The sequence below is a fragment of the Salvelinus namaycush genome, chromosome 32 (genome assembly GCF_016432855.1).
Source record: "Salvelinus namaycush isolate Seneca chromosome 32, SaNama_1.0, whole genome shotgun sequence".
NCBI lineage: Eukaryota > Metazoa > Chordata > Actinopteri > Salmoniformes > Salmonidae > Salvelinus > Salvelinus namaycush.
The window spans coordinates 37166642-37237428 of NC_052338.1; the positions used below are offsets into that span (position 1 = coordinate 37166642).

Here is a 70787-nt window from a genome sequence, read left to right on the forward strand (position 1 = left end):
CAGTGATGTGTCATATAAGGAGCATTGGTGGCAAATCTGATGGCTGAATGGTAAAGAACATCTAGCCGCTCGAGAGCACCCTTACCTGCCGATCTATAAATTACGTCTCTGTAATCTAGCATGGGTAGGAAGGTCATCTGAATCAGGGTTAGTTTGGCAGCTGGGGTAAAAGAGGAGCGATTACGATAGAGGAAACCAAGTCTAGATTTAACTTTAGCCTGCAGCTTTGATATGTGCTGAGAGAAGGACAGTGTACCATATAGCCATACTCCCAAGTACTTGCAGGGAGAAACTTTGTAGCGGGGCAGGGGAAAAAGAGGGAGAAGCATTGGGGATAGTCGCATTATGTGGGGTTTTATACGTTTTTTTTGACATGCTTAACTAACTATAAGTTAGTAGGGCTTCTTATGCATTAAAGTTTGAATTACTGACTCATGTGAACCTGCATTTTCCATTGTTCTCACTCTTACCAGTGCTCAGGGCCTAACCATGAGGCCACAGCCTGAAATATGTGTGTATGCAACAAATGTATCTGAGCATAAGATATGAACAGCAGTGTGAAATGTGTGTGTGTTAAAAAGGGCACTGTACTGTGTGACCGAGACTGTGCTAATCTTAGAGAGACACAGGAGGGGGGTGAATCAGGAGACTGCTGACTGTGGTGTACAATAGACAATAACAGATAAACTATACACACGAAGAACATCTGTGAGGTTCTGAGTTATGCACTATAACCCAATACTATAACACACGTGATTGAATATTAGTAACTGTATTATATGTGATTGAATATTAACAAACTGTTGGCCTGGGAGCCTGGGTGTCTGTGTGTGTGTGCTGGAAGTAACAGTTAGCCCCAGATAAGAGTGCTGGGAAGCTGTAAGCTGTAGAGAGAGAACTGCTCATTAAAGTAACTAACTTTGGCCTTCTGGATCGCCTGAGTGCACTTATTTCTCATTTGCCTGAACGAGAGCCAGTCAGCCTGAGTATGCGTGTGCCGAGACTTTTGCCAAATGCAATTCTTGAGGTGGAGTAACTCCGCAAGATCACGGACAAACAAGGGGCTAAACCCGTTCTTAATTCTCATTTTCTTTAGATGCGTGTTTGTTAACAATACCACTGAAAATGTCAAAAAAGAAGGTTCAAGCGTCTTCAACAGAGAGAATCAAGCTGATTCTATACCATTTTACACTAGAGATCCTGGTTCGAGTCCAGGCTCTGTCGCAGCCGGCCGCGCACAACTGTCCCAGCGTCGTCCGTGTTGGGGGGAGGGTTTGTTCTTGTCCCATCGCGCTCTAGCGACACCTGTGGCGGGCCGGGCGCAATGCACGCTGACACTGTCGCCAGGTGTTTCCTCCGACACATTGGTGCGGCTGGCTTCCGGGTTAAGTGGGCATTGTGTTAAGCACGGCTCTCGACCGTCACCTCTCCCGAGTCCGTACGGGAGTTGCAGCGACGGGACAAGACTAACTATCAATTGAATACAATGAAAGAGGGGGAGAAAAGGGGTAAAAAAATATATTGAAAAACACATTCAAATAAACTGTTTCAAAAGACTGGTGTTGTTTTTGGCTCTATGGCAGCTACAAAACCTTTTCAGTTTTAATCTCTGGGGAAGGTTTAGAGATTTCTTCTCTCACTGGAACTGTCCGCCAGTTAGACTGAGCCTTCTGTAGGCAGGGAAACAACAAACTGAGTAACTGTTACTGGGCCGTGTGTGTGACTTGCACAAATAACATGAGAAAACAATCTAGACATCAGGCAGGCTGACAGTGATCAGACAAGTTACTGTTAGCTAGCCAGATTATACTAAGTGATTATCTAGCCAGATCTAATTACGCAGCTCAGTTGACTACCTAATGTTAGCTAGCTAGACCAGCATATCTAGCTAGTAACGTTAGTAGGCTAAGATGAAAACGTAATTTATGATTTACATGAAATTGAAAACACGAATGAAAACATTAATGCTAATGAACATGGCTAGCTAACTAGCTGGAAACTAAGCTATCAAAACAAGGTCAGTACTTAACAATAGCAAACTAAGCTAGCTAGCGGCTAATATTAGCAAGTTAACACGCTAGCCAGCCAACAACACAAAGCTACACAGCAAAAAAAAATGCTAATGCTACGACAATTCCTATTTACAGATAGCTAAATGTGTGTACCTTTTCCTGATATATTTTTTGTCTTCTTTTGTTCCTCGTGCTTCACAATTGTATTCACTTGATCCTGGAGGGCATTGCCCCCGTCTTGAGTAACCGGAGCCCCTCGCCTTTTCCCCACCGAAGTGTCCGCCGCCGTGGAGAACAATCACCCATGACGGGTAAAGCTCAGGCGTCAGACCCAATTCCACCCCAAACTACGATCAGACATATCACGGCCCGGAGGATTACAGCTCTCTGAGACGACTGGATATTAACTTGGCTTAATCAGTTAAAGCTTGCCAGTCCGTTGCCATCTTTTCAAAACGTCAGCTAGCATGTAGCATAGCCACTGCCAGCACTACCAACGAGCTCACGCCAGGGGGAGGGCCTTAATTTGACAGTGGCAAGCTGTCTACAAAAAGAAAGCATTGATAAGTGATGGAGCTGGAAATATGTAGAAGCAGGTGGGACACAAAGGAAAATATGGTGGTGTTCCACCACGTGCAAGTTTTGCAAACACAAACACTACACATTCTTCCTAATAGTTCTAGCTATGCACCTAGAACAAATGATTATCAGAGAGAGAGAGACTGAGCAGTATTCATTTTATAAAACAAACAAAAGGCATTGATCAATAACTCCTTATGTAACAGTTTAGCTTTCTGTCCATCTCCTCGCCCCTACCTGGGCTCGAACCAGGGACCCTCTGCACACATCGACAACAGCCACGCTCGAAGCATCGTTACCCATCGCTCCACAAAAGCCGCAGCCCTTGCAGAGCAAGGGGAACAACTACTTCAAGGTCTCAGAGCGAGTGATGTCACCGATTGAAACGCTATTAGCGCGCACCACCACTAACTAGCTAGCCATTTCACATCGGTTACACTTATTAAAAACATTGCATTGGTTCACTGGTATTGTTGCTATTGTCAGTGTGAGGTCCTTGTTTAATCAAGATCAAATACAACAAATGTAAATTCAATATACAGGTCAATAGTGTAACAATGTGTGGCCTTTTTCATTTTCAAACCCACACGAGTGTCTGTACTCGGATTGATGTTATGCCACTCAGCACCTATGTGGTTATAATTCCTCCAATCAGGATTCCCCTCCAATCAGGATTCCCCTCCAATCGCATCGGAGGTTGTGGTGGAACTCCTGAAGCCTCCTCTTTTTCTTCACGTGGAACAATGTGTTTAAACTAGAAGTCTGCATCCAGGGTGAAGTCACAGTTCATGGTGTTCGACATCACTCCATACCTCTGGTACTCAGCCACACGCTTCTCAAAGAAGTTGGTTTTCCCTTCCAGTGAGATGGACTCCATGAAGTCAAAGGGGTTTTCTGTCAGATAGACCTGCGATAGAAAGCATCTGTTTTGCTCTTGCCAACTCCGTTTTGTCATTGCCAAGCCAAGCATGACATCCTATCAATCCATGAGTTGGATTGATAGGACCAACAGGCTGGCGCTATGTATACGCTACCTACACACTAAAAATATGTTGTAGAATCAAAATAATGATGAAAGACTCACCTTGGCCAATCCCAGGTCTTGGAGTAAACGGTCTGCCACAAACTCAATGTACTGCTTCATCAGCACACCATTAATCCCAATCAGATCCACAGGTAAGGCCTCGGTCAGAAACTCCTGAAAATGTGAACATGTGTGGTTATGGACACGTTCCAGATTCACGTTAATGTGTGGTTATGGACACGTTCCAGATTCACGTTAAAATGTGTCGTTATGGACACGTTCCAGATTCACGTTAAAATGTGTCGTTATGGACACGTTCCAGATTCACGTTAAAATGTGTCATTATGGACACGTTCCAGATTCACGTTAATGTGTGGTTATGGACACGTTCCAGATTCACGTTAAAATGTGTCATTATGGACACGTTCCAGATTCACGTTAATGTGTGGTTATGGACACGTTCCAGATTCACGTTAAAATGTGTCATTATGGACACGTTCCAGATTCACGTTAAAATGTGTCATTATGGACACGTTCCAGATTCCCGTTAAAATGTGTCGTTATGGACACGTTCCAGATTCACGTTAATGTGTGGTTATGGACACGTTCCAGTCACTGTAAAATGTGTCATTATGGACACGTTCCAGTCACTGTAAAATGTGTCATTATGGACACGTTCCAGTCACTGTAAAATGTGTCCTTATGGACATGTTCCAGATTCCCGTTAAAATGTGTCCTTATGGACACGTTCCAGATTCCCGTTAAAATGTGTGGTTATGGACACGTTCCAGATTCCCGTTAAAATGTGTCGTTATGGACACGTTCAGATTCACGTTAAAATGTGTCGTTATGGACACGTTCCAGATTCCCGTTAAAATGTGTGGTTATGGACACGTTCCAGATTCCCGTTAAAATGTGTCGTTATGGACACGTTCCAGATTCCCGTTAAAATGTGTGGTTATGGACACGTTCCAGATTCACGTTAAAATGTGTCGTTATGGACACGTTCAGATTCACGTTAAAATGTGTCGTTATGGACACGTTCTAGATCATTGTTAGATAGTAATTGTATCTGTATGATAAAAGTTCTATGAACCAAACCTCACTGTTTTTAATGGATTTACAATTAAGTATATTTTTATAATGTGGAGAGTAGGGCTGTGGCGGTCACCAAATTTTGTCAACCGGTGATTGTCAAGCAAATATCTGCCGGTCTCACGGTAATTGACCGTTAATTAACAAACACATTCAGCATCTCCTGGCTTCCACACAGCCTACAAGCCACTGATGAAGACCGTTTGAAACATTTACAGTTTAAAAAGTAATAAATCCATGTAATATAGTCTACACCTTCACAATAAATCCATTATTTATTTTAGACAGGTCTAAAAAAACATGATATGAGGAAAATGTAATCTATTTCAGAAGAACAGAATAGTATAATCAGAATTGTCTTTACGTTATAGCCTGATCTGGCTGTGGGCTAGACGAGTTCATTTAGCAGACAAGATTAGCTTAGAATTCGGTGTCATTATTTTATAGTATGTAGAATACATTTGAACCAAGCTGATTAAAATAGGAAAGACATTTTCTCCAAACGATTTGAGGGAGTGTGCACATGCGGCTTTTCTGTGTTGAGAGGTTAACAAAGAAACAGGTCCTCCTATATGCTTCATTTAGAGTTATGAATGTAACTTTAGTTGTTCCACAAACGTTGAGCTATATGTTTAATACATTGTACGGTTGCATGTTGCGACTCTAATGATGATTTGAATAAAGTCACTTAAAAAAAGGCATGAGCTCTACTTTGTATTTTTGCGCAGGCTGTACACACTACATCAGTCACTCGTTCACAATTTGACAAGCACTTGACAATGCATAGAATTTCCCGGCGGCATCCCCTTTGAGTGGCCGTAATGCACCCTAAACAAATCCATGCCTTTTGCGGCCAGTGTGCCCTTCTTCCAGACTGCTGCGCGCTCCATCACATGGTCGGGTCTTTCTCACAGGCTACAAGTGAAGACAGACACATTGGGGACGCAACTGCACTATTTTCTACATTGTAGAATAATAATGAAGACATCAAAACTATGAAATAACACATATGGAATCATGTAGTAACCAAAAAAGTGTATATTTTATATTTGAGATTGTTTAAAGTAGCCACCCTTTGCCTTGATGACAGCTTTGCACACTCTTGGCATTCTACACTTTTTTGGTTACTACATGATTCCATATGTGTTATTTCATAGTTTTGATGTATTCACTGTTATTCTACAACATAGAACATAGTACAAATAAAGCAAAACCTTTGAATGAGTAGATGTCCAAACTTTTGACTGGTACGGTACTTTGTCAGCCAAAATGATGAGTAGGCCTAACGAACAGCAAAAGCACTAGCCTATGTCAATCCACTATCCCCCATAGTACAAAAGTTGATCTATTCTGTGCGAGAAATAAATATTCCAAATAGTCTGGGACAGTTGTGGGATACAATAGATCCCAAGTTAATACAACCACTAGCATCAAAAATTATTATTATTAATTTTTTTAACGCAATGTGGCTGATGCAACAGATCAGAACATTTAGCATAAAATGACTATTTCTTCACATTATAAGCGCAGCAATTCACACATGTCAGTAGGCTTATAAGTGTGAATGTTCCATTAGTGACCGCAAATGCAATTACTCATGTAATGTTTTTATTATAAAGGTTCATTTTTAATGGTGAAATTTATCTTCCCCAAACTTGAAACTCACACGCTGCTTATGAATGCCAGTTAGGCTCTACACCCCTTATAAAGCGGATTAATGTGCTTAATTTTAAGAAGTTATTTGGCCACTGTAGTTGTGATACAAACCTTATTAAAAAAAAACAATAGGCCTATGGGCTAGGCTACACAAGGTGTACAACTATGATTAGAATATCATTTTTTTTATTGTTTCTTATGCTGGGCATCATACACACGTGATAATATATCATTCACAAGTGATAGGCGAATATTGTCACCCATCAGACAATTGCTGATTTACTCTGGTCTTTAAATATACTAAATATTTGTGTGAAATTTGTTTTGATTTAGAATGTACCATATGCACCTGTATCAAAATGGGCAGCGGGAAAAATATCATCTATGCACTTCAAAATCAAATTTACTGGTCACATATTTAGCAGATGTTATTATGAGTGTAATGAAATGCTTGTAAATAGCGAATGGAGAACGCTTTTCCCATCAGGTAAGCTATACTCCTGTTGCAAAGACAAACAATGTGCTTAATATTAGGAAAGTTGAGAAATAAATATAGTAGGCCTAGTCTATAGAAGTCTGATGGGATCCTCCTCTTTTTAATAGAGGCCATCACTCTGTTCTCACGCAATTCCATAGCCTATTGAAATGTTGCACAACATGAGCTCATAAGCTCTCGTGGAGTGTTTGATTAGATTAGCATTGATGTCAAAGTGACAATAGAGTGCTGAGTACCAGGCTGTTAGTAAGTTTGGTAGACTACTAACGACCATCCGCAGCATCAGAGCTTAGAGAAGCCTATTCACCTAAACGGTCACGTGGAATTTGACTGCCTTCATGACTCTGGTGTGGAGGTAATACGGTCAACAGCACTAGGCGAGAGTCATGCATCTACTTCTGATGTTAGACAGTATTCATTTCACGGACTCACCTGCTCAATGCTGACAGCTTTGGTGATAATGTCCTTTACCCTGTCCTCTGACGGTTTCTTCACTATGTAGCTGTACAACAGACAGGCAAAGTTACAGTGCAGGCCCTGAAGATACAAACATACATTAAAAGATCAATACCCTATAGTGACAGTTATATTGGCAGGGAGGTCAATACATTTTAGCTGTTGCTACTTTTCCAATCAAATAACAGCAAAATGTTGAGACTTCACTGGAAAATGTTCATGCTGCATCAAGATGTAGCTTAGATGTCCTTTGAAAAGAGACTAAAACTGGACTGTTCAATCCCAGTCCAAGAGGGCCCAAACACTTCTGGTTTATGTTTACTACCTGCTAGTTAATTAACCTCACCTGGTGTCCCAGGTGTAAATTACTTCCTGATTAGAGGGGAACAACTAGAAAGAGCCAGTGGAACTGGTTTGGAGGTTCAGAGTTGTAGGGACACAGAGCATCTAACCTCGTCTCTGCTGATGAGCTCGTTGGAGTAGGTGAGCCCAGGCATCAGGCCTCTCTTCTTCAACCAATAAACAGCAGCAAACGACCCAGAGAAGAAGATGCCCTCCACTGCAGCGAACGCTACGATCCGCTCCCCTGTGGAGGAATACCAACATGGAAGAATGGTTTCATTTAAATAAAGGTAGCATTAAAAAATGGTATCAATAGCAGCGAAGGCTGAATTATTAAACATGAAGAATGAACGCACACAATAACTATCCAACGACACATGAGAAACATTTCCATGTCCTAGCCATGCATTGTCCAGGGTGGACACTGTTACTATAGCAACGAGGATCATTTCGTAGCCATGCATTGTCCAGGGTCAACACTGTTACTATAGCAATGAGGATCATTTCCCAGCCATGCATTGTCCAGGATGAACACTGTTACTATAGCAATGAGGATCATTTCCCAGCCATGCATTGTCCAGGGTGGACACTGTTACTATAGCAATGAGGATCATTTCGTAGCCATGCATTGTCCAGGGTCAACACTGTTACTATAGCAATGAGGATCATTTCCCAGCCATGCATTGTCCAGGGTCAACACTGTTACTATAGCAATGAGGATCATTTCCCAGCCATGCATTGTCCAGGGTCAACACTGTTACTATAGCAATGAGGATCATTTCCCAGCCATGCATTGTCCAGGGTCAACACTGTTACTATAGCAATGAGGATCATTTCCCAGCCATGCATTGTCCAGGGTGGACACTGTTACTATAGCAATGAGGATCATTTCCCAGCCATGCATTGTCCAGGGTCAACACTGTTACTATAGCAATGAGGATCATTTCCCAGCCATGCATTGTCCAGGGTCAACACTGTTACTATAGCAATGAGGATCATTTCCCAGCCATGCATTGTCCAGGGTCAACACTGTTACTATAGCAATGAGGATCATTTCCCAGCCATGCATTGTCCAGGGTCAACACTGTTACTATAGCAATGAGGATCATTTCCCAGCCATGCATTGTCCAGGGTGGACACTGTTACTATAGCAATGAGGATCATTTCGTAGCCATGCATTGTCCAGGGTCAACACTGTTACTATAGCAATGAGGATCATTTCCCAGCCATGCATTGTCCAGGGTCAACACTGTTACTATAGCAATGAGGATCATTTCGTAGCCATGCATTGTCCAGGGTCAACACTGTTACTATAGCAATGAGGATCATTTCCCAGCCATGCATTGTCCAGGGTCAACACTGTTACTATAGCAATGAGGATCATTTCGTAGCCATGCATTGTCCAGGGTCAACACTGTTACTATAGCAATGAGGATCATTTCGTAGCCATGCATTGTCCAGGGTCAACACTGTTACTATAGCAATGAGGATCATTTCCCAGCCATGCATTGTCCAGGGTCAACACTGTTACTATAGCAATGAGGATCATTTCGTAGCCATGCATTGTCCAGGGTCAACACTGTTACTATAGCAATGAGGATCATTTCGTAGCCATGCATTGTCCAGGATGAACACTGTTACTATAGCAATGAGGATCATTTCGTAGCCATGCATTGTCCAGGGTCAACACTGTTACTATAGCAATGAGGATCATTTCCTAGCCATGCATTGTCCAGGGTGGACACTGTTACTATAGCAATGAGGATCATTTCCCAGCCATGCATTGTCCAGGGTCAACACTGTTACTATAGCAATGAGGATCATTTCCCAGCCATGCATTGTCCAGGGTGGACACTGTTACTATAGCAATGAGGATCATTTCGTAGCCATGCATTGTCCAGGGTCAACACTGTTACTATAGCAATGAGGATCATTTCCCAGCCATGCATTGTCCAGGGTCAACACTGTTACTATAGCAATGAGGATCATTTCCCAGCCATGCATTGTCCAGGGTCAACACTGTTACTATAGCAATGAGGATCATTTCCTAGCCATGCATTGTCCAGGGTGGACACTGTTACTATAGCAATGAGGATCATTTCCTAGCCATGCATTGTCCAGGGTCAACACTGTTACTATAGTAATGTAGATGTTACAGCTGTGAGACTGTTCCTTTTTCAAGAACTCACCAAAGGTGGATTTGGTGTCAGAGATCCACTGGATGGCCCATTCTGCTTTCCTTCTCACACACGGCATAGTCTGGATGGCATTGAACAAATGCTCCCTGTACAGACAAGGGAAACGGAGAACAGGTTGAGAACATTCTGCCTGCAGATCAAAACATGTACCAACCAAACCCTCATCAAAGTCTAGTATCATCTTTTCACCACAATGATCTCAACTGACAAAATGAGCTCCATATACCACCTGGTGAGATATCAGGGCCTGTGTTCATAATGCATATCACAGGAGGAGTGCTGATCTAGGATCAGTGTTGCCTTTTGGATCATAATGAATACGGTTACATGGACAGGGAAGACCTGATCCTAGATCACTACTCCCTACTCTGAGATGCTTCATGATGCGGGCCTAGGATGCATTCCACACGTCACGTACCTCTCCTCAGAGTCCCTGATGTAAGTGTTGATCAGCCTGCCATACATCTCATTAGACTATAGTAACGTACCTCTCCTCAGAGTCCCTGATGTTGATCAGCCTGCCATACATCTCATTAGACTATAGTAACGTACCTCTCCTCAGAGTCCCTGATGTAAGTGTTGATCAGCCTGCCATACATCTCATTAGACTATAGTAACGTACCTCTCCTCAGAGTCCCTGATGTTGATCAGCCTGCCATACATCTCATTAGACTATAGTAACGTACCTCTCCTCAGAGTCCCTGATGTTGATCAGCCTGCCATACATCTCATTAGACTATAGTAACGTACCTCTCCTCAGAGTCCCTGATGTAAGTGTTGATCAGCATGCCGTACATCTCAGAGTGGACGTTCTCTATGAGGATCTGGAACCCATAGAAGGATCGGGCCTCTGGAAGCTGCACTTCTTGACTAAACCTCTGGACCTGAGGGATGGATAACATCGTGTCGGCAGTGTAGCCTAGTGGTTAGAGCGTTGGACTAGTAACCAAAAGGTTGCAAGATCAAATCCCCGAGCTGACAAGGTAAACATCTGTCGTCCTGCCCCTGAACAAGGCAGTTAACCCACCGTCATTGTAAATAAGAATTTGTTCTTAACTGACTTGCCTAGTTAAATAAAAGGTAAACAAAAAAAACAAAAAAATGGATATTTCTATATTAAGGCTGGGGTGAGAATACAGTATAATACGGTGCTACTGTAGAGCTACAAAAACAAAAAGCCAGCTCAGTGGATAATCTCCATCTAACACCCTACAGACCAGGGTCCCTAACACCCTACAGACCAGGGTCCCTAACACCCTACAGACCAGGGTCCCTAACACCCTACAGACCAGGGTCCCTAACACCCTACAGACCAGGGTCCCTAACACCCTACAGACCAGGGTTTATAACACCCTACAGACCAGGGTTTATAACACCCTACAGACCAGGGTCCCTAACACCCTACAGACCAGGGTCCCTAACGCCCTACAGACCAGGGTTTATAACACCCTACAGACCAGGGTTTATAACACCCTACAGACCAGGGTCCCTAACGCCCTACAGACCAGGGTCCCTAACGCCCTACAGACCAGGGTCCCTATAGACCAGGGTCCCTAACACCCTACAGACCAGGGTCTCTAAAGACCAGGGTCCCTAACACCCTACAGACCAGGGTCTCTACAGACCAGGGTTTATAACACCCTACAGACCAGGGTCCCTAACACCCTACAGACCAGGGTTTATAACACCCTACAGACCAGGGTCCCTAACGCCCTACAGACCAGGGTTTATAACACCCTACAGACCAGGGTCCCTAACACCCTACAGACCAGGGTCCCTAACACCCTACAGACCAGGGTCCCTACAGACCAGGGTCCCTAACACCCTACAGACCAGGGTCTCTACAGACCAGGGTCCCTAACACCCTACAGACCAGGGTCCCTAACGTCCTACAGACCAGGGTCCCTAACACCCTACAGACCAGGGTCCCTAACACCCTACAGACCAGGGTCCCTAACGCCCTACAGACCAGGGTTTATAACACCCTACAGACCAGGGTCCCTACAGACCAGGGTTTATAACACCCTACAGACCAGGGTCCCTACAGACCAGGGGCCCTACAGACCAGGGTCCCTAACACCCTACAGACCAGGGTCCCTAACACCCTACAGACCAGGGTCCCTAACACCCTACAGACCAGGGTCCCTAACACCCTACAGACCAGGGTCCCTAACACCCTACAGACCAGGGTCCCTACAGACCAGGGTCCCTAACACCCTACAGACCAGGGTTTATAACGCCCTACAGACCAGGGTCCCTAACGCCCTACAGACCAGGGTCCCTAACACCCTGCAGACCAGGGTCCCTAACACCCTGCAGACCAGGGTCCCTAACACCCTGCAGACCAGGGTCCCTAACACCCTGCAGACCAGGGTCCCTAACGCCCTACCTACCAGGGTCCCTAACGCCCTACAGACCAGGGTCCCTAACGCCCTACAGACCAGGGTCCCTAACGCCCTACAGACCAGGGTCCCTAACGCCCTACAGACCAGGGTCCCTAACGCCCTACAGACCAGGGTCCCTAACACCCTACAGACCAGGGTCCCTAACACCCTACAGACCAGGGTCCCTAACACCCTACAGACCAGGGTCCCTAACACCCTACAGACCAGGGTCCCTAACACCCTACAGACCAGGGTCCCTAACACCCTACAGACCAGGGTCCCTAACACCCTACAGACCAGGGTCCCTAACACCCTACAGACCAGGGTCCCTAACACCCTACAGACCAGGGTCCCTAACACCCTACAGACCAGGGTCCCTAACACCCTACAGACCAGGGTCCCTAACACCCTACAGACCAGGGTCCCTAACGCCCTACAGACCAGGGTCCCTAACGCCCTACAGACCAGGGTCCCTAACACCCTACAGACCAGGGTCCCTAACACCCTACAGACCAGGGTCTATAACACCCTACAGACCAGGGTCTATAACACCCTACAGACCAGGGTCCCTAACGCCCTACAGACCAGGGTCCCTACAGACCAGGGTTTATAACACCCTACAGACCAGGGTCTCTACAGACCAGGGTCCCTACAGACCAGGGTTTATAACACCCTACAGACCAGGGTCCCTAACGCCCTACAGACCAGGGTCCCTAACGCCCTACAGACCAGGGTCCCTACAGACCAGGGTTTATAACGCCCTACAGACCAGGGTCCCTAACGCCCTACAGACCAGGGTCCCTAACGCCCTACAGACCAGGGTCCCTACAGACCAGGGTTTATAACGCCCTACAGACCAGGGTCCCTAACGCCCTACAGACCAGGGTCCCTAACACCCTACAGACCAGGGTCCCTAACACCCTACAGACCAGGGTCCCTAACACCCTACAGACCAGGGTCCCTAACACCCTACAGACCAGGGTCCCTAACACCCTACAGACCAGGGTCCCTAACACCCTACAGACCAGGGTCCCTAACGCCCTACAGACCAGGGTCCCTAACGCCCTACAGACCAGGGTCCCTAACGCCCTACAGACCAGGGTCCCTAACGCCCTACAGACCAGGGTCCCTACAGACCAGGGTTTATAACGCCCTACAGACCAGGGTCCCTAACACCCTACAGACCAGGGTCCCTAACACCCTACAGACCAGGGTCCCTACAGACCAGGGTCCCTAACACCCTACAGACCAGGGTCCCTAACACCCTACAGACCAGGGTCCCTAACACCCTACAGACCAGGGTCCCTAACACCCTACAGACCAGGGTCCCTAACACCCTACAGACCAGGGTCCCTAACACCCTACAGACCAGGGTCCCTAACACCCTACAGACCAGGGTCGCTAACACCCTACAGACCAGGGTCCCTAACACCCTACAGACCAGGGTCCCTAACACCCTACAGACCAGGGTCGCTAACACCCTACAGACCAGGGTCTATAACACCCTACAGACCCTTTTATTTGGCTTCAGAGGAGGAGAGGAGGAAGAAGAGGGACTCACAAGGTTCTCGGTGACGATGCCGTCGCTGGCAGCGAAGAAAGCTAAGATGTGAGAGATGAAGTGTTTCTCATCAGGCTTCAAGTTGTCCCAGTGTGCCAGGTCCTTAGATAGATCCACCTGCAGCACAGACGGTTACAGACAGTTCAACCACACATCAACCACACATCAACCCCCTACATTAAACCGTGCTTTGTTTTTTAAGTGAGACTTTGTGTTGTATGTAGCATATTGCCTCGCTCTCCTGACATTAGGCTTTACAAACCACACATCAATCTAGCAAGCAACAGCCTTCACTCAGTTTTCACACATTCAAAATGAGGGAGTATTGTTTCATGTATTCTGAGGACTGCCTTACTCCTTTTCAGGGAATAGGCAGCATTTGGAATTCAAGTTAATTAGCCCCCACCTCTTCCACTGTCCAGAAGGAGGCCTGGGCCTGTTTGTACATCCTCCAGATGTCAGGGTACTGGATTGGAAAGATGACAAAACGCCTGGGGTTGTCTCTGAGTAAGGGCTCATCCTCTGTGCTGTGCTGCTGGTCTGCGTCTTTATGGCTGTTCTGTATGAAACAAGACCACAGCTTCTTCATCTTACAGCATACAGTCACCTAAACATCAACTGAAATATATTTGATTACGTTTTAGGATGGTAGGCGTATCTGAGATACAGATGGCAAACAAATGCGCCTTCAATTGTGTTACCACTGGTTGGAGAATATTGATCAGTACGTAGTCGTTGAAACAGCTGATCTAGCCAGTGGTGGAGGTCTATGTTTTTAGGTGAGGTAGTGCAACAAAAAAAAACAACGTAAATGACATCATTTCCTCAAAGTTTGTACCGACAGACGTAGCCAATTGAATAGCCCATCACTGTAGAATATGCATAGAAAAATGCGTCCTCCAATTACAACGTCTACCTATGCCCACACACAGGCTATTGTCTAAACCCTAGTTAAATAAAGGTTAAAGAAAATAAAGAAACATTTATATTTTGAATACCCTCAAACACCAATTTAGGCATACGTATTTTAAAAACCGGTCATCATCACTGTCAATGGGGAATGGTCATTCTCCACGTGTCGCTCTACACCGGTCATTCTCCACGTGTCGCTCTGCACCAGTCATTCTCCACGTGTCGCTCTACACCAGTCGTTCTCCACGTGTCGCTCTACACCAGTCATTCTCCACGTGTCGCTCTACACCAGTCATTCTCCACGTGTCGCTCTACACCAGTCATTCTCCACGTGTCGCTCTACACCAGTCATTCTCCACGTGTCGCTCTACACCAGTCATTCTCCACGTGTCGCTCTACACCGGTCATTCTCCACGTGTCGCTCTATACCGGTCATTCTCCACGTGTCGCTCTATACCGGTCATTCTCCACGTGTCGCTCTGCACCAGTCATTCTCCACGTGTCGCTCTACACCAGTCATTCTCCACGTGTCGCTCTACACCGGTCATTCTCCACGTGTCGCTCTGTACCAGTCATTCTCCACGTGTCGCTCTGCACCAGTCATTCTCCACGTGTCGCTCTACACCAGTCATTCTCCACGTGTCGCTCTACACCAGTCATTCTCCACGTGTCGCTCTACACCAGTCATTCTCCACGTGTCGCTCTATACAAGTCATTCTCCACGTGGTGCTCTGCACCAGTCATTCTCCACGTGTCGCTCTACACCAGTCATTCTCCACGTGTCGCTCTACACCAGTCATTCTCCACGTGTCGCTCTGCACCAGTCATTCTCCACGTGTCGCTCTGTACCAGTCATTCTCCACGTGTCGCTCTGTACCAGTCATTCTCCACGTGTCGCTCTACACCGGTCATTCTCCACGTGTCGCTCTGCACCAGTCATTCTCCACGTGTCGCTCTACACCAGTCATTCTCCACGTGTCGCTCTACACCAGTCATTCTCCACGTGTCGCTCTGCACCGGTCATTCTCCACGTGTCGCTCTACACCAGTCATTCTCCACGTGTCGCTCTGTACCGGTCATTCTCCACGTGTCGCTCTGTACCGGTCATTCTCCACGTGTCGCTCTGTACCGGTCATTCTCCACGTGTCGCTCTGTACCGGTCATTCTCCACGTGTCGCTCTGTACCGGTCATTCTCCACGTGTCGCTCTGTACCGGTCATTCTCCACGTGTCGCTCTACACCAGTCATTCTCCACGTGTCGCTCTACACCAGTCATTCTCCACGTGTCGCTCTACACCAGTCATTCTCCACGTGTCGCTCTACACCAGTCATTCTCCACGTGTCGCTCTATACCAGTCATTCTCCACGTGTCGCTCTACACCAGTCATTCTCCACGTGTCGCTCTACACCAGTCATTCTCCACGTGTCGCTCTATACCAGTCATTCTCCACGTGTCGCTCTACACCAGTCATTCTCCACGTGTCGCTCTATACCAGTCATTCTCCACGTGTCGCTCTACACCAGTCATTCTCCACGTGTCGCTCTATACCAGTCATTCTCCACGTGTCGCTCTACACCGGTCATTCTCCACGTGTCGCTCTGTACCAGTCATTCTCCACGTGTCGCTCTGCACCAGTCATTCTCCACGTGTCGCTCTACACCAGTCATTCTCCACGTGTCGCTCTACACCAGTCATTCTCCACGTGTCGCTCTACACCAGTCATTCTCCACGTGTCGCTCTATACAAGTCATTCTCCACGTGGTGCTCTGCACCAGTCATTCTCCACGTGTCGCTCTACACCAGTCATTCTCCACGTGTCGCTCTGCACCAGTCATTCTCCACGTGTCGCTCTGTACCAGTCATTCTCCACGTGTCGCTCTGTACCAGTCATTCTCCACGTGTCGCTCTACACCGGTCATTCTCCACGTGTCGCTCTGCACCAGTCATTCTCCACGTGTCGCTCTACACCAGTCATTCTCCACGTGTCGCTCTACACCAGTCATTCTCCACGTGTCGCTCTGCACCGGTCATTCTCCACGTGTCGCTCTACACCAGTCATTCTCCACGTGTCGCTCTGTACCGGTCATTCTCCACGTGTCGCTCTGTACCGGTCATTCTCCACGTGTCGCTCTGTACCGGTCATTCTCCACGTGTCGCTCTGTACCGGTCATTCTCCACGTGTCGCTCTGTACCGGTCATTCTCCACGTGTCGCTCTACACCAGTCATTCTCCACGTGTCGCTCTACACCAGTCATTCTCCACGTGTCGCTCTACACCAGTCATTCTCCACGTGTCGCTCTACACCAGTCATTCTCCACGTGTCGCTCTATACCAGTCATTCTCCACGTGTCGCCCTACACCAGTCATTCTCCACGTGTCGCTCTACACCAGTCATTCTCCACGTGTCGCTCTATACCAGTCATTCTCCACGTGTCGCTCTACACCAGTCATTCTCCACGTGTCGCTCTATACCAGTCATTCTCCACGTGTCGCTCTACACCGGTCATTCTCCACGTGTCGCTCTATACCAGTCATTCTCCACGTGTCGCTCTACACCAGTCATTCTCCACGTGGTGCTCTATACCGGTCATTCTCCACGTGTCGCTCTACACCGGTCATTCTCCACGTGTCGCTCTATACCGGTCATTCTCCACGTGTCGCTCTGTACCGGTCATTCTCCACGTGTCGCTCTGTACCGGTCATTCTCCACGTGTCGCTCTGCACCAGTCATTCTCCACGTGGTGCTCTATACCAGTCATTTGATCTCAATTATTTTAATGGGAATTTAGATATTCTTGTATTGCTGTTTGATGAGTGAATTAACGCAGATGGTGTTAAACTAAAAGCCTTTCTGTATTTTGTTTCAATCAAAGTCTATATCCTGTCTAGTGGTGAGCGCTGTTGAGTTCTGCCGCATTATACATTTTTACTATTCGGCTTCAGCTAACCATTTTAAAATCTCATTTGAAATGAGGTGTTCGGTGTAACAGTAAGGTTACAGGCTATGCTATTATATTAGGTTCTCTTATGCTAAATGAAAATGAATCAGTGTGAGAAGGGATCATCTTCTATGTGTAATAATAAGTGATGAGTAGGACTATTAGGCAGAACTTGGTTATTTGAAGCGAAAGATGCTGAAAGGACAGCCCCAGGATCAAGCAATGATGTTATTTAAAGAAGCTGAACCAACTTCTGGTGCTGAAGGATAGCTGAAGGATAGCTGAAGGATAGCTGAAGGATAGCTGAATGATAGCTCTGCCATTCGGCCAGTTCAGGAACAAACAACAATAGTTTAGAGTAGTCTATACTCCAATAGGCCTACGACTACGTGTATACTGTGGCTATACTCCAATAGGCCTACGACTACGTGTATACTGTGGCTATAGACTAATAGGCCTACGACTATGTGTATACTGTGGCTATACTCTAATAGGCCTACGACTACGTGGTATACTGTGGCTATAGACTAATAGGCCTACGACTACGTGTATACTGTGGCTATACTCTAATAGGCCTACGACTACGTGTATACTGTGGCTATAGACTAATAGGCCTACGACTACGTGTATACTGTGGCTATAGACTAATAGGCCTACGACTACGTGTATACTGTGGCTATAGACTAATAGGCCTACGACTACGTGGTATACTGTGGCTATAGACTAATAGGCCTACGACTACGTGGTATACTGTGGCTATAGACTAATAGGCCTACGACTACGTGGTATACTGTGGCTATAGACTAATAGGCCTACGACTACGTGTATACTGTGGCTATACTCTAATAGGCCTACGACTACGTGGTATACTGTGGCTATAGACTAATAGACCTACGACTACGTGGTATACTGTGGCTATAGACTAATAGGCCTACGACTACGTGTATACTGTGGCTATAGACTAATAGGCCTACGACTACGTGTATACTGTGGCTATACTCTAATAGGCCTACGACTAGGTGGTATACTGTGGCTATAGACTAATAGGCCTACGACTACGTGTATACTGTGGCTATAGACTAATAGGCCTACGACTACGTGGTATACTGTGGCTATAGACTAATAGGCCTACGACTACGTGTATACTGTGGCTATACTCTAATAGGCCTACGACTACGTGGTATACTGTGGCTATACTCTAATAGGCCTACGACTATGAGGTATACTGTGGCTATAGACTAATAGGCCTACGACTATGTGGTATACTGTGGCTATAGACTAATAGGCCTACGACTACGTGGTATACTGTGACTATTTGTAGGCTATAGACTAATGTAAATACAGTACCAGTCAAAAGTAGAACACCTACTCATTCAAGGGTTTTTCTTTATTTTTACTATTTTCTACATTGTAGAATAAAGTGAATACATTAAAACTATGAAATAACACATATGGAATCATGTAGTAACCAAAAAAGTGTTAAACAAATCAAAATATATTATATTCATTAACTCAGTGATATATCCCTTTTTTTTTTTTTTTTTTTTTTTTACATTGTTTGCAAACTTATGTGACACGTATTAATGACAAAATAACATGCAAAGCAGGTGTGGCCGATGTGAAATGGCTAGCTAGTTAGCGGTGGTGCGCGCTAATAGTGTTTCAATCGGTGACGTCACTCGCTCTGAGACCTTGAAGTAGTTGTTCCCCGCCGCGGCTTTTGTGGCGCGTTGGGTAACGATGCTTCGTGAGTGACTGTGGTTGATGTGTGCAGAGGGTCCCTGGTTCGAGCCCAGGTTGGGGGAGGAGAGGGACGGAAGCTATACTGTTACACAGGCAAGCCTTTTTTTGCAAAAAACGTGGTGCTCAGAACAGGTGGGGCTGTTCACCTGCCCTGAATGACTAGTCGCCACTGGTCCTAGGCAAAATGGTGTCGCCTTCACCAAGTGGTCACATAATTCTGGGTTACACTGCACAAGAGGGGTCTGTGGAGGTTTATGGACATCCTCAAGGCAGACACACAAATGTTTTTCCAACGGTCTGATTGGCCGAAGTAGTCAGGACCGACCTCTGCAGTGCACACAACCTAATAGTTCGTCATTCTCGCCACTGCCAGAGAGAAGACCGTGACGAAACCACCATTTATTTACCTACCTCTAGGCTGCTATACATATTTGGTTTGACATTCTAGTTTCATATAATTGTAGTGGTAATTAAATAACATTTATTTAGAATGTATCTGAATTAATTTTCCAGAAATAGTTTGACCAGCTCCATGTATTCTCGAGTCAAATAGAAAATAGTGAGGGTACGCCGCTCCACCGCGCTCCGGCAGCAACCCCATACACCATGTTTTGTTTCATAACGTCGGTGAAAACACACGGACGACAATGCAGTTCTTAGATAAAATAGCAGCAACATTATATTTGACATCAATAAATAAGTTGTCTGCTATTATAAATTACATCTTGGTAACATGCTCTGTGATCGCAGTCTTTCTCGACCACATTTACATTTAGATCAACAATCAACGCAGCAATATTGCAGCAATGTGTCACGGTCGTTCGCCAAGGTGCCTCCCTGAATACTGCTTAAGGTTTTGATTGTTCCATACTGTTTAGCGGACTAAACTACATACATCTCAGCTCTCAGTTGTTGCAGTTGTAGCGGTGTTTGTTTTTAAGGTTGCACAAGCTCACACACTAAGCTATTTAAAGTGGCATAGTAATAACGTTACAACTATACACAATGAAGAAGAAAAATAAGCATTTCGACAGGTTTACATTGTTGTTACCTGGTAATCCTTGGACTCTGTGAGTACATTCGTTAGATTTGAGCAGTCCATTTCGTGAACAACCAACACTAAAGCAGCGAAGTCGCTCCTGCTAGTGTTCACCGTGTTGTGTTTGGTCTGGTCACAGCGTTTCTCAACCCAGAGGCGTAACATCGCGAGAAGTGCCGGGATCAGACCAGGCCGGGGTTTAGGGTTCCACAAGTCAGTGAGAAACGTTACATGTTTTTCTTTAGATCTACATTTTCTCCAAATCTAAACGCACAACCTAGATTTGAGTCAATGTCTTAAGTAGTTGAACATGTTACTACTCCAACCCCGTGAAAATGACAAACTGACACGTTTTCATTTTCGTAAAAAACAACTTTATATCGAAAGAGTGCCTTTGATTTAACGCTCCTTTCGACCAAGATAATAGAGGAAGAGATAAGAATCCCAGCAAGAAATGAATGGCGTAACTCTGCCGGCAGACGTCGACCAATCGCGTTCCCGTTGTCATGCTGCATCAAACGGCTGCTAAACTAATCGTTAAGCAATACCTTCTAAACGTCAAGATATTGTAATTTATTTTACCTTTATTTAACTAGGCAAGTCAGTTAAGAACAAATTCTTATTTTCAATGACGGCCAAGGAATAGTGGGTTAACTGCCTTGTTCAGGGGCAGAACGACAGATTTTTACCTTGTCAGCTTGGGGATTTAAACTTGCAACCTTTCGGTTACTGGCCTTGCCGCCCCATGAATAAAACAATGCAGGGAGCAGGTGTCGAACCTCGATCTTTTAGCCCGAAGCCCAGGGTCGTTACACTATGTTACCACGTTCACTTGCTAGTCAGAAATAGGTAACTCTGAAATATTCGACTTGATAATTGGTTGTAGTTACAAACATGCCGTTTTCAACCATTTAGCAAGTCAGAGTTACTTAGTTCCGACTAGCATGTGAATGCCGCATGAATCGAGAAACCTCTATTTTCCTCGATAGTATGCAATGACACTATTTCAAAACAATACGATACAGAGAACATGTTAATTATCTCGGAAAATAAGTGTAATGTTGTTACTTCTTGTTCACGTAATTCATGCTAATGTTGGGTTTTTGAGCTAGAATTCACTCTAATTCATTCCTTGAAGGAGTGATCTCCTTGTCCCAGAATCGTCAAGCATGCACCGCGCGGCCCATTGACGACGCATGGGCAACGCACACAACGGGCGTAAAAATGCCAATGAAGTTTACCATCTCCTCAAAATAATCTCTACATTAGACCCGATGACGTGTTTCTGCGCATGCGTTTAGCTAGCCAACGTCACCAGAGGTCGGTCGGCGTCTTAATTCCCCGTGCACCTTATTTGCGGCAGTATTATGTAATGACAATGCAAGTTGCTCCCTCTCCGGAGCTCAACATTTGTTTTAATATCCTTTTCTGATTGACTGAAAATTGATATCGAAAATGTACTACACAGTAAGGATTGGACTCTTTAATCTTTCCTGCAAATAGGCCTACCTATGAGAACTATATACCTAAACTAGATAACTATAGGCCTGCCTACCCATGATAACTATAGGTCTACCCATGATAACTATAGGCCTACCCATGAAAACTATAGGCCTACCCATGATAACTATAAGTCTACCCATGATAACTATAAGTCTACCCATGATAACTATAGGTCTACCCATGATAACTATAGGTCTACCCATGATAACTATAGGCCTACCCATGATAACTATAAGTCTATCCATGATAACTATAGGTCTACCCATGATAACTATAGGTCTACCCATGATAACTATAGGCCTAACCATGATAACTATAGGTCTATCCATGATAACTATAGGCCTACCCATGATAACTATAGGGCTATCCATGATAACTATAGGCTTACCCATGATAACTATAGGTCTACCCATGATAACTATAGGCCTACCTATGAGAACTATATACCTAAACTAGATAACTATAGGCCTACCCATGATAACTATAGGCCTACCCATGATAACTATAGGCTTACTCATGATAACTATAGGCCTACCCATGACAACTATAGGCTTACTCATGATAACAATAGGCCTACCCATGAAAACTATAGGTCTACCCATGATACCTGTAGGCCTACCCATGATACCTGTAGGCCTATCCATGATAACTATAGGCCTGTCTACCCATGATAACTATAGGTCTACCCATGATAACTATAGGCCTACCCATGATAACTATAGGCTTACCCATGATAACTATAGGCTTACCCATGATAACTATAGGCCTACCCATGAAAACTATAGGCCTACCCATGATAACTATAGGCCTACCCATGATAACTATAAGTCTACCCATGATAACTATAGGTCTACCCATGATAACTATAGGCCTACCCATGATAACTATAAGTCTATCCATGATAACTATAGGTCTACCCATGATAACTATAGGTCTACCCATGATAACTATAGGCCTAACCATGATAACTATAGGTCTATCCATGATAACTATAGGCCTACCCATGATAACTATAGGCCTACCCATTATAACTATAGGCTTACTCATGATAACTATAGGCCTACCCATAATAACTATAGGTATACCCATGATAACTACAGGCCTGTCTACCCATGATAACTATAGGCCTGTCTACCCATGATAACTATAGGCCTGTCTACCCATGATAACTATAGGCCTACCCATGATAACTATAGGCCTACCCATGATAACTATAGGTCTACCCATGATAACTATAGGCCTACCCATGATAACTATAGGCCTACCCATGATAACTATAGGCCTACCCATGATAACTATAGGCCTACCCATGATAACTATAGGCCTACCCATGAAAACTATAGGCCTACCCATGATAACTATAGGTCTACCCATGATAACTATAGGTCTACCCATGATAACTATAGGTCTACCCATGATAACTATAGGCCTACCCATGATAACTATAGGCCTGTCTACCCATGATAACTATAGGTCTACCCATGATAACTATAGGCCTACCCATGATAACTATAGGCCTACCCATGATAACTATAGGCTTACTCATGATAACTATAGGTCTACCCATGATAACTATAGGTCTACCCATGATAACTATAGGCCTAACCATGATAACTATAGGTCTATCCATGATAACTATAGGCCTACCCATGAAAACTATAGGTCTACCCATGATACCTGTAGGCCTACCCATGATACCTGTAGGCCTATCAATGATAACTATAGGCCTACCCATGAAAACTATAGGCCTACCCATGATAACTATAGGTCTATCCATGGTAACTATAGGTCTACCCATGTTAACTATAGGCCTGTCTACCCATGATAACTATAGGCCTGTCTACCCATGATAACTATAGGCCTGTCTACCCATGATAACTATAGGCCTGTCTACCCATGATAACTATAGGCCTACCCATGATAACTATAGGCTTACCCATGATAACTATAGGTCTACCCATGATAACTATAGGCCTGCCTACCCATGATAACTATAGGTCTACCCATGTGAACTATAGGCCTGCCTACCCATGATAACTATAGGCCTGCCTACCCATGATAACTATAGGCCTGCCTACCCATGATAACTATAGGCCTGCCTACCCATGATAACTATAGGTCTACCCATGATAACTATAGGTCTACCCATGATAACTATAGGTCTACCCATGATAACTATAGGTCTACCCATGATAACTATAGGCCTACCCATGAAAACTATAGGCCTACCCATGAAAACTATAGGCCTACCCATGAAAACTATAGGCCTACCCATGATAACTATAGGCCTACCCATGATAACTATAGGCCTACCCATGATAACTATAGGCTTACTCATGATAACTATAGGCCTACCCATGACAACTATAGGCTTACTCATGATAACTATAGGCCTACCCATGATAACTATAGGTCTACCCATGATACCTGTAGGCCTGTCTACCCATGATAACTATAGGCCTACCCATGATAACTATAGGCCTACCCATGATAACTATAGGCCTACCCATGATAACTATAGGCCTACCCATGATAACTATAGGCCTACCCATGATAACTATAGGCCTACCCATGATAACTATAGGCCTACCCATGATAACTATAGGCCTACCCATGATAACTATAGGCTTACTCATGATAACTATAGGCCTACCCATGATAACTATAGGCCTACCCATGATAAGTATAGGCCTACCCATGATAAGTATAGGCCTACCCATGATAACTATAGGCCTACCCATAATAACTATAGGCCTACCCATGATAAATATAGGCTTACCCATGATAACTATAGGCTTACTCATGATAACTATAGGTATACCCATGATAACTACAGGCCTGTCTACCCATGATAACTATAGGCCTGTCTACCCATGATAACTATAGGCCTGTCTACCCATGATAACTATAGGCCTGTCTACCCATGATAACTATAGGCCTGTCTACCCATGATAACTATAGGCCTACCCATGATAACTATAGGCCTACCCATGATAACTATAGGCCTACCCATGAAAACTATAGGCCTACCCATGATAACTATAGGCCTACCCATGATAACTATAGGTCTACCCATGATAACTATAGGCCTACCCATGATAACTATAGGCCTACCCATGATAACTATAGGCCTGTCTACCCATGATAACTATAGGTCTACCCATGATAACTATAGGCCTACCCATGATAACTATAGCCCTACCCATGTTAACTATAGGCCTACCCATGATAACTATAGGTCTACCCATGATAACTATAGGTCTATCCATGATAACTATAGGCCTACCCATGTTAACTATAGGCCTACCCATGATAACTATAGGCCTGTCTACCCATGATAACTATAGGCCTGTCTACCCATGATAACTATAGGCCTACCCATGATAACTATAGGCTTACCCATGATAACTATAGGTCTACCCATGATAACTATAGGCCTGCCTACCCATGATAACTATAGGTCTACCCATGTGAACTATAGGCCTGCCTACCCATGATAACTATAGGCCTGCCTACCCATGATAACTATAGGCCTGCCTACCCATGATAACTATAGGCTTACCCATGATAACTATAGGTCTACCCATGATAACTATAGGCCTGCCTACCCATGATAACTATAGGTCTACCCATGTGAACTATAGGCCTGCCTACCCATGATAACTATAGGCCTGCCTACCCATGATAACTATAGGCCTGCCTACCCATGATAACTATAGGCCTGCCTACCCATGATAACTATAGGCCTACCCATGATAACTATAGGTCTACCCATGATAACTATAGGTCTACCCATGATAACTATAGGTCTACCCATGATAACTATAGGCCTACCCATGAAAACTATAGGCCTACCCATGAAAACTATAGGCCTACCCATGAAAACTATAGGCCTACCCATGATAACTATAGGCCTACCCATGATAACTATAGGCCTACCCATGATAACTATAGGCCTACCCATGATAACTATAGGCCTACCCATGATAACTATAGGCCTACCCATGATAACTATAGGCCTACCCATGAAAACTATAGGCCTACCCATGATACCTGTAGGCCTACCCATGATAACTATAGGCCTACCCATGATAACTATAGGCCTACCCATGATAACTATAGGCCTACCCATGATAACTATAGGCCTACCCATGATAACTATAGGCCTACCCATGATAACTATAGGCCTACCCATGATAACTATAGGCCTACCCATGATAACTATAGGCCTACCCATGATAACTATAGGTCTACCCATGATAACTATAGGCCTACCCATGAAAACTATAGGCCTGTCTACCCATGATAACTATAGGCCTACCCATGATAACTATAGGCCTACCCATGATAACTATAGGCCTACCCATGATAACTATAGGCCTGTCTACCCATGATAACTATAGGCCTGTCTACCCATGATAACTATAGGCCTACCCATGATAACTATAGGCCTACCCATGATAAATATAGGCTTACCCATGATAACTATAGGCTTACCCATGATAACTATAGGCTTACTCATGATAACTATAGGCCTACCCATGATAACTATAGGCTTACTCATGATAACTATAGGGCTACCCATGATAACTATAGGCCTACCCATGATAACTATAGGCCTACCCATGATAACTATAGGCCTACCCATGATACCTGTAGGCCTACCCATGATACCTGTAGGCCTACCCATGAAAACTATAGGCCTACCCATGATAAATATAGGCCTACCCATGATAACTATAGGCCTACCCATGATAACTATAGGCCTACCCATGATAACTATAGGCCTACCCATGATAACTATAGGTTTACCCATGATAACTATAGGCCTACCCATGATAACTATAGGCCTACCCATGAAAACTATAGGCCTACCCATGATAACTATAGGTCTACCCATGATAACTATAGATAACTATGAGCTCTACCATTGACATTTCCTCATATGAACTCTTGGCTACGTCAAGATGAGAAGCAGGTTCTTTATCCTCAAAAAGAGTGTACATTTTGCATATTAAATTGGCAGTCTGAGTGTCTTTTCTGAGCAGTTTCCTCATTGAAAATCTCCACGTTAGGTTTTGAACCTGAGTCTCATTCCCATTCTCTGTTTGTACAAATGTGTTTAATTTCACCTTGTTGTCACTAGCAATAGAACGTATAAATGTGTCACAGTCATACAGTTATGATAGTCCAGCATCGTTGCAGTCTTTCAAGTAGTTGGCTTCTTAACTAAACCCCTGCTAATAATCTGTATTTGGCACCTCCATTAGCGCAAGGCAAGAGTTCATGAAAGTCGTGTATGGAATGAAGTTTTATTTCACACCAGGGTAAGCAAAAACATTTTTAAGGTGTATTAAAATCAGTGAATGAAATTATATTGTTTTGGAATTAATTTAAAAAAACAGGATTAAATAGAGGCATTAGAAGAACAAAGTATTACCAGCAGTAATAATCAACAGTCCCCCTGAAAATCAGGACATATTTGGTTCGTTAAAACACAACGGTTACGGGACTCTTCTGAAGGTAGTAACCTGGTACTGGTTTTTAAAAAATGAATCGAAGTACAGAGGTAGTTCTGTGCTAACAAAAAAAAGGGTTGTTAAATGTGTAAAAAAATATATTTCCAGAGCTTTCTTATATCCTAGATATAGGACAGACAATTAAATCTGATTATATATTTTTTTACTGTGTTTTTCCATGTATGAATGTGTTAGTTAATGTGTCTTTATGTGCTATAGTAGTAAAGCCCAGATTCAAAATGTTACCAAATAAATACAGAACCAGTCAGCAGTTTGGACACATCTATTCATTCAGAGGTTCTCTATTTTTCCTATTTTCTACATTGTAGAATAATAGTGAAGACATCAAAACTATGAAATAACACATATGGAATCATGTGGTAAACAAAAAAAAGGTGTTAAACAAATCAAAATAGATTCTGAGATTCTTCAAAGTAGCCACCCTTTGCCTTGATGACAGCTTTGCACTCTTGGCATTCTCTCAACCAGCTTCATGAGGTAGTCACCTGGAATGCTTTTCAATTAACAGGTGTGCCTTGTTAAAAGTTCATTTGTGGAACTTCTTTCCTTCTTAGTGTGTTTGAGCCAATCAGTTGTGTTGTGACAAGGTAGGGGTGGTATACAGAAGATAGCCCTATTTGGTAAAAGACCAAGTCCATATTATGGCAAGAACAGCTCAAATATGCAAAAAGAAAACAGTCATCATTACTTTTAGACATGAAGGTCAGTCAATGTGGAAAATTTCAAGAACTTTTAAAGTTTCTTCAAGTGCAGTCGCAAAAACCATCAAGCACTATGATGAAACTGGCTCTCATGAGGACCGCCACAGGAAAGGAAGATCCAGAGTTACCTCTGCTGCAGAGGATAAGTTCATTAGTTACCAGCCTCAGAAACTGCAGCCCAAATAAATGATTCACAAGAGTTCAAGTAACAGACGACGCAACATCAACTGTTCAGAGGAGACTGCGTGAATCAGGAGTTCATGGTCAAATTGCTGCAAAGAAACCACTACTAAAGGACACCAATAATAAGAAGAGACTTGCTTGGGCAAAGAAACACGAACAATGGACATTAGACCAGTGAAAATGTGTCCTTTGATCTGATGAGTCCATATGTGAGATTTTTGGTTCCAACCGCCGTGTCTTTGTGAGACGCAGAGTAGGTGAATGGACGATCGCCGCATGTGTGGTTCCCACCGTGAAGCATGGAGGAGGAGGTGTGATGGTGTGGTTCCCACCGTGAAGCATGGAGGAGGAGGTGTGATGGTGCCTTGCTGGTGACACTGTCTGAATTATTTAGAATTCAAGGCACACTTAACCAGCATGGCTACCACAGCATTCTGCAGCGATACGCTATCCCATCTGGTTTGCGCTTAGTGTGACTATCATTTGTTTTTCAACAGGACAATGACCCAACACACCTCCAGGCTGTGTAAGGGCTATTTGACCAAGAAGGAGAGTGATGGAGTGCTGCATCAGATGACCTGGCCTCCACAATCACCCGACCTCAACCCAATTGAGATGGTTTGGGATGAGTTGGACCGCAGAGTGAAGGAAAAGCAGCCAACAAGTGCTCAGTATATGTCGGAACTCCAAGACTGTTGGAAAAGCCATCCAGGTGAAGCTGGTTGAGAGAATGGGTGGCTACTTTGAAGAATCAAAAATATATTTTAATTTGTTTAACACTTTTTTGGTTACTACATGATTCCATGTGTTATTTCATAGTTTTGATGTCTTCACTATCTTATTCTATTATTCTACAGAAAATAGTAAAAATAAATAAAAACCCTTGAATGAGTAGATGTTTAAAACTTTGCTGGTATCAAATATTAAACACTGAAATAAAAGATCCCGGAATGCTTATTTCGCTCAAATGTTGTGCACAAATGTGTTTACATCCCTGTTAGTGAGCATTTCTCCTTGCCAAGATAATCCATCCACCTGACAGGTGTGGCATATCAATAAGCGGATTAAACAGCATGAGCCTTAGACAGGTGCACCTTGTGCTGGGGACAATAAAAGGCCACTAAAATGTGCAGTTTTGTCTCACAACACGATGCCACAGATGTCTCAAGTTGAGGGAGCGTGCAATTGGCATGCTGACTGCAGGAATGTCCACCAAAGCTTTTGCATGTTAATTTCTCTACCGTAAGCCGCCTACCGTCATTTTAGATAATTTTGCAGTACGTCCAACCGGCCTCACAACCGCAGACCACGTGTGACCACGCCAGCCCAGGACCTCCACATCCGGCTTCTTCACCTGCGGGATGGTCTGAAACCAGCCACCCGGCCAGCTGATGAAACTGACGAGTATTTGTCTGTAATATAGCCCTTTGTGGGGAATAAAACTCATTCTGATTAGCTGGGCCTGGCTCCCCAGTGGGTGGGCCTATGCCCACCCATGGCTGCGCCCCTTCCCAGTAATGTAAAATCCAGATTCGGGCCTAACGAATTTATTTCAATTGACTGATTTCCTTATATAAACTCAGTAAAATCATTCAAATTGTTGCATTTATATTTTTGTTTAGTGTATATATATATTCCCAGAGATGCAAAAAAACAAAACTACAAAGACAGGGTTTCAGTCCAAAAGATGTATTAAATTAATCACTTGCATTACTTTAACAAGCACAATTTCCAGTAAAAAATAGGATATGGTCCATTAGTGCCTTAGAAAGTAATTTCCAGTACTTTACTTTTCCAACAAGGGAGACAGTTAAGAGTTCAGTCAGGTCTGGTCTTGCTTGAGTGCCAGTCTGTTTGCGCCAGTCATGCCCACTTCATTGTCACTCATTGTCATGGCAAACAGCTTGGGATTGACAATGAGCAATGGAAAGAGCACCAACCAGATATGGGTCCAGCTGTGGTCACCTTATTTAGACATTAAAACTGTACAAGACTCCATGTTAGACCACCATACAGTAAGAGAGGCATGAGAAGCTAGATCCACATAAATATGAAGTCTATTGGTGTACTGCTATGTGCTGTGGCGACAGAGAACAAGGCCTTGTAACACACTTGTGGTTGAAATGTTTATAAAAAAACTAAATGTTCCAAGTGTGTCCAAGCCTCAAGGCTGATGTTAGTTGTATCTCTAACCCAGCAGAGAAGCTATACAGCATGCTCAGAGTGAAAGCCATGGGCTGTAACGCTGTAGGGGGCTTTGCTGTCCAGAACACTTACCTCGAAAGGAATTCGAACCGAGGACCACTGTCTGCTAGCCTGGTAAAGTTCTGTCTGTACATTAGCAAACAGAACCCAGCTAGTTCTGTTCAGACTGTGGGCGTTCCTCTGATCAGAAATCACTTCAACAAATCCTTCAAATGCCCCTCTCACCAAGTAGGAACGTTAAGATGTCGCAATGGAATCACAGTTATCCACGTAGCGTTCAATCAGACAACAGTATTCCCACGGAAGATATTGCTAAGTAAAACCGCATGTACTTGGGGAAATGTTGGCTGGACCTCACACATGCTCCATATTATTTTACAAAAATGCAATTAATAAACCCAAATAAAATACGAAACGTAATCAAGAATGGGTTAAAGTTAACATCACTAGACTATGGGATCAAAAGCAAAAAATGTAGTACTGATTTTAAATATTAAACCTGGCGAATCATCTTCTATAGACAAATGCATCATCATGTTGAACAGACAAGTGATTTTTACAAGACTGTCAACAGGTAATCAATATATAATAGAAATGAACCAATTACACATTTATGTAAACTATCTAATGAATAAACCTGGTTAGGAAGCGGGGTTCCATCTACACAGTCATCCATTTTGTTGCATATGTTACTGTTAAACGTGTTGTTTTCTATCTGACTGAGGAGGAGGAGGGACTGAGGAAGAGGAGGAACGAGAAGAAACGGCGATGAATGTGTTTTCTAACTGACTGAGGAGGAGGGGTGAGGAGGAAGAGGGGCGAGTAGGAAGAGGGATAAACGTGTTGTTTTCTAACTGACTGAGGAGGAGGGGTGAGGAGGAAGAGGGGCGAGTAGGAAGAGGGATAAACGTGTTGTTTTCTAACTGACTGAGGAGGAGGGGTGAGGAGGAAGAGGGGCAAGTAGGAAGAGGGATAAACGTGTTGTTTTCTAACTGACTGAGGAGGAGGGGTGAGGAGGAAGAGGGGCGAGTAGGAAGAGGGATAAACGTGTTGTTTTCTAACTGACTGAGGAGGAGGGGTGAGGAGGAAGAGGGGCGAGTAGGAAGAGGGATAAACGTGTTGTTTTCTAACTGACTGAGGAGGAGGGGTGAGGAGGAAGAGGGGCGAGTAGGAAGAGGGATAAACGTGTTGTTTTCTAACTGACTGAGGAGGAGGGGTGAGGAGGAAGAGGGGCGAGTAGGAAGAGGGATAAACGTGTTGTTTTCTAACTGACTGAGGAGGGGTGAGGAGGAAGAGGGGCGAGTAGGAAGAGGGATAAACGTATTGTTTTCTAACTGACTGAGGAGGAGGGGTGAGGAGGAAGAGGGGCGAGTAGGAAGAGGGATAAACGTGTTGTTTTCTAACTGACTGAGGAGGAGGGGTGAGGAGGAAGAGGGGCGAGTAGGAAGAGGGATAAACGTGTTGTTTTCTAACTGACTGAGGAGGAGGGGTGAGGAGGAAGAGGGGCGAGTAGGAAGAGGGATAAACGTATTGTTTTCTAACTGACTGAGGAGGAGGGGTGAGGAGGAAGAGGGGCGAGTAGGAAGAGGGATAAACGTGTTGTTTTCTAACTGACTGAGGAGGAGGGGTGAGGAGGAAGAGGGGCGAGTAGGAAGAGGGATAAACGTATTGTTTTCTAACTGACTGAGGAGGAGGGGTGAGGAGGAAGAGGGGCGAGTAGGAAGAGGGATAAACGTGTTGTTTTCTAACTGACTGAGGAGGAGGGGTGAGGAGGAAGAGGGGCGAGTAGGAAGAGGGATAAAACGTTGATCTTTTTCTTTTTTCCTAAACAAATTGAGAATTGAGTTATGGGTCACCAATAAATCGTTTTCTGTTCCCAGGAAATCACAAGTCTATTTCAACCTTCCTGGAAAGTTGAACACTGCATTTTCCAAGGCTGTTGGAATGTCGACCACTGAAAGCCCAGGAGATCTCTCTAGGATGTCACAACGGAGAGGGACAGAGCTATGCACCGTACAGGACCATGGAGAAGTTCTTCATGATGTTGTCCACAGCGATCCCAGCCTCCTGTATGTTGTACCTGGGGAACACAGAGGAAAATCATTTGACTAATAAAGGTGCAGTGGAATACAATAAAGCAGGAATGGGCAGTGACGGTATAGCTTCCAACAATATCTTTCAGTATACAACTTGTCAATGTTTTGATATATTATCTATCACAAACAGTGAAGATGGAAGAAGTGGGTGAACGAATATTTCTTGTACCTAGTCAGATAATTAGAACGTAGCTTTCTTACCAACTAATGTCTCTAGTCAGATAGAACGTAGCTTTCTTACCAACTAATGGCTATGTCTCTAGTCAGATAATTAGAACGTAGCTTTCTTACCAACTAATGACTATGTCTCTAGTCAGATAATTAGAACGTAGCTTTCTTACCAACTAATGACTATGTCTCTAGTCAGATAGTTAGAACGTAGCTTTCTTACCAACTAATGACTATGTCTCTAGTCAGATAGTTAGAATGTAGCTTTCTTACCAACTAATGTCTATGTCTCTAGTCAGATAATTAGAACGTAGCTTTCTTACCAACTAATGGCTATGTCTCTAGTCAGATAATTAGAACGTAGCTTTCTTAACAACTAATGGCTATGTCTCTAGTCAGATAGTTAGAACGTAGCTTTCTTACCAACTAATGACTATGTCTCTAGTCAGATAATTAGAATGTAGCTTTCTTACCAACTAATGACTATGTCTCTAGTCAGATAATTAGAACGTAGCTTTCTTACCAACTAATGACTATGTCTCTAGTCAGATAGTTAGAACGTAGCTTTCTTACCAACTAATGACTATGTCTCTAGTCAGATAATTAGAACGTAGCTTTCTTACGTCAACTAATGTCTATGTCTCTAGTCAGATAGTTAGAACGTAGCTTTCTTACGTCAACTAATGGCTATGTCTCTAGTCAGATAGTTAGAACGTAGCTTTCTTACCAACTAATGACTATGTCTCTAGTCAGAACGTAGCTTTCTTACCAACTAATGACTATGTCTCTAGTCAGATAATTAGAACGTAGCTTTCTTACGTCAACTAATGGCTATGTCTCTAGTCAGATAGTTAGAACGTAGCTTTCTTACCAACTAATGACTATGTCTCTAGTCAGAACGTAGCTTTCTTACCAACTAATGACTATGTCTCTAGTCAGATAGTTAGAACGTAGCTTTCTTACCAACTAATGTCTCTAGTCAGATAATTAGAACGTAGCTTTCTTACCAATTAATGGCTATGTCTCTAGTCAGATAATTAGAACGTAGCTTTCTTACCAACTAATGACTATGTCTCTAGTCAGATAATCAGAACGTAGCTTTCTTACCAACTAATGGCTACGTCTCTAGTCAGAACGTAGCTTTCTTACCAACTAATGACTATGTCTCTAGTCAGATAATCAGAACGTAGCTTTCTTACCAACTAATGGCTACGTCTCTAGTCAGAACGTAGCTTTCTTACCAACTAATGGCTATGTCTCTAGTCAGATAGTTAGAACGTAGCTTTCTTACCCACTAATAACTATGTCTCTAGTCAGATAGTTAGAACGTAGCTTTCTTACCCACTAATGGCTATGTCTCTAGTCAGATAGTTAGAACGTAGCTTTCTTACCCACTAATTGCTATGTCTCTAGTCAGATAATTAGAACGTAGCTTTCTTACCCACTAATGACTATGTCTCTAGTCAGATAATTAGAACGTAGCTTTCTTACCAACTAATAACTATGTCTCTAGTCAGATAGTTAGAACGTAGCTTTCTTACCAACTAATGTCTCTAGTCAGATAATTAGAACGTAGCTTTCTTACCAATTAATGGCTATGTCTCTAGTCAGATAATTAGAACGTAGCTTTCTTACCCACTAATGACTATGTCTCTAGTCAGATAATTAGAACGTAGCTTTCTTACCAACTAATGTCTATGTCTCTAGTCAGATAGTTAGAATGTAGCTTTCTTACCCACTAATGGCTATGTCTCTAGTCAGATGGTAAGAAAGCTACGTTCTAACTATCTGACTAGAGACATAGCCATTAGTTGGTAAGAAAGCTACGTTCTGACTAGAGACGTAGCCATTAGTTGGTAAGAAAGCTACGTTCTGACTAGAGACGTAGCCATTAGTTGGTAAGAAAGCTACGTTCTGACTAGAGACGTAGCCATTAGTTGGTAAGAAAGCTACGTTCTGACTAGAGACATAGTCATTAGTTGGTAAGAAAGCTACGTTCTAACTATCTGACTAGAGACATAGTTATTAGTTAGTTAGAACGTAGCTTTCTTACCAACTAATGGCTATGTCTCTAGTCAGATAATTAGAACGTAGCTTTCTTACCAACTAATAACTATGTCTCTAGTCAGATAGTTAGAACGTAGCTTTCTTAGCAACTAATGGCTATGTCTCTAGTCAGATAGTTAGAACGTAGCTTTCTTACCAACTAATAACTATGTCTCTAGTCAGATAGTTAGAATGTAGCTTTCTTACCCACTAATGACTATGTCTCTAGTCAGATAGTTAGAACGTAGCTTTCTTACCAACTAATGGCTATGTCTCTAGTCAGATAGTTAGAACGTAGCTTTCTTACCAACTAATGGCTATGTCTCTAGTCAGAACGTAGCTTTCTTACCAACTAATGGCTATGTCTCTAGTCAGATGGTAAGAAAGCTACGTTCTAACTAACTAATGGCTATGTCTCTAGTCAGATAGTTAGAACGTAGCTTTCTTACCAACTAATGGCTATGTCTCTAGTCAGATAGTGGGTAAGAAAGCTACGTTCTAACTAATAACTATGTCTCTAGTCAGATAGTTAGAAGGTAGCTTTCTTACCCACTAATGGCTATGTCTCTAGTCAGATAATTAGAACGTAGCTTTCTTACCCACTAATGACTATGTCTCTAGTCAGATAGTTGGTAAGAAAGCTATGTTCTAACTAATGGCTATGTCTCTAGTCAGATAGTTGGTAAGAAAGCTACATTCTAACTAATGGCTATGTCTCTAGTCAGATGGTAAGAAAGCTACGTTCTAACTAACTAATGTCTATGTATCTAGTCAGATAATTAGAACGTAGCTTTCTTACCCACTAATGACTATGTCTCTAGTCAGATAATTAGAACGTAGCTTTCTTACCAACTAATGTCTATGTCTCTAGTCAGATAGTTAGAATGTAGCTTTCTTACCCACTAATGGCTATGTCTCTAGTCAGATGGTAAGAAAGCTACGTTCTAACTATCTGACTAGAGACATAGCCATTAGTTGGTAAGAAAGCTACGTTCTGACTAGAGACGTAGCCATTAGTTGGTAAGAAAGCTACGTTCTGACTAGAGACGTAGCCATTAGTTGGTAAGAAAGCTACGTTCTGACTAGAGACGTAGCCATTAGTTGGTAAGAAAGCTACGTTCTGACTAGAGACATAGTCATTAGTTGGTAAGAAAGCTACGTTCTAACTATCTGACTAGAGACATAGTTATTAGTTAGTTAGAACGTAGCTTTCTTACCAACTAATGGCTATGTCTCTAGTCAGATAATTAGAACGTAGCTTTCTTACCAACTAATAACTATGTCTCTAGTCAGATAGTTAGAACGTAGCTTTCTTAGCAACTAATGGCTATGTCTCTAGTCAGATAGTTAGAACGTAGCTTTCTTACCAACTAATAACTATGTCTCTAGTCAGATAGTTAGAATGTAGCTTTCTTACCCACTAATGACTATGTCTCTAGTCAGATAGTTAGAACGTAGCTTTCTTACCAACTAATGGCTATGTCTCTAGTCAGATAGTTGGTAAGAAAGCTACGTTCTAACTAATGGCTATGTCTCTAGTCAGAACGTAGCTTTCTTACCAACTAATGGCTATGTCTCTAGTCAGATGGTAAGAAAGCTACGTTCTAACTAACTAATGGCTATGTCTCTAGTCAGATAGTTAGAACGTAGCTTTCTTACCAACTAATGGCTATGTCTCTAGTCAGATAGTGGGTAAGAAAGCTACGTTCTAACTAATAACTATGTCTCTAGTCAGATAGTTAGAAGGTAGCTTTCTTACCCACTAATGGCTATGTCTCTAGTCAGATAATTAGAACGTAGCTTTCTTACCCACTAATGACTATGTCTCTAGTCAGATAGTTGGTAAGAAAGCTATGTTCTAACTAATGGCTATGTCTCTAGTCAGATAGTTGGTAAGAAAGCTACATTCTAACTAATGGCTATGTCTCTAGTCAGATGGTAAGAAAGCTACGTTCTAACTAACTAATGTCTATGTATCTAGTCAGATAATTAGAACGTAGCTTTCTTACCAACTAATGGCTATGTCTCTAGTCAGATAGTTAGAATGTAGCTTTCTTAGCAACTAAGTCTCTAGTCAGATAATTAGAACGTAGCTTTCTTACGTCAACTAATGGCTATGTCTCTAGTCAGATAGTTAGAACATAGCTTTCTTACCCACTAATGACTATGTCTCTAGTCAGATAATTAGAACGTAGCTTTCTTACCAACTAATGACTATGTCTCTAGTCAGATAATTAGAACGTAGCTTTCTTACCAACTAATGGCTATGTCTCTAGTCAGATAATTAGAACGTAGCTTTCTTACCAACTAATGGCTATGTCTCTAGTCAGATAATTAGAACGTAGCTTTCTTACCAACTAATGGCTATGTCTCTAGTCAGATAATTAGAACGTAGCTTTCTTACCAACTAATGGCTATGTCTCTAGTCAGATAGTTAGAATGTAGCTTTCTTAGCAACTAAGTATCTAGTCAGATAATTAGAACGTAGCTTTCTTACGTCAACTAATGGCTATGTCTCTAGTCAGATAGTTAGAACATAGCTTTCTTACCCACTAATGACTATGTCTCTAGTCAGATAATTAGAACGTAGCTTTCTTACCAACTAATGGCTATGTCTCTAGTCAGATAATTAGAACGTAGCTTTCTTACCAACTAATGACTATGTCTCTAGTCAGATAATTAGAACGTAGCTTTCTTACCAACTAATGGCTATGTCTCTAGTCAGATAATTAGAACGTAGCTTTCTTACCAACTAATGGCTATGTCTCTAGTCAGATAATTAGAACGTAGCTTTCTTACCAACTAATGGCTATGTCTCTAGTCAGATAGAACGTAGCTTTCTTACCCACTAATGTCTATGTCTCTAGTCAGATAATTAGAACGTAGCTTTCTTACCCACTAATGGCTATGTCTCTAGTCAGATATCCATTAGTTGGTAAGAAAGCTACGTTCTGACTAGAGACATAGTCATTAGTTGGTAAGAAAGCTACGTTCTATCTGACTAGAGACATAGCCATTAGTTGGTAAGAAAGCTACGTTCTATGTCTCTAGTCAGATAATTAGAACGTAGCTTTCTTACCAACTAATGGCTATGTCTCTAGTCAGATAATTAGAACGTAGCTTTCTTACCCACTAATGACTATGTCTCTAGTCAGATAGCCATTAGTTGGTAAGAAAGCTACGTTCTATCTGACTAGAGACATAGTCATTAGTGGGTAAGAAAGCTACGTTCTAATTATCTGACTAGAGACATAGCCATTAGTTGGTAAGAAAGCTACGTTCTAATTATCTGACTAGAGACATAGAACGTAGCTTTCTTACCAACTAATGGCTATGTCTCTAGTCAGATAATTAGAACGTAGCTTTCTTACCAACTAATGGCTATGTCTCTAGTCAGATAATTAGAACGTAGCTTTCTTACCCACTAATGACTATGTCTCTAGTCAGATAATTAGAACGTAGCTTTCTTACCCACTAATGACTATGTCTCTAGTCAGAACGTAGCTTTCTTACCAACTAATGGCTATCTGACTAGAGACGTAGCCATTAGTGGGTAAGAAAGCTACGTTCTAATTATCTGACTAGAGACATAGCCATTAGTTGGTAAGAAAGCTACGTTCTAACTATCTGACTAGAGACATAGCCATTAGTTGGTAAGAAAGCTACGTTCTAACTATGTCTCTAGTCAGATGGTTAGAACGTAGCTTTCTTACCAACTAATGACTATGTCTCTAGTCAAATAATTAGAACGTAGTTTCTTACCAACTAATGGCTATGTCCCTGGTCAGATTGTAAGAAAGCTACGTTCTAATTATCTGACTAGAGACATAGCCATTAGTTGGTAAGAAAGCTACGTTCTAACTATCTGACTAGAGACATAGCCATTAGTTGGTAAGAAAGCTACGTTCTAACTATGTCTCTAGTCAGATGGTTAGAACGTAGCTTTCTTACAAACTAATGACTATGTCTCTGGTCAGATAGTTAGAACGTAGCTTTCTTACCAACTAATGGCTTTGGTTGACATTAGAAAGCTACGTTCTAACTATCTGACTAGAGACATAGACATTAGTTGGTAAGAAAGCTACGTTCTAATTATCTGACTAGAGACATAGCCATTAGTGGGTAAGAAAGCTACGTTCTAACTATCTGACTAGAGACATAGTCATTAGTTGGTAAGAAAGCTACGTTCTAACTATCTGACTAGAGACAGCCATTAGTTGGTAAGAAAGCTACGTTCTAATTATCTGACCAGAGACATAGCCATTAGTTGGTAAGAAAGCTACGTTCTAATTATCTGACTAGAGACATAGTTATTAGTTGGTAAGAAAGCTACGTTCTATCTGACTAGAGACAGTTATTAGCTGGTAAGAAAGCTACATTCTAACTATCTGACTAGAGACATAGTTATTAGTTGGTAAGAAAGCTACGTTCTATCTGACTAGAGACAGTTATTAGCTGGTAAGAAAGCTACGTTCTAACTATCTGACTAGAGACAGTGGGTAAGAAAGCTACATTCTAACTGACTAGAGACAGTCATTAGTTGGTAAGAAAGCTACATTCTAACTATCTGACTAGAGACATAGCCATTAGTTGGTAAGAAAGCTACGTTCTACCTTTCTGACTAGAGACATAGCCATTAGTTGGTAAGAAAGCTACATTCTAATTATCTGACTAGAGACATAGCCATTAGTTGGTAAGAAAGCTACATTCTAACTATCTGACTAGAGACATAGTTATTAGATGGTAAGAAAGCTACATTCTAACTATCTGACTAGAGACATTAGTTGGTAAGAAAGCTACGTTCTAATTATCTGACTAGAGACATTAGTTGGTAAGAAAGCTACATTCTAACTATCTGACTAGAGACATAGCCATTAGTTGGTAAGAAAGCTACGTTCTAACTATCTGACTAGAGACATAGCCATTAGTTGGTAAGAAAGCTACGTTCTAACTATCTGACTAGAGACATTAGTTGGTAAGAAAGCTACGTTCTAACTATCTGACTAGAGACATTAGTGGGTAAGAAAGCTACGTTCTAACTATCTGACTAGAGACACAACACATGAAGCAACACTAGAGAGAAGTACACAGACCTCCCCCTGCAGCACTATAACTAGGCCGTACCAGTCAGCAGTGGAGACAGTGTAGTAGACAGGTGGTCTGATGGCTGAGGGGTCACTGAAGGAGGACAGGTCCCCCAGGCCAGCAGCCCCCATGTTGTTAAAGACCAGCCAGTCTCCAGGGCTGAGCTCAGGCAGCAGGCAGTGGTCTACCAGCTGGTCTAGGCTGTCACATGATGGACCCCACAGGCTGCTGGAGAACACTGGCTCCTCCGCCGTAGACCCCCTCTGTGGAAGGAGAGGTTAAGATTACACACACGGTCTTTGAGCAGGTGAGGCATATCAAACAGCAAATGATAGAGACTCCACTCACTGCACCTCGTCTCCTCTGATGAGGACCTGGCTAGCTGCTACTGCACCTCGTCTCCTCTGATGAGGACCTGGCTAGCTGCTACTGACCTCGTCTCCTCTGAGGACCCGGCCAGCTGCTACTGACCTCGTCTCCTCTGATGAGGACCCGGCCAGCTGCTACTGACCTCGTCTCCTCTGATGAGGACCCGGCCAGCTGCTACTGACCTCGTCTCCTCTGATGAGGACCCGGCCAGCTGCTACTGACCTCGTCTCCTCTGATGAGGACCCGGCCAGCTGCTACTGACCTCGTCTCCTCTGATGAGGACCCGGCCAGCTGCTACTGACCTCGTCTCCTCTGATGAGGACCCGGCCAGCTGCTACTGACCTCGTCTCCTCTGATGAGGACCCGGCCAGCTGCTACTGACCTCGTCTCCTCTGATGAGGACCCGGCCAGCTGCTACTGACCTCGTCTCCTCTGATGAGGACCCGGCCAGCTGCTACTGACCTCGTCTCCTCTGATGAGGACCCGGCCAGCTGCTACTGACCTCGTCTCCTCTGATGAGGACCCGGCCAGCTGCTACTGACCTCGTCTCCTCTGATGAGGACCCGGCCAGCTGCTACTGACCTCGTCTCCTCTGATGAGGACCCGGCCAGCTGCTACTGACCTCGTCTCCTCTGATGAGGACCCGGCCAGCTGCTACTGACCTCGTCTCCTCTGATGAGGACCCGGCCAGCTGCTACTGACCTCGTCTCCTCTGATGAGGACCCGGCCAGCTGCTACTGACCTCGTCTCCTCTGATGAGGACCCGGCCAGCTGCTACTGACCTCGTCTCCTCTGATGAGGACCCGGCCAGCTGCTACTGACCTCGTCTCCTCTGATGAGGACCCGGCCAGCTGCTACTGACCTCGTCTCTTCTGATGAGGACCTGGCTAGCTGCTACTGACCTCGTCTCCTCTGATGAGGACCTGGCTAGCTGCTACTGACCTCGTCTCCTCTGAGGACCCGGCCAGCTGCTACTGACCTCGTCTCCTCTGAGGACCCGGCCAGCTGCTACTGACCTCGTCTCCTCTGAGGACCCGGCCAGCTGCTACTGACCTCGTCTCCTCTGAGGACCCGGCCAGCTGCTACTGACCTCGTCTCCTCTGATGAGGATCCGGCCAGCTGCTACTGACCTCGTCTCCTCTGATGAGGACCTGGCTAGCTGCTACTGACCTCGTCTCCTCTGATGAGGACCCGGCCAGCTGCTACTGACCTCGTCTCCTCTGATGAGGACCCGGCCAGCTGCTACTGACCTCGTCTCCTCTGATGAGGACCCGGCCAGCTGCTACTGACCTCGTCTCCTCTGATGAGGACCCGGCCAGCTGCTACTGACCTCGTCTCCTCTGATGAGGACCCGGCTAGCTGCTACTGACCTCGTCTCCTCTGATGAGGACCCGGCCAGCTGCTACTGACCTCGTCTCCTCTGATGAGGACCCGGCCAGCTGCTACTGACCTCGTCTCCTCTGATGAGGACCCGGCCAGCTGCTACTGACCTCGTCTCCTCTGATGAGGACCCGGCCAGCTGCTACTGACCTCGTCTCCTCTGATGAGGACCCGGCCAGCTGCTACTGACCTCGTCTCCTCTGATGAGGACCCGGCTAGCTGCTACTGACCTCGTCTCCTCTGATGAGGACCCGGCTAGCTGCTACTGACCTCGTCTCCTCTGATGAGGACCCGGCTAGCTGCTACTGACCTCGTCTCCTCTGATGAGGACCCGGCTAGCTGCTACTGACCTCGTCTCCTCTGATGAGGACCCGGCTAGCTGCTACTGACCTCGTCTCCTCTGATGAGGACCCGGCTAGCTGCTACTGACCTCGTCTCCTCTGATGAGGACCCGGCTAGCTGCTACTGACCTCGTCTCCTCTGATGAGGACCCGGCTAGCTGCTACTGACCTCGTCTCCTCTGATGAGGACCCGGCTAGCTGCTACTGACCTCGTCTCCTCTGATGAGGACCCGGCTAGCTGCTACTGACCTCGTCTCCTCTGATGAGGACCCGGCTAGCTGCTACTGACCTTGTGCACAGCCGGGGCAGGGATGGTGCTTCCTAGCAGCTTGCTGGAGAAAGACCCGTAGACGCCATCGTTCAGGTAGTACAGGAACTCTGGCTCGTCATCTGGCGTCAGCTCATCTGAAGATGGATGAGGGGATAGACAGGATGTTTCAAAACGAAGTACATCAACAAAGAGACCGCAATATACCGTAGGGCCCTTAGTGGGTTCATTGTAATGTTCTACAATATACCGTAGGCTCCTTAGTGGGTTCATTGTAATGTTGTACAATATACCGTAGGCCCCTTAGTGGGTTCATTGTAATGTTCTACAATATACCGTAGGCTCCTTAGTGGGTTCATTGTAATGTTCTACAATATACCGTAGGCTCCTTAGTGGGTTCATTGTAATGTTGTACAATATACCGTAGGCCCCTTAGTGGGTTCATTGTAATGTTCTACAATATACCGTAGGCTCCTTAGTGGGTTCATTGTAATGTTGTACAATATACCGTAGGCCCCTTAGTGGGTTCATTGTAATGTTCTACAATATACCGTAGGCTCCTTAGTGGGTTCATTGTAATGTTCTACAATATACCGTAGGCCCCTTCGTGGGTTCATTGTAATGTTATACAACATCCACCTGCTCAAAGATATTCTCTTACATGGTGTGTTTGCTCTGTTAAAGATCATTCTCCTCCTACAGAGAAGTACTGCCTTCATTCTATCCCATTAATTAAATAGGATATGCTTAAAAAAAACACACTTTTCTATCTTTCCCGAAACACCCTTAGAGGGTGTAGTCACGGCCAGGCTCTGTCATTATCAACAGCAACCCGGGAGCAATGAATAGTCGTGACGGCAGTCAGTCAGTCGACTCACCCTGAGCGAGGCCGTTCCAGTCCCGGGCCACAACCTTCTTGCCGATGACATTGACAGCCAGAGTGAAGGCAGAGGAGACGTAGTAGCTACCAGGCTGAGCGATGACCTGCACTCCAGACAGCGTGGGGAAGTAGGCATCCAGCAGCAGTGTGACAGCGGTATGAACCTACAGAGAGAGGAAGTCAGTTGAGTAATGTCTGTGTCCAAAACACCATTATATTCCCTCTATAGTGCCCTACGTATTACCAGGGCCCATTAGGAATAGGGGGCCATTTGGGATAACATACAACAACAAAAAACGATGCAGATTGTAAGTAATGCCATGTGATGAGAGGTATCATCACGTACCTGTTTGAGCTGAAACTCTGAGCCAGAGAATCCACCACCAATATCCAGGATGCTCATGTTGAACCCCAACTCTGCCTAACCAGGAAAGAGACAGATTTTTTTTTTTTAAAGAGCAAAAAAAGAAGGGAGGGGGGGAGAGATCAGGCCTGAGAATTAGATATTGAACACTTACAGGATGTCTATGGACATAAACTTCTCACGCGCGAGTTCCAAATATCCAGCTGGTCAGAATGCTCTCACTGTTCCAACGTGTGATTGTTACGCGACAGGACAGCTAACCTGCCCTCAAGGCACGCTGCCTGATAATTATCTGTATGTGGTCGTTTCTACTGTAGCATACCTTATGTATGAACACTGACTTTCTCCCCACATTTTGTTGAGTTACAGCCTTGTTCTAAAATGGATTAAAATCATTTTTCCCCCTCAATCTACACACGATATCTCATACTGACAAAGCAAAAACTGTTTTTTAGAAATCTTAGCAAATGTATAAAAAAAATATTAATAATAATAATAATAATATCACATTTACATAGGCATTCAGACCCTTCACTCAGTACTTTGTTGAAGCACCTTTGGCAGTGATTACAGCCTTGGGTCTTCTTGAGTATGACACTACAAGCTTGGCACACCTGTATTTGGGGAGTTTCTCCCATTTCTTCTCTGCAGATCCTCTCAAGCTCTGTCAGGTTGGACGGGGAGTGTTGCTGCACAGATATTTTCAGGTCTCTCCGGAGATGTTCGATCGGGTTCAAATACCGATCGAAAACTCTACCAAGTCGGTGATCAGGCATACCCCTGTTGTCGTCAGCTAACTTTATGGTGTTGGAGTCGTATTTGGCCACGCAGTCGTGGGTGAACAGAGTACAGGAGGGGACTAAGCACGCACCCCTGAGGGGCCCCAGTGTTGAGGATCAGCGTAGCAGATGTGTTGTTGCCTACCCTCACCACCTGGGAGCGGCCCGTCAGGAAGTCCAGGATCCAGTTGCAGAGGGAGGTGTTTAGTCCCAGGATCCTTAGCTTAGTGATGAGCTTTGAGGGCACTATGGTGTTGAACGCTGAGCTGTTGTCAACGAACAGCATTCTCACATAGGTGTTCCTTTTGTCCAGGTGGGAAAGGGCCGTGTGGAGTGCGATCGCGTCAAATGGTGGGGTGGTGTGCGAATTGGAGAGGGTCTAGGGTTTCCGGGATAATGGTGTTGACGTGAGCCATGACCAGCCTTTCAAGCACTTCATGGCAACCGACATGAGTGCTACGGGCAGTAGTACTTTAGGCTGGTTACCTTCGCTTTCTTGGGCACAGGGACTATGGTGGTCTGCTTGAAACATGTAGGTATTACAGACCCAGTCAGGGAGAGGTTGAAAAAGTCAGTGAAGACACTTGCCAGTTGGTCAGTGCATGCTTTGAGTACACGTCCTGGTAATTAGTCTGGCCCCGCGGCCTTGCGACTGTTGACCTGTTTAAAAGGTCTTACTCACGTCGGCTACGGAGAGCGTGATCACACAGTCGTCCGGGAACAGCTGGTGCACTCATGCATGCTTCAGTGTTGCTTGCCTCGAAGCGAGCACAAAAAAGCATTTTGCTCGCCTGGTAGCTCGCGTCTGGGCTTCTCTTTGAAGTCCGTAATAGTTTTCAAGCCCTGCCACATCCAACGAGCATCAGAGCCGGTGTCGTACGATTCAATCTTAGTCCTGTATTGATTTTTTTTTTTAAACCTTGACCCCTTTTTCCTCCACAATTTCATAGTATCCAAATGTCAGCTCCTCTACTCACCCCCATGTCAAACACACAGCGGGCATCCGACAGCGCGTGGGTGTAGGCCTGCAGGTCCTTGCAGGAGCTGGGAATGTGGAACCTGAAGACACAACCAAAGACAATTGCAATTACTGTACAAACAGTAGTAACTATGTTTCTAACATACGATTGTAAGGATTAGGAAGATGCTAAAATCATGGTAGCTACTGCCTGAAGCAAACAGTTACATTTTATCGCTACAGCCCAACAGGCAACTCAAGGTCAAATTAATTTAACCTAAAACATGTATATTGGATGAACCAACCCTTTAAATCATTACAATGGAAAAAATGCCTCTTGTGATGGTCACCATTGAACAGCATCCAACTACACTATGAAAGATGTGTACTTACGTAACGCCCACCACCTGCACCCCCAGGTCCTTGGCCGTCTCCAGCAGGCGCCGACAGCTCTTCAGAGAGCAGCCAAACTCCATGCTGGTCTCTGCTGCCTGGGCCCATGTAGTTACCTGAACCAGCAGCCTGGGAGGAGGAACAAGGCACAATTCACTTTATTCACTAAGGACATTTACATATGTCCCAGGAATCTGACCTGTGGTGCTGATAAAAAAAACAATATACAGAAGGATTTACAAAAATGAATTAGTGACACGGTCCTCTCGTCCATAGTTCACAGAGACCCGACACGGTCCCATAGTTCACAGAGACCCGACACGGTCCCATAGTTCACAGAGACCCGACACGGTCCCATAGTTCACAGAGACCCGACACGGTCCCATAGTTCACAGAGACCCGACACGGTCCCATAGTTCACAGAGACCTGACACGGTCCCATAGTTCACAGAGACCTGACACGGTCCCATAGTTCACAGAGACCTGACACGGTCCCATAGTTCAGAGACCTGACACGGTCCTCTCGTCCATAGTTCACAGAGACCTGACACGGTCCTCTCGTCCATAGTTCACAGAGACCTGACACGGTCCTCTCGTCCATAGTTCACAGAGACCTGACACGGTCCTCTCGTCCATAGTTCACAGAGACCTGACACGGTCCTCTCGTCCATAGTTCACAGAGACCTGACACGGTCCTCTCGTCCATAGTTCACAGAGACCTGACACGGTCCTCTCGTCCATAGTTCACAGAGACCTGACACGGTCCTCTCGTCCATAGTTCACAGAGACCTGACACGGTCCTCTCGTCCATAGTTCACAGAGACCTGACACGGTCCTCTCGTCCATAGTTCACAGAGACCTGACACGGTCCTCTCGTCCATAGTTCACAGAGACCTGACACGGTCATATCAGTATGTGATACTGATAAAGTGTGAAGGAGCTTTTTCCCCTTTTGAATTACTTCAACTTTTCCCAGTTAACTACAAACCTGGAAACACCTAGATGTGCAATAGATAGACTCTGGTCTGCATGGGCACCTACCTGGCATTGGGGTGAGAACGGGCTATCTTGCAGAGTTCCGTCTCGCTGTCGCACACCAAGAGGTCGACGCCATTCTTGGCTGCATGTTTGATGTGGGACAGCTGTTTGCAAACTCCAGAGAAGATGATGTTTTCAGGGGGCACGCCGTGTTCCAACACCAGACTGACTTCAGCCTGAGACAACACATCATATGCACATACGTTAGAACACAGGACATAACTTCCATTTTAGGAGAGGACAATGAAACAAGTTCCCCCGTGTAGTTCAAATAAAATGTTTTGTTACATGCGTCGAAAACAACCGGTGTAGACGTAACCGTGACGTGCTTATTTACAAGCCCTTAACTTCTCTAGGGTAGGGGGCAGCATTCGGAATTTTGGATGAAAAGCATGCCCAAATTAAACTGCCAGCTACTCATCCCCAGAAGATAAGATATGCATATTATTAGTAGATTTGGATAGAAAACACTCTGAAGACTCTAAAACTGTTTGAATCATGTCTGTGAGTATAACAGAACTTATTTAGCATGCGAAACCCCGAGGACCAACCATTCAGATTTTTTTGTTTGTTGAGGTCACTCTTTTCAATGGATTTTCATTGGGAATCCAGATTTCTAAGAGACCTTCTTGCAGTTCCTACCGCTTCCACTGGATGTCAACATTCTTTAGAAATTGGTTGAGGTTATTCCTTTGTGTAATGAAGAAGTACGGCCATCTTGAACTAGGGTCACTGGAAGTGTCCTGTTAGATAGAGGCGCGGGACCAGAAAGCTAGCTACAGATTGTTTTAATCCTGCATTGAACACAGATCATCCAGTCTTCAATTTTATCGATTATTTACGTAAAAAAAATACCTAAAGTTGTATTACAAAAGTAGTTTGAAATGTTTTGGCAAAGTTTACAGGTAACTTTTGAGATATTTTGTAGTCATGTTTCACAATTTGGAACAGGTGTTTTTCTGGATCAAACGCGCCAAATAAATGGACATTTTGGATATATATCGCCGGAATTTATCAAACAAAAGGACAATTTGTGATGTTTATGGGACATATTGGAGTGCCAACAACAGAAGCTCGTCAAAGGCATGAATTATATTTTTATTTCTGCGTTTTGTGTCGCGCCTGCAGGGTTGAAATATTCTTCTCTCTCTTTGTTTACTATGGTGCTATCCTCAGATAATAGCATCGTTTGCTTTCGCCGAAAAGCCTATTTGAATTCTGACATGTTAGCAGGATTCACAACCAGTGTAGCTTTAATTTGGTATCTTTCATGTATGATTTAATGAAAGTTTGATTTTTATAGTAATTTATTTGAATTTGGCGCTCTGCATTTTCTCTGGCTTTTGGCCAAGTGAGACAGTAGCGTCCCACCTAAACTCAGATTTTGGGATATAAATATGAACTTTACCGAACAAAACATACATGTATTGTGTAACATGAAGTCCTATGAGTGTCATCTGATGAAGATCAAAGGTTAGTGATTCATTTTATCTCCATTTCTGCTTTTTGTTACTCCTCTCTTTGGCTGGAGAAATGGCTGTCTTTTTCTGTGACTTGGCTCTGACCTAACATAATCGTTTGGTGTGCTTTCGTCGTAAAGCCTTTTTGAAATCGGACACTGTGGCTGGATTTACAACAAGTGTATCTTTAAAATGGTGTAAAATACTTGTATGTTTGAGGAATTTAAATTATGGGATTTCTGTTGTTTTGAATTTGGCACCCTGCAGTTTCACCGACTGTTGACGAGGTGAGACGCTACCGTCCCACAAACCCTAGAGAAGTTAAGCAACAATACAGATTTTTGTAAAGAAAATATTTGCAAAAAGCTAAAGTAAGAAAAAAACTAAATAACTATGAGGCTAAATACAGGGGGTACCGGTACCGAGTCAATGTGGAGACTATATACAGGGGGTACCGGTACAGAGTCAATGTGGAGGCTATATACAGGGGGTACCGGTACAGAGTCAATGTGGAGGCTATATACAGGGGGTACCGGTACAGAGTCAATGTGGAGGCTATATACAGGGGGTACCGGTACAGAGTCAATGTGGAGGCTATATACAGGGGGAACCGGTACAGAGTCAATGTGGAGGCTATATACAGGGGGAACCGGTACAGAGTCAATGTGGAGGCTATATACAGGGGGAAACGGTACAGAGTCAATGTGGAGGCTATATACCGGGGGGTACCAGTACAGAGTCAATGTGGAGGCTATATACAGGGGGTACCGGTACCGAGTCAGTGTGGAGGCTATATACAGGGGGTACCGGTACAGAGTCAATATGGAGGCTATATACAGGGGGTACCGGTACAGAGTCAATGTGGAGACTATATACAGGGGGTACCGGTACAGAGTCAATGTGGAGGCTATATACAGAGGGTACCGGTACTGAGTCAGTGTGGAGGCTATATACAGGGGGGACCGGTACTGAGTCAGTGTGGAGGCTATATACAGGGGGTACCGGTACAGAGTCAGTGTGGAGGCTATATACAGGGGGTACCGGTACAGAGTCAATGTGGAGACTATATACAGGGGGTACCGGTACAGAGTCAATGTGGAGGCTATATACAGGGGGTACCGGTACAGAGTCAATGTGGAGGCTATATACAGGGGGTACCGGTACAGAGTCAATGTGGAGACTATATACAGGGGGTACCGGTACAGAGTCAATGTGGAGGCTATATACAGGGGGTACCGGTACAGAGTCAATGTGGAGGCTATATACAGGGGGTACCGGTACAGAGTCAATGTGGAGGCTATATACAGGGGGAAACGGTACAGAGTCAATGTGGAGGCTATATACCGGGGGGTACCAGTACAGAGTCAATGTGGAGGCTATATACAGGGGGTACCGGTACCGAGTCAGTGTGGAGGCTATATACAGGGGGTACCGGTACAGAGTCAATGTGGAGGCTATATACAGGGGGTACCGGTACAGAGTCAATGTGGAGACTATATACAGGGGGTACCGGTACAGAGTCAATGTGGAGGCTATATACAGAGGGTACCGGTACTGAGTCAGTGTGGAGGCTATATACAGGGGGGACCGGTACTGAGTCAGTGTGGAGGCTATATACAGGGGGTACCGGTACAGAGTCAGTGTGGAGGCTATATACAGGGGGTACCGGTACAGAGTCAATGTGGAGACTATATACAGGGGGTACCGGTACAGAGTCAATGTGGAGACTATATACAGGGGGTACCGGTACAGAGTCAATGTGGAGACTATATACAGGGGGTACCGGTACAGAGTCAATGTGGAGGCTATATACAGGGGGTACCGGTACCGAGTCAATGTGGAGGCTATATACAGGGGGTACCGGTACCGAGTCAATGTGGAGGCTATATACAGGGGGTACCGGTACCGAGTCAATGTGGAGGCTATATACAGGGGGTACCGGTACAGAGTCAATGTGGAGGCTATATACAGGGAGTACCGGTACAGAGTCAATGTGGAGGCTATATACAGGGTGTTACGGTACAGAGTCAATGTGGAGGGGTACAGTTTTGTTGAGGTAATTTGTACATGTAGGTGGGGGTGAAGTGACTATACATAGATAATAAACAGCGAGTAGCTGCAGTGTACAAAAGGGAGGGGAGGGTCAATGTAAATTGTCCGGTGGTGATTTTATTAATTGTTCAGCAGTCTAATGGCTCGAGGGTAGAAGCTATTGAGGAGCCTTTTGGTCCTAGACTTGGCGCTCCGGTACCACTTACCCTGCGGTAGCAGAGAAAACAGTCTATAACTTGGGTGACCGGAGTCTCTGACAACTTTATGGGCTTTCCTCTGACACCGCCTATTATATAGGTCCTGGATGGCAGGAAGCTTGGCCCCAGTGATGTACTGGGCCGTTCGCACTACCCTCTGTAGCGCCTTGCGGTTAGATGCCAAGCAGTTGCCATACCAGGCGGTGATGCAACCAGTCACGATGCTCTCGATGGTGCAGCTGTAGAACCTTTTGAGGAACTGGGGACGCATGACGAATCTTTTCAGTCTCCTGAGACTACATCACAGATTGCTGGTGATGTGGACACCAAGGAACTTGAAGCTCTCGACCTGCTCCACTGCAGCCCCGTCGATGAGAATGGGTTTGTTTTCAGCCCTCCTTGTCCTGTAGTCCACAATCAGCTCTTTTGTCTTGCTCACATTGAGGGAGAGGTTGTTGTCCTGGCACCACACTGTCCGGTTTCTGACCTCCTCCCTATAGGCCGTCTCATCGTTGTTGGTTATCAGGCCTACCACTGTTGTGTCGTCAGCAAACTTAATGATGGTGTTGGAGTCGTGTTTGGCCACGCAGTCGTGGGTGAACAGGGAGTACAGGAGGGGACTAAGCACACACCCCTGAGGGGTCCCTGAGGGTCAGCGTGACGGATGTTTTATTACCTTTAGTGTTTGTGATCCCACTGGCACAGAGAAAGCCGACAGAATGAAAAGGTATTCAAGAAAGCTGTTAGATCTTTGTTTTCATAAAACACCCATAAAAACATAAGTGATCAAATAAAATAAAAGGTACCACTCACCTTGTTAGCACAGACGAAGCCGAGGCCGAGAGAGGCCAGGACCTCGATGACAACCGGGCTGCTGTTGGATTGGACCTGGTAGTAGGGCCTGATCTGGGGCATGGTGAGCTGCCACTGGACATGCTGTCTCATCAGGGACCCAAGGTCAGACACTACAAACACACTCTTTTCAGCCTGGGGAACACAAGAGCCAACAGACAAGCTCTAGTTACACACACACACACTGAAAGACAAGCTCTAGTTACACACACACACACTGAAAGACAAGCTCTAGTTACACACACACACACTGAAAGACAAGCTCTAGTTACACACACACACACTGAAAGACAAGCTCTAGTTACACACACACACTGAAAGACAAGCTCTAGTTACACACACACACTGAAAGACAAGCTCTAGTTACACACACACACTGAAAGACAAGCTCTAGTTACACACACACACTGAAAGACAAGCTCTAGTTACACACACACACTGAAAGACAAGCTCTAGTTACACACACACACTGAAAGACAAGCTCTAGTTACACACACACACTGAAAGACAAGCTCTAGTTACACACACACACTGAAAGACAAGCTCTAGTTACACACACACACTGAAAGACAAGCTCTAGTTACACACACACACTGAAAGACAAGCTCTAGTTACACACACACACTGAAAGACAAGCTCTAGTTACACACACACACTGAAAGACAAGCTCTAGTTACACACACACACTGAAAGACAAGCTCTAGTTACACACACACACTGAAAGACAAGCTCTAGTTACACACACACACTGAAAGACAAGCTCTAGTTACACACACACTGAAAGACAAGCTCTAGTTACACACACACTGAAAGACAAGCTCTAGTTACACACACACTGAAAGACAAGCTCTAGTTACACACACACTGAAAGACAAGCTCTAGTTACACACACACTGAAAGACAAGCTCTAGTTACACACACACTGAAAGACAAGCTCTAGTTACACACACACTGAAAGACAAGCTCTAGTTACACACACACTGAAAGACAAGCTCTAGTTACACACACACACTGAAAGACAAGCTCTAGTTACACACACACACTGAAAGACAAGCTCTAGTTACACACACACACTGAAAGACAAGCTCTAGTTACACACACACACTGAAAGACAAGCTCTAGTTACACACACACACTGAAAGACAAGCTCTAGTTACACACACACACTGAAAGACAAGCTCTAGTTACACACACACACTGAAAGACAAGCTCTAGTTACACACACACAGAAAGACAAGCTCTAGTTACACACACACTGAAAGACAAGCTCTAGTTACACACACACAGAAAGACAAGCTCTAGTTACACACACACACAGAAAGACAAGCTCTAGTTACACACACACTGAAAGACAAGCTCTAGTTACACACACACTGAAAGACAAGCTCTAGTTACACACACACTGAAAGACAAGCTCTAGTTACACACACACTGAAAGACAAGCTCTAGTTACACACACACTGAAAGACAAGCTCTAGTTACACACACTGAAAGACAAGCTCTAGTTACACACACTGAAAGACAAGCTCTAGTTACACACACACACACACACTGAAAGACAAGCTCTAGTTACACACACACACACACACTGAAAGACAAGCTCTAGTTACACACACACACTGAAAGACAAGCTCTAGTTACACACACACACTGCAAGACAAGCTCTAGTTACACACACACACACACACTGAAAGACAAGCTCTAGTTACACACACACACACACACTGAAAGACAAGCTCTAGTTACACACACACACACACACTGAAAGACAAGCTCTAGTTACACACACACACAGAAAGACAAGCTCTAGTTACACACACACACAGAAAGACAAGCTCTAGTTACACACACACACAGAAAGACAAGCTCTAGTTACACACACACTGAAAGACAAGCTCTAGTTACACACACACTGAAAGACAAGCTCTAGTTACACACACACTGAAAGACAAGCTCTAGTTACACACACACTGAAAGACAAGCTCTAGTTACACACACACTGAAAGACAAGCTCTAGTTACACACACACACACACACACTGAAAGACAAGCTCTAGTTACACACACACACTGAAAGACAAGCTCTAGTTACACACACACTGAAAGACAAGCTCTAGTTACACACACACACTGAAAGACAAGCTCTAGTTACACACACACTGAAAGACAAGCTCTAGTTACACACACACACACACACTGAAAGACAAGCTCTAGTTACACACACACACACACACTGAAAGACAAGCTCTAGTTACACACACACACACACACTGAAAGACAAGCTCTAGTTACACACACACACTGAAAGACAAGCTCTAGTTACACACACACACACTGAAAGACAAGCTCTAGTTACACACACACACTGAAAGACAAGCTCTAGTTACACACACACTGAAAGACAAGCTCTAGTTACACACACACTGAAAGACAAGCTCTAGTTACACACACACTGAAAGACAAGCTCTAGTTACACACACACTGAAAGACAAGCTCTAGTTACACACACACTGAAAGACAAGCTCTAGTTACACACACACTGAAAGACAAGCTCTAGTTACACACACACTGAAAGACAAGCTCTAGTTACACACACACTGAAATACAAGCTCTAGTTACACACACACTGAAAGACAAGCTCTAGTTACACACACACTGAAAGACAAGCTCTAGTTACACACACACTGAAAGACAAGCTCTAGTTACACACACACTGAAAGACAAGCTCTAGTTACACACACACTGAAAGACAAGCTCTAGTTACACACACACACACACTGAAAGACAAGCTCTAGTTACACACACACACACACAGAAAGACAAGCTCTAGTTACACACACACACTGAAAGACAAGCTCTAGTTACACACACACACACACACACTGAAAGACAAGCTCTAGTTACACACACACTGAAAGACAAGCTCTAGTTACACACACACTGAAAGACAAGCTCTAGTTACACACACACTGAAATACAAGCTCTAGTTACACACACACTGAAAGACAAGCTCTAGTTACACACACACTGAAAGACAAGCTCTAGTTACACACACACTGAAAGACAAGCTCTAGTTACACACACACTGAAATACAAGCTCTAGTTACACACACACTGAAAGACAAGCTCTAGTTACACACACACTGAAAGACAAGCTCTAGTTACACACACACTGAAAGACAAGCTCTAGTTACACACACACTGAAAGACAAGCTCTAGTTACACACACACTGAAAGACAAGCTCTAGTTACACACACACACACACTGAAAGACAAGCTCTAGTTACACACACACACACACTGAAAGACAAGCTCTAGTTACACACACACACACACTGAAAGACAAGCTCTAGTTACACACACACACACACACACTGAAAGACAAGCTCTAGTTACACACACACACACACAGAAAGACAAGCTCTAGTTACACACACACACTGAAAGACAAGCTCTAGTTACACACACACACACACACACTGAAAGACAAGCTCTAGTTACACACACACACACACACTGAAAGACAAGCTCTAGTTACACACACACTGAAAGACAAGCTCTAGTTACACACACACACACACACTGAAAGACAAGCTCTAGTTACACACACACACTGAAAGACAAGCTCTAGTTACACACACACACACTGAAAGACAAGCTCTAGTTACACACACACACACTGAAAGACAAGCTCTAGTTACACACACACACACTGAAAGACAAGCTCTAGTTACACACACACACACACTGAAAGACAAGCTCTAGTTACACACACACACACTGAAAGACAAGCTCTAGTTACACACACACACACTGAAAGACAAGCTCTAGTTACACACACACACACTGAAAGACAAGCTCTAGTTACACACACACACACTGAAAGACAAGCTCTAGTTACACACACACACACTGAAAGACAAGCTCTAGTTACACACACACACACACTGAAAGACAAGCTCTAGTTACACACACACACACACTGAAAGACAAGCTCTAGTTACACACACACACACACTGAAAGACAAGCTCTAGTTACACACACACACACACTGAAAGACAAGCTCTAGTTACACACACACACACACTGAAAGACAAGCTCTAGTTACACACACACACACTGAAAGACAAGCTCTAGTTACACACACACACACTGAAAGACAAGCTCTAGTTACACACACACTGAAAGACAAGCTCTAGTTACACACACACACACACTGAAAGACAAGCTCTAGTTACACACACACACTGAAAGACAAGCTCTAGTTACACACACACACTGAAAGACAAGCTCTAGTTACACACACACACACAGAAAGACAAGCTCTAGTTACACACACACACAGAAAGACAAGCTCTAGTTACACACACACTGAAAGACAAGCTCTAGTTACACACACACTGAAAGACAAGCTCTAGTTACACACACACTGAAAGACAAGCTCTAGTTACACACACACACACACTGAAAGACAAGCTCTAGTTACACACACACTGAAAGACAAGCTCTAGTTACACACACACTGAAAGACAAGCTCTAGTTACACACACTGAAAGACAAGCTCTAGTTACACACACACACACACTGAAAGACAAGCTCTAGTTACACACACACTGAAAGACAAGCTCTAGTTACACACACACTGAAAGACAAGCTCTAGTTACACACACACTGAAAGACAAGCTCTAGTTACACACACACTGAAATACAAGCTCTAGTTACACACACACTGAAAGACAAGCTCTAGTTACACACACACTGAAAGACAAGCTCTAGTTACACACACACTGAAAGACAAGCTCTAGTTACACACACTGAAAGACAAGCTCTAGTTACACACACACTGAAAGACAAGCTCTAGTTACACACACACTGAAAGACAAGCTCTAGTTACACACACACTGAAAGACAAGCTCTAGTTACACACACACTGAAAGACAAGCTCTAGTTACACACACACTGAAAGACAAGCTCTAGTTACACACACACTGAAAGACAAGCTCTAGTTACACACACACACACACACACTGAAAGACAAGCTCTAGTTACACACACACACACACACTGAAAGACAAGCTCTAGTTACACACACACACAGAAAGACAAGCTCTAGTTACACACACACACACACACACTGAAAGACAAGCTCTAGTTACACACACACACACACTGAAAGACAAGCTCTAGTTACACACACACACACTGAAAGACAAGCTCTAGTTACACACACACACACACTGAAAGACAAGCTCTAGTTACACACACACACACACTGAAAGACAAGCTCTAGTTACACACACACACACACTGAAAGACAAGCTCTAGTTACACACACACACTGAAAGACAAGCTCTAGTTACACACACACACTGAAAGACAAGCTCTAGTTACACACACACACACACACTGAAAGACAAGCTCTAGTTACACACACACACACACTGAAAGACAAGCTCTAGTTACACACACACACACACTGAAAGACAAGCTCTAGTTACACACACACACACACACTGAAAGACAAGCTCTAGTTACACACACACACACACACTGAAAGACAAGCTCTAGTTACACACACACACACACACTGAAAGACAAGCTCTAGTTACACACACACACACACACTGAAAGACAAGCTCTAGTTACACACACACACACACTGAAAGACAAGCTCTAGTTACACACACACACACACTGAAAGACAAGCTCTAGTTACACACACACACACACTGAAAGACAAGCTCTAGTTACACACACACACACACTGAAAGACAAGCTCTAGTTACACACACACACACACTGAAAGACAAGCTCTAGTTACACACACACACACACTGAAAGACAAGCTCTAGTTACACACACACACACACTGAAAGACAAGCTCTAGTTACACACACACACACACACACTGAAAGACAAGCTCTAGTTACACACACACACACACACTGAAAGACAAGCTCTAGTTACACACACACACACTGAAAGACAAGCTCTAGTTACACACACACACACTGAAAGACAAGCGCTGGTTACACACACACACACACACACTGAAAGACAAGCTCTAGTTACACACACACTGAAAGACAAGCTCTAGTTACACACACACTGAAAGACAAGCTCTAGTTACACACACACTGAAAGACAAGCTCTAGTTACACACACACACTGAAAGACAAGCTCTAGTTACACACACACACTGAAAGACAAGCTCTAGTTACACACACTGAAAGACAAGCGCTGGTTACACACACACTGAAAGACAAGCGCTGGTTACACACACACACACTCATCTTGTCGCCTGAAGAAAAGAAAATGTGGACAATTCCAACATCTTCAATGTGTGCCTCTGAGTTCGATAAGGATACGCGTTGTATCCCCGGTGTCTCTTCACTAGTCCTTCAGAGCTGCGATGCCTGTGAGAAGGACCCGATCTCATGATGGGCATTAGCTTATAAGAATTGAGATCTGAGAGACATGCGAGTGAGTAGTGCGTCGGAGCACAGCAATTGGTTCAGCCCCAGGGCACAACAGCCACAAGGCAAGGAATTTGGGGGGGATTTTACACATTGTTAAGACTTTCATGAATCATCCTCCAGGGTTCTTTTAGCTCTTCTAATCGTGTGAAAATCAATCAATTCCCTCACCAGAGCTTGTTCGTAAACATGTCCATCGATGACATCTTCCAGGGTGGTTCCTCCCTCCAGGAGTTCGATCGTGTGGTTTAGTTCGTCAGCGAGTCCTTTCATCTCAACCGTATTCAGCAGACAATCATAAAGAAGTAGTAGTCAGGTCAAAGTCGCGACTGAGCCGTGGGTCCTGCAACACACAGACAGAGGACAACAATATGTTGCTGGTAGGTGGACATCACCTTAATTATTACAAATCTCGTTTAAGAAACCATGCAAGCTAGTACAACAACAAAAAAACACACACAACATTTCAAATATCTGAAGACAGAAGTAGATAAAAATGTGTGTATTTTCCACCATGCCTGCCGAGACATGGGTTGGACTGTGTATGATGTGTCCAATATTGACTTTAATTCCAGAGGCGTCAGCTTGATCTAAAAGTAGACATAAACAAGCCCCTTTAAACACATCAACTGGTTGTCTGACGCAGTGAAACACCACTAGGCTTTCCCACAACGCACTGCGCTTATTGGAAACCATCGAGTTCCTGCTCTTCTTAAGCATACGTTCATCCAGTTTGAAGGCACCCTACAGAAAGTACGTTCGTCCGGTTTGAAGGCACCCTACAGAAAGTACGTTAGTCCGGTTTGAAGGCACCCTACAGAAAGTACGTTCGTCCGGTTTGAAGGCACCCTACGGAAAGTGTCAAAATGGCTTCTGCTTACATGGGCAAGTCTGTAGATGGCCGTGTCCCGCTATCAGCTGGGATCCCAAGGCGGCTCAGCGTTGAAGTCAAAGCGCACCCGGTAAAGGGCCGCCCCTAGGCCTTCTGGGTAGCAGTTATACACCTGTAAAGAGAAGAGGAAGCCCTGTGGGGAGAACACGTTTTATTTTTATTTTAAAGTTGTTGATTGTTTGTGTTGAAACTGGAAATGTGTGACTCAAATGCCTAAAGGCTCAGACAAGTCATTAACAAAGTCAGCCAGGCGTAACAGCATGGATAGAGGGTACAGTGTGTTCAGATCTAGTCACTATTGCATAAACCTGGAAACGAATTATATTCATTGACAGATTATACTGATGGTAAAGTCTGTACACATAGCTATGTTGAGTGAAATTGACTTCACCCTAAAATAACCAATTGTTAGTGACTATTCCACTACACAGTGGTGTATGGAAGGATAGAAATGTTAGGTACTTAGCTACTACCCAGTGGTGGTTTAGGTAAATATTGACAAAGTCAAAACATGGCATTCTGTACTCATTTACTGGAGCACTGTAACCAACTATGTTTAGGAAAACATTTCAAGGGGAGATTAAGATTCATTTATTGAGGCTGAAAGCTGTTGGATACACATCAATAAAACAGACTATTAGCATAATTAATCAATGTGCTTTGACAAGCAAAGAAATAAATGGGAGAGAAAATGCTGCCATGCAACGCAAAACACTACTGTCATCTAGCAAGTGTTGCTTTGGTTCCCAGTAAAGGCGGTATTTTGAGTCCGTATCGTGGATGACCATGATGAATGGGTAGGATATAAGCAAGCATAGAGAAGACAATGTAACTAGACCTGAACCTGTTACTGTACTTTAGACCTTTAACGCCCAGTTTCTACCTCCCATTCACCAGCTCGGCAAGCGTTGTCAAAATACGTTCATTGATAACCAAATAAAGTTCCGTTGAGCAACTATCTTAAATTTACTCACGTTGGGCCGGTATGTACTTCCAAAAAATGTCTAAATATATATATATATTACAATGAATCGATAAAATGCCTCTTCGGCACATATATTCAGCTGCTGTAGACTTCCGACCTGAGCGTGGCACCTGGAGGTGACGAAGTGGCATTTTCTCGGTTGTTTCTACATTTTTATTTATACCTTTATTTTTTTAAGTACATACCCGTCGTAACGGGAGTAAATTAAGATATTTGCTCAGCGAAACTCCATATTTGGTGACCAACGAACGTATTTTGACATTTTGCAAAGCTGGTGAATGGGAGTTTGAACTGGAGTTTTCTGGGCGTTAGAGAAGTCTAACACAGTGGTTCAGCTAGGTCATTGGTTTATCACAACACAGCAAACGATCAAGCAATTTTGTCTGATAAACATTAAGAGGTAGGTAGCTACTTAACATTTATTTGGCTGTCAATCTCCAGAGACACAGCGAAACGTTTTAAACATTTGACAGTAGCTAGAACTCGTTTCGTTTCATCAAGATAGCGGCGGTATTGACATTACGTGTACTTGTTATCGCAGCTAGCTACCAAAACTGTAAAATAAATTAATGCCATAATTAATCAAATAGTATCTTATTTTGTTCTACAGGTAAACAATTGTGCAAATATTTACAAGAGCGCCATTTCCAGATCGAAAGGTAAGCAGGTAGCTAGTCAGCTAATCGCCTGTCTTGTGGCTAGCTAGCAGTTAGCGTCCTGTTCGCTGGTTAGGACTGCGCCCGCCATGTTGCGTTGGCTAGCCAGCTTACTTAGCTCGAATTCAAAAATTCAATCGAAGTCTTTTTATACTTACGTGAGATAACGGCGAAAATGTTTCGGAAAATCGTCTTCTCTTTTTCGGCGGAATTTTTAAAATGTAGTGCACACCACATAAAAAGAAAGAACAACGTATATTTTTGCCATATGTTTGGCTGACGAGAGCTCTGTAAATGTCCGGTCGTTGTTACTCTTGGCTAGTGGGAGAAGTGTTTGGAAATGAAGGGGAGTGGAAAAGGTCATCAACGGGGCGGGGTTTGCTTCGCCGTAGCCAATCATGTTTCGCTATTTTTAAAGTCAATGCCAAATATGTATTTCCGAATCCAATACGTGTGTTGCGAGGTTAATTAATCCTGGCCATTATATTTGGTGCTTACATATAACTTTATACAGACAGGGACTATCATGCGAAAACTGTTTGGAAGATTATTTCACACTCATGAATGTTATGACAATTTACTTGCATTTGCTGTTGAATAAGATTCTGAATCATTTATATAATTATGAACACCAGCAACAGATGCTTCTCACATTGAAACCATTTAACTTGTCCATAGTGTCTTGTCCATAGTGTCTTGTCCATAGTGTCTTGTCCATAGTGTCTTGTCCATAGTGTCTTGTCCATAGTGTGTGACAAAAGTAAACGCTGGCTATTTGTGTCTGATCTCCTATTATTTATGTGTCTCAGCTGTCACTCTGTCAGTGCAGTGCACACATCATGTAAACACAAATACTGTACATCAAACAGGAAATACATTTTTAACCTACTATACTATAGAATCCCATTTCAGCTACCCAAATACCCTAATCCAGCGGTACCAAACTCCAGTTCTACAGTCCCCACAGCGGCACACATTTCTGTTGTAGCCCTGGACAAATGTACCTGATTCAACTCATTGAGGGCCTGATGATTAGTTGACAAGTTGAATCAGTTGTGTTTAAAAATGTGTACTGTAGGGGGTACTCGCGGACCAGAGTTGGGCACCACTGCTCTAATCTAAACTCTGGTTTGTTTTAAATAAATATAGAAATGTTACTAATTTCTTTCACTTGTTTGAAACACTGATCCAGCTTATGCTCCTCGCAGAGTGAAATGGTTTAAGTCCAAGTTAATTTACAGGGTGAATTATACATAGTCACAAGATCCAGGGAATAGTCAATAGCTGTAAACATTTGGGTGTGACACTCAAACTTTGAACTCCTGTGTTATTGGTTACATCAACACTTTCCTCACAGATTAACTTTGTTAAGCACCCATTTGTTTGGCTTGGTAAAATTCAGGTAAACATTCACTCGAGAGACCCAGTTTTATGTAATTGGTTCTATAAAAACGAAATCTATAACTATTCTTTGGGTGGTTTGGGTGAAAATAAGGACCAATCCTTCTGTCCTTGTTATTACTAAGAACATTTAACACTTGATTCAGATGACTATTTTCCCACTTTCAGTTGAAAATGCAATATTTAGTAGGCCTATGCCTGTGGAGCACAGTGTTATTTCCAGGTCTGATATTCCATAACCACCACTGACACAAACTAGATGCTAGGCTAGGCCCAAGTGTTGACAGAGACACTTAAAACTGTACTTTTAAATGACTCATTGATAAAATATTTACCCAGACAATATCTACAAACCCTGAAGACAAACCTTGTGTGTGTGTGTGTGTGTGTGTGTGTGTGTGTGTGTGTGTGTGTGTGTGTGTGTGTGTGTGTGTGTGTGTGTGTGTGTGTGTGTGTGTGTGTGTGTGTGTGTGTGTGTGTGTGTGTGTGTGTGTGTGTTGCTGAAGGGTTGAATGTGTCAGTGGGCCAACATCCTATAAAGCTTTAATCTCACACCAAAACATCCTGAAGGAATCCCATGACTGACTGTGAGGGAATCTTCTGATCTGTTGAAGTAACCAACTTCTCAGTATAACGAGAAAACAGTTATTTGAGGTTGAGGAGGCCATGATACTCTTATCCTTCCTCTGTCCGCTGGGACTTCAGGAACTTCCTAGTCTGTCTGGTTCATTTTGGTACAACAACAAAAACAACAACATGAACACAAACAAAGTCTACGTCCCAAATTAGGTTTACAGAAAAGTTCCTGGTGACCAATGTTTTCCTGCTACCAAATGTCACCCTATTCCCTACACAGTGCACTACTTTGATGGACCCTATTCCCTACACAGTGCACTACTTTGATGGACCCTATTCCCTACACAGTGCACTACTTTGATGGACCCTATTCCCTACACAGTGCACTACTTTGATGGGAATAGCGTGTCATTTGTGACACAAAGTAATGAGACAAAATCCACATGAGTAAAGATTGTAATAACAACGACAAACTCTGTCATGTACTGTACTGGGGAACTAACAGACACTCATCACCATGTACTGTACTGGGGAACTAACAGACACTCATCACCATGTACTGTACTGGGGAACTAACAGACACTCATCACCATGTACTGTACTGGGGAACTAACAGACACTCACCACCATGTACTGTACTGGGGAACTAACAGACACTCACCACCATGTACTGTACTGGGGAACTAACAGACACTCACCACCATGTACTGTACTGGGGAACTAACAGACACTCACCACCATGTACTGTACTGGGGAACTAACAGACACTCACCACCATGTACTGTACTGGGGAACTAACAGACACTCACAACCATGTACTGTACTGGGGAACTAACAGACACTCACCACCATGTACTGTACTGGGGAACTAACAGACACTCATCACAATGTACTGTACTGGGGAACTAACAGACACTCATCACCATGTACTGTACTGGGGAACTAACAGACACTCATCACCATGTACTGTACTGGGGAACTAACAGACACTCACCACCATGTACTGTACTGGGGAATTAACAGACTTTCATCACCATGTACTGTACTGGGGAACTAACAGACACTCATCACCATGTACTGTACTGGGGAACTAACAGACAATCACCACCATGTACTGTACTGGGGAACTAACAGACACTCACCACCATGTACTGTACTGGGGAACTAACAGACACTCACCACCATGTACTGTACTGGGGAACTAACAGACACTCACCACCATGTACTGTACTGGGGAACTAACAGACAATCACCACCATGTACTGTACTGGGGAACTAACAGACACTCACAACCATGTACTGTACTGGGGAACTAACAGACAATCACCACCATGTACTGTACTGGGGAACTAACAGACAATCACCACCATGTACTGTACTGGGGAACTAACAGACACTCACCACCATGTACTGTACTGGGGAACTAACAGACACTCACCACCATGTACTGTACTGGGGAACTAACAGACAATCATCACAATGTACTGTACTGGGGAACTAACAGACACTCACCACCATGTACTGTACTGGGGAACTAACAGACACTCATCACCATGTACTGTACTGGGGAACTAACAGACACTCACCACCATGTACTGTACTGGGGAACTAACAGACACTCATCACCATGTACTGTACTGGGGAACTAACAGACACTCATCACCATGTACTGTACTGGGGAACTAACAGACACTCACCACCATGTACTGTACTGGGGAACTAACAGACAATCACCACCATGTACTGTACTGGGGAACTAACAGACACTCACCACCATGTACTGTACTGGGGAACTAACAGACACTCATCACCATGTACTGTACTGGGGAACTAACAGACACTCATCACCATGTACTGGGGAACTAACAGACACTCACCACCATGTACTGTACTGGGGAACTAACAGACAATCACCACCATGTACTGTACTGGGGAACTAACAGACACTCATCACCATGTACTGGGGAACTAACAGACACTCACCACCATGTACTGTACTGGGGAACTAACAGACAATCACCACCATGTACTGGGGAACTAACAGACAATCACCGCCATGTACTGTACTGGGGAACTAACAGACAATCACCACCATGTACTGTACTGGGGAACTAACAGACACTCATCACCATGTACTGTACTGGGGAACTAACAGACACTCATCACCATGTACTGTACTGGGGAACTAACAGACAATCACCACCATGTACTGTACTGGGGAACTAACAGACACTCACCACCATGTACTGTACTGGGGAACTAACAGACAATCATCACCATGTACTGTACTGGGGAACTAACAGACAATCATCACAATGTACTGGGGAACTAACAGACACTCACCACCATGTACTGTACTGGGGAACTAACAGACACTCATCACCATGTACTGGGGAACTAACAGACACTCACCACCATGTACTGTACTGGGGAACTAACAGACAATCACCACCATGTACTGTACTGGGGAACTAACAGACACTCATCAGCATGTACTGTACTGGGGAACTAACAGACACTCATCACCATGTACTGTACTGGGGAACTAACAGACACTCACCACCATGTACTGTACTGGAGAACTAACAGACACTCACCACCATGTACTGTACTGGGGAACTAACAGACAATCACCACCATGTACTGTACTGGGGAACTAACAGACACTCATCACCATGTACTGTACTGGGGAACTAACAGACAATCACCGCCATGTACTGTACTGGGGAACTAACAGACAATCACCACCATGTACTGTACTGGGGAACTAACAGACAATCAGCACCATGTACTGTACTGGGGAACTAACAGACACTCATCACCATGTACTGTACTGGGGAACTAACAGACTTTCATCACCATGTACTGGGGAACTAACAGACACTCACCACCATGTACTGTACTGGGGAACTAACAGACAATCACCACCATGTACTGTACTGGGGAACTAACAGACACTCATCACCATGTACTGTACTGGGGAACTAACAGACACTCACCACCATGTACTGTACTGGGGAACTAACAGACACTCATCACCATGTACTGTACTGGGGAACTAACAGACAATCACCACCATGTACTGTACTGGGGAACTAACAGACACTCATCACCATGTACTGTACTGGGGAACTAACAGACAATCACCGCCATGTACTGTACTGGGGAACTAACAGACACTCACCACCATGTACTGTACTGGGGAACTAACAGACACTCACCACCATGTACTGGGGAACTAACAGACACTCATCACCATGTACTGTACTGGGGAACTAACAGACAATCACCACCATGTACTGTACTGGGGAACTAACAGACACTCATCACCATGTACTGGGGAACTAACAGACACTCACCACCATGTACTGTACTGGGGAACTAACAGACAATCACCACCATGTACTGGGGAACTAACAGACACTCACCACCATGTACTGTACTGGGGAACTAACAGACACTCACCACCATGTACTGTACTGGGGAACTAACAGACACTCACCACCATGTACTGTACTGGGGAACTAACAGACACTCACCACCATGTACTGTACTGGGGAACTAACAGACACTCACCACCATGTACTGTACTGGGGAACTAACAGACACTCATCACCATGTACTGGGGAACTAACAGACAATCACCACCATGTACTGGGGAACTAACAGACAATCACCGCCATGTACTGTACTGGGGAACTAACAGACAATCACCACCATGTACTGTACTGGGGAACTAACAGACACTCATCACCATGTACTGTACTGGGGAACTAACAGACACTCATCACCATGTACTGTACTGGGGAACTAACAGACAATCACCACCATGTACTGTACTGGGGAACTAACAGACACTCACCACCATGTACTGTACTGGGGAACTAACAGACACTCACCACCATGTACTGTACTGGGGAACTAACAGACACTCACCACCATGTACTGTACTGGGGAACTAACAGACAATCACCACCATGTACTGTACTGGGGAACTAACAGACACTCATCACCATGTACTGTACTGGGGAACTAACAGACAATCAATCACCATGTACTGTACTGGGGAACTAACAGACACTCATCACCATGTACTGTACTGGGGAACTAACAGACTTTCATCACCATGTACTGTACTGGGGAACTAACAGACACTCACCACCATGTACTGTACTGGGGAACTAACAGACAATCACCACCATGTACTGTACTGGGGAACTAACAGACACTCATCACCATGTACTGTACTGGGGAACTAACAGACACTCATCACCATGTACTGTACTGGGGAACTAACAGACAATCATCACCATGTACTGTACTGGGGAACTAACAGACACTCACCACCATGTACTGTACTGGGGAACTAACAGACACTCATCACCATGTACTGTACTGGGGAACTAACAGACAATCACCACCATGTACTGTACTGGGGAACTAACAGACACTCATCACCATGTACTGTACTGGGGAACTAACAGACACTCACCACCATGTACTGTACTGGGGAACTAACAGACACTCATCACCATGTACTGGGGAACTAACAGACACTCACCACCATGTACTGTACTGGGGAACTAACAGACACTCATCACCATGTACTGTACTGGGGAACTAACAGACACTCATCACCATGTACTGTACTGGGGAACTAACAGACACTCACCACCATGTACTGGGGAACTAACAGACACTCACCACCATGTACTGTACTGGGGAACTAACAGACAATCACCACCATGTACTGTACTGGGGAACTAACAGACACTCATCAGCATGTACTGTACTGGGGAACTAACAGACACTCACCACCATGTACTGTACTGGGGAACTAACAGACACTCACCACCATGTACTGGGGAACTAACAGACACTCACCACCATGTACTGTACTGGGGAACTAACAGACAATCACCACCATGTACTGTACTGGGGAACTAACAGACACTCACCACCATGTACTGTACTGGGGAACTAACAGACACTCATCACCATGTACTGGGGAACTAACAGACACTCATCACCATGTACTGTACTGGGGAACTAACAGACACTCACCACCATGTACTGTACTGGGGAACTAACAGACACTCATCACCATGTACTGTACTGGGGAACTAACAGACACTCACCACCATGTACTGTACTGGGGAACTAACAGACTTTCATCACCATGTACTGTACTGGGGAACTAACAGACACTCACCACCATGTACTGTACTGGGGAACTAACAGACAATCACCACCATGTACTGTACTGGGGAACTAACAGACACTCATCACCATGTACTGTACTGGGGAACTAACAGACAATCACCACCATGTACTGTACTGGGGAACTAACAGACACTCACCACCATGTACTGTACTGGGGAACTAACAGACACTCATCACCATGTTGTTATCCACCAAATTAATCAGTATGTTGTCATAGTCCATGTTGTTATCCACCAAATTAATCAACATGATGTCATAGTCCATGTTGTTATCCACCAAACTAATCAACATGATGTCATAGTCCATGTTGTTATCCACCAAATTAATCAGTATGTTGTCATAGTCCATGTTGTTATCCACCAAATTAATCAACATGTTGTCATAGTCCATGTTGTTATCCACCAAATTAATCAACATGTTGTCATAGTCCATGTTGTTATCCACCAAATTAATCAACATGTTGTCATAGTCCATGTTGTTATCCACCAAACTAATCAACATGATGTCATAGTCCATGTTGTTATCCACCAAACTAATCAACATGATGTCATAGTCCATGTTGTTATCCACCAAACTAATCAACATGATGTCATAGTCCATGTTGTTATCCACCAAATTAATCAGTATGTTGTCATAGTCCATGTTGTTATCCACCAAATTAATCAACATGTTGTCATAGTCCATGTTGTTATCCACCAAATTAATCAACATGTTGTCATAGTCCATGTTGTTATCCACCAAATTAATCAACATGTTGTCATAGTCCATGTTGTTATCCACCAAACTAATCAACATGATGTCATAGTCCATGTTGTTATCCACCAAACTAATCAACATGATGTCATAGTCCATGTTGTTATCCACCAAACTAATCAACATGATGTCATAGTCCATGTTGTTATCCACCAAATTAATCAGTATGTTGTCATAGTCCATGTTGTTATCCACCAAATTAATCAACATGTTGTCATAGTCCATGTTGTTATCCACCAAATTAATCAACATGTTGTCATAGTCCATGTTGTTATCCACCAAATTAATCAACATGTTGTCATAGTCCATGTTGTTATCCACCAAACTAATCAACATGATGTCATAGTCCATGTTGTTATCCACCAAACTAATCAACATGATGTCATAGTCCATGTTGTTATCCACCAAACTAATCAACATGATGTCATAGTCCATGTTGTTATCCACCAAATTAATCAGTATGTTGTCATAGTCCATGTTGTTATCCACCAAATTAATCAACATGTTGTCATAGTCCATGTTGTTATCCACCAAATTAATCAACATGTTGTCATAGTCCATGTTGTTATCCACCAAATTAATCAACATGTTGTCATAGTCCATGTTGTTATCCACCAAACTAATCAACATGATGTCATAGTCCATGTTGTTATCCACCAAACTAATCAACATGATGTCATAGTCCATGTTGTTATCCACCAAACTAATCAACATGATGTCATAGTCCATGTTGTTATCCACCAAACTAATCAACATGATGTCATAGTCCATGTTGTTATCCACCAAACTAATCAACATGATGTCATAGTCCATGTTGTTATCCACCAAATTAATCAACATGATGTCATAGTCCATGTTGTTATCCACCAAACTAATCAACATGATGTCATAGTCCATGTTGTTATCCACCAAATTAATCAGTATGTTGTCATAGTCCATGTTGTTATCCACCAAATTAATCAACATGTTGTCATAGTCCATGTTGTTATCCACCAAATTAATCAACATGTTGTCATAGTCCATGTTGTTATCCACCAAATTAATCAACATGTTGTCATAGTCCATGTTGTTATCCACCAAACTAATCAACATGATGTCATAGTCCATGTTGTTATCCACCAAACTAATCAGCATGTTGTCATAGTCCATGTTGTTATCCACCAAATTAATCAACATGTTGTCATAGTCCATGTTGTTATCCACCAAACTAATCAGTATGTTGTCATAGTCCATGTTGTTATCCACCAAATTAATCAACATGATTTCATAGTCCATGTTGTTATCCACCAAATTAATCAACATGATGTCATAGTCCATGTTGTTATCCACCAAATTAATCAAAATGTTGTCATAGTCCATGTTGTTATCCACCAAATTAATCAACATGATGTCATAGTCCATGTTGTTATCCACCAAATTAATCAGTATGTTGTCATAGTCCATGTTGTTATCCACCAAATTAATCAACATGTTGTCATAGTCCATGTTGTTATCCACCAAATTAATCAACATGTTGTCATAGTCCATGTTGTTATCCACCAAATTAATCAACATGTTGTCATAGTCCATGTTGTTATCCACCAAATTAATCAGCATGTTGTCATAGTCCATGTTGTTATCCACCAAATTAATCAGCATGTTGTCATAGTCCATGTTGTTATCCACCAAATTAATCAACATGATGTCATAGTCCATGTTGTTATCCACCAAATTAATCAACATGTTGTCATAGTCCATGTTGTTATCCACCAAATTAATCAACATGTTGTCATAGTCCATGTTGTTATCTACCAAATTAATCAGTATGTTGTCATAGTCCATGTTGTTATCCACCAAATTAATCAACATGATGTCATAGTCCATGTTGTTATCCACCAAATTAATCAACACGATGTCATAGTCCATGTTGTTATCCACCAAATTAATCAACACGTTGTCATAGTCCATGTTGCTATCCACCAAATTAATCAGCATGTTGTCATAGTCCATGTTGTTATCCACCAAATTAATCAACATGATGTCATAGTCCATGTTGTTATCCACCAAATTAATCAACATGTGTCATAGTCCATGTGTTATCCACCAAATTAATCAGCATGTTGTCATAGTCCATGTTGTTATCCACCAAATTAATCAGCATGTTGTCATAGTCCATGTTGTTATCCACCAAATTAATCAACATGATGTCATAGTCCATGTTGTTATCCACCAAACTAATCAGTATGTTGTCATAGTCCATGTTGTTATCCACCAAATTAATCAACATGATGTCATAGTCCATGTTGTTATCCACCAAATTAATCAACATGTTGTCATAGTCCATGTTGTTATCCACCAAATTAATCAACATGTTGTCATAGTCCATGTTGTTATCCACCAAATTAATCAACATGATGTCATAGTCCATGTTGTTATCCACCAAATTAATCAACATGATGTCATAGTCCATGTTGTTATCCACCAAATTAATCAACATGTTGTCATAGTCCATGTTGTTATCCACCAAATTAATCAGCATGTTGTCATAGTC

General features: G+C 43.7%; 2 protein-coding genes across 3 annotated transcripts; both read right to left on the reverse strand.

Annotated features, from left to right (window-relative positions):
- Window positions 1–2931: 2931 nt before the first annotated feature.
- Window positions 2932–20617, reverse strand: rrm2b (ribonucleotide reductase M2 b). The gene is made up of 9 exons (XM_038971993.1): window positions 20450–20617; window positions 14210–14362; window positions 13804–13920; window positions 10609–10742; window positions 9850–9944; window positions 7771–7904; window positions 7295–7399; window positions 3676–3789; window positions 2932–3498 (listed from the first exon to the last, which is right to left on the reverse strand). Exons 1-9 carry the CDS (start codon window positions 20600–20602, stop codon window positions 3346–3348), a joined length of 1158 nt encoding a protein of 385 aa, XP_038827921.1. The 5' UTR covers window positions 20603–20617; the 3' UTR covers window positions 2932–3345.
- A 10944-nt stretch (window positions 20618–31561) lies between these two features.
- azin1b (antizyme inhibitor 1b) lies at window positions 31562–60625 on the reverse strand. Of its 2 annotated transcripts, XM_038972198.1 has the most exons (12): window positions 60463–60625; window positions 58653–58796; window positions 57943–58114; window positions 51257–51430; window positions 46738–46910; window positions 45697–45825; window positions 45323–45404; window positions 43549–43623; window positions 43201–43366; window positions 42344–42459; window positions 40004–40227; window positions 31562–32649 (listed from the first exon to the last, which is right to left on the reverse strand). In XM_038972198.1, exons 3-12 carry the CDS (start codon window positions 58042–58044, stop codon window positions 32574–32576), a joined length of 1317 nt encoding a protein of 438 aa, XP_038828126.1. In that variant the 5' UTR covers window positions 58045–58114; window positions 58653–58796; window positions 60463–60625; the 3' UTR covers window positions 31562–32573. The 2 variants fall into 2 exon arrangements, with proteins under 2 accessions (XP_038828126.1, XP_038828127.1); XM_038972199.1 differs by lacking the exons at window positions 51257–51430; window positions 57943–58114; window positions 58653–58796; window positions 60463–60625 and adding an exon at window positions 50453–50497.
- Window positions 60626–70787: the final 10162 nt, after the last annotated feature.

Coding starts and splice junctions, on each gene's coding strand:
- rrm2b (XM_038971993.1), bottom strand. CDS start 20,602: ATGTTACGCCTCTGGGTTGAGAAACGCTGTGACCAGACCAAACACAAC. Junction 14,363..20,449: donor CAGAGTCCAAGGATTACCAG/GTAACAACAATG, acceptor TGTTTCATACAG/AACAGCCATAAAGACGCAGA. Junction 7,905..9,849: donor TGACACCAAATCCACCTTTG/GTGAGTTCTTGA, acceptor ATTCCTCCACAG/GGGAGCGGATCGTAGCGTTC.
- azin1b (XM_038972198.1), bottom strand. CDS start 58,044: ATGAAAGGACTCGCTGACGAACTAAACCACACGATCGAACTCCTGGAG. Junction 51,431..57,942: donor ATGTTTACGAACAAGCTCTG/GTGAGGGAATTG, acceptor TGTGTTCCCCAG/GCTGAAAAGAGTGTGTTTGT. Junction 45,405..45,696: donor GTGCAGGTGGTGGGCGTTAC/GTAAGTACACAT, acceptor TTGTGTCTTCAG/GTTCCACATTCCCAGCTCCT.